The sequence below is a fragment of the Apteryx mantelli genome, chromosome 2 (genome assembly GCF_036417845.1).
Source record: "Apteryx mantelli isolate bAptMan1 chromosome 2, bAptMan1.hap1, whole genome shotgun sequence".
In the NCBI taxonomy this organism is placed as follows: Eukaryota; Metazoa; Chordata; class Aves; order Apterygiformes; family Apterygidae; genus Apteryx; species Apteryx mantelli.
In genome coordinates, this window is record NC_089979.1 from 39,067,994 (window position 1) to 39,140,082 (window position 72,089).

Here is a 72,089-nt window from a genome sequence, read left to right on the forward strand (position 1 = left end):
TTTTTTCAGGTTCTAATATTTTAATACAAATAATTTATACCTGAAATGATTTTTAGTGCTTTAAAAGCAGAGATTAAAAAAAGCATTTAAAAAATGAAATTGCCAGATTTTAAGAGAGAAATGTTGTTTGTTCATACAGCATATGCAGCATATGCAGTATAGGCCTTAGTAATGCAAGTTTCCTGACACTGCCCTAATAAATAAGCAGAACACAGGACCTTTGGCTGGCAACTTGCAAACTTTACTTCATGCTCATTTGGTCTGAATTAACACTGCAGAAAACTGCACTCCACTAGTCTGATGTTATTTTACAAGCTAGCTCAGAATGACTGAGGAAGATTCATTCAATTCATTCTGACTTTAAAAAGAACCGCCTCCCCCCCCCCCCAAAAAAAAACCTTCCTTCACTCTCTTTCCTCCTTTCTTTCTCTGCAGCTGTGAATTAAATTTAGACATAGGCAGAGCCAGTACTAGGATTATCACTACTGAAATGCTGCTACTACTAACTCAAACATATCAGGACTCCTATTTAATCTAAAGGACATTGGATGAGGCTACTGCTCTCCTTTAGACACCTATACAGGCTTTGAACAAATCGATGTAGTAATAAATTTTATTAGTGTCAGATGTGCTACATCTGTGCCATTAAACTAAATAGCCATGACCATTTGATAACCCTGAGAGCAAATGGAATGGCACAGTCTGCATCTATATGCCCAAACTCCTTTCCATCCCAGATGAGATGGTCCCATCCACACTGCCTATTGGGAGTCTCTGCCACCTACCAAGTCATGTTAGACATTTTCTGCAAGAAATTGCTTGTCCTGTGTAGTGATCTCTGGCTGAGAGGGATCTCTAGAGCAAGCCACTGGCAATGGATATCTGAAAGTAACAAAGGTATGGGCCTAATTTAAACTGGAATAACAGAGTGGCCAGCTTGGCTATCAAAAAGCCCTGACTTACTCTAAAGATAATTCTAAAACCATCCGTTGTATGTCTAAAGCAACAAGCTGGCATAATGTATCTCTTCTGTTCCTCATTTCTAGGTTCAAAAACACCTTATGATCTGGAAAGTAAAAAAGTCTTAAAGTAATTTTAAAGAAATTCTACTTTGGCACAAACACAATTAAAATACACATTTGTACCCCAGAAACTCAAATGACTTCTTTAGCTGGTTATTAACTCTAGGCCTTTCTTTCCTCTCAAATATCTGAAGAGATGTACATAGATTTGGTAAATCTCCATATGAGTTCCAACTCGCTGGAGAAGATGAGTAGCAGAATAAAGACACTGGACTTTAGGAGAGCAGACTTAGCTTATTCAAGGAACTTATAGGTAGGTTCCTATGGAAGGCAGCTCTGAAGGGTAAAGGAGCTCAGGAAAGCTGGAAGATCTTTAAGGACAGAATCCTTCAAGCTCAAGAATGATCCATCTTGATACCCAGGAAAAAAAAGTAGATTTATTAGGATATCAGCTAGCTAAACAGAGAACTTATGACTGAGCTCCAATGTAAAAAGGCAGTATGCAAGAGGTGGAATCAGGGACAGGCTACAAAGGGGAAATTTAGGAACACTGCCTGGGCATGTAGGAATGATGTTAGGAAAGCCAAAGCTCACCTAGAGTTTACCCTTGTCAGAGATGTCAAGGACAACAAGAAGAGCTCCTGTCATTGCATTAGTGCTAATAAAAGGCCAAACAGGGAAAATGTGAGCCTGTTGCTTAATGGAGCAGGTGATCTAGTGACAGTGGACACAAATAAGACTGATATACTCCATGCCTTTTCTGCCTCAGTCTTCACCAACAAAGTCTTCCAGGACTCTTTGCTTGGTGAAAAAGTTCAAGGAGGAGAAGTACCAGCAGTGGATGAGGATGGACCTGGGAACTGAGAGAACTTGACCCATACAAGTCCATGGGAATGGACAGGCTGCATCCAAGGGTGCTGAGAGAACTGGTTGATGTCCTTGCAAGGCCACTGTCTATCATCTTTGAAAGGTTGCAGAGATTGAGAGAGATCCACAGCTTTTGGAGAAAAACAAACATTTCATGAATCTTCAGAAAAGGCCAAAGAGCCATCTGGGAAATTGCAGACCAGCCAGCCTCGCTTTGGTCCCTGGGAAAAATCAGGGAAGGATACTTTTTTTCAAACATTTCTGGGCACATGAAGGAGAAGATGATGACTGAGAACAGACAGCATGGATTTACCAGAAGTTATGTGTGATCAACCTGCTTGCCTTCTACAATGAAATGACTGGAACAGTGGACAAGAGAAGAGCAGCAGATGTCATTTACATCTACTTTAGCAAGGCTTTTGACACTGTCTCCTGCAATGTCCTTGTATCTAATTTAGGATGTTTTGGGCTGGATGGTGGACAACTAGATGGGTAAAAAAATGTTTGATGTTTGGTTAATGGATCAAACTCCACCTGGAGGCCAGTTACAAGTTCAGTGCTGCAGGGTCTGCACTGGGACTTCTCCTGTTTAATATCTTTATCAGTGATCTGGAGGAGGCAATGGAGTGCACTGTCATCTTGTTTGCAGGTGATACTGAAACTGGGCCTTGTCCATACGCCTGAAGGCAGGGCCACCGTCCAGAGGGTAGGTAGACAGGCTTGAGGAATAAGCCAACAGAAACCTCATGGAATTCATCAAGGACAAATGCCAAGTCCTGCACGTGGGAAGGAAGAACCCCTTGCAACAATACAGGCTGAGGGTAGACTGTTGTAGAGCAGCTCTGCTGGTGGTCTTAGTAGGCAGCAAGTTGAACATGAGCCAGCAGCATCCTGGGCTGTATCAACAGCAGCATAGCCAGTACCTCAAGGGGACTGATTATGCCCGTTTGCTCAGTACTCATTAGATGGTATCTAGAATACCATGTCCGGTTTTGGGCCCCCCAGTACAAGAAAGACATTGCTTAATGGAGCAAGTTCAGCAGACAGCCACCAAGGTGGCTGGGGACTGGAGCACTTGCCCTGTGAAGAGATGCCAAGGGACCTGGGCTTGTTCAGCATGGAGCAGAGGGGCTCTAATAGCAGCCTTCCAGTACCTACAAGTAGGTTATCAAAAAGATGGAGCCAGGCCTTTACAGGGATGCATGACAGAAGGAAGAGAGACAATGGACAGAATATGATATATGAGAGGCCCCAACTGCACATAAGGAATTTTTTTTTTCCCCATGAGGATAGTCAAGTAGGGGAAGAGGATGTCCAGGGGGTTGTGTAGTCTCCATCCTTGGAGATTTGATGGGATAAAGCACTCAGCAACCTGGCCTGACCTCATAACCGAGCCTGCTTTGAGCAGGAGGTTTGACTTTGAATCTGAATTATTCTATGATTCTGGAATTCTATTTTCCACCAATATTTGTTTAAGATCTAGTCAATATTATTTAATTCTAATATATGTATGTGTAGGATCAAATTATTCCTGCAGGGCAGACAGAAAACTTGGCAACCCGGTAAGATTGTATCCCATAATTGCTTTCTAAGGAAGGACTTACCCTCACAGAATACAAAGGGCTTCCTTCCCACTTTTCCTTGGCTAGAAGTATTTCCCGACTTCTCCATCCGTTTATCACAACAACCTTCATATGCTAGGTTTCAGAAGCTTATATACAGGGTTGTTTTTTTTCCCCCCACACTGTCATTCCAGATTGGCTGATATCACTCCAGATTGTACTGAACAAATGGGGATGTTCTCAGCACCCAAAGGGAGCACTCTCAAAATAAAGCTGTGGAGCTTTAGGAGCTTTAGGGATGGAGAAGAATCACTGTGGAGAACAGGGATTTCTCTGTCATTCATTGCTTCCTGCCTTTCTCACTCACCAAGGTTAAGCTCATGGCATGTTCAGAGAAAGGCTCCTACAATGTCTTAGGAAAGAGGTGCTGAGCTGGTGCCCTCCTTTTTCTTTGACCAGCCCACCTTGTAATTTTTACTACTCCCACTTCCATATTGAGCCCTTAAATGTAGTGAACATAATTTCTACCAACACTGAACTCACATCAAGGAACAAATGCCTGTCCAATGAGTGAGTTAAATCATCATGTTTGCAAGGACGCACAGGTGGTGGGGTGTAACTCAGGCAATAGCATTCACACAAAAATACCGGACCTTGCTTGTGCTGGAACCACTGCAGAGACCTAACCTGAAGGCTGAAGAAGGCTGTAGACAACAAGGCAGAGACTCAGAAAAACAGCAGAGAGGGCTTGATAGAAAGTCAATGGTACCTGAGCTCCCAATGGAATAAAGAGGCCAGGAAATCTGATAAAGTCTTTGGAGTAATAAGCAAGGAAATCAAGAATAGTAAGGATATGTTATTATTCCCACAGTATACAGGATTAGCGAGACCATATCTGAAATGCAGCATCCAGCACCAAGATCTGTACTTGGAAAAGCATGCTGATTAGGATGCAAATTAAAAGGGGTTCAGAAAATAGTTATAATAATGATTCATGGTCTGGAAAAGCTGCCTTACAATGAGAAAATAACACAGCTCAATTTGGTTCCTCTAAGAAGACAATATTGCATTCTGTGAGCTGGGGAAGAGTTTCTACTAAGAAAAAATCTGTTCTGTCTGGTAGACAAAGGCATAAAAAGTTCTGATAGCTGGCTACTGACACTATATATATTGTGTTTAGAACCCACGTAAAAAGTTACCAGTGAGGGTAATTAGACTTTGATGCAATTTTCCAACCATTGCGATAGTTTCTCACCAGCTAAAGCCTTTGAATCAAGAGAAAATGCCTTCTTGAAAGGACTGTTCCAGCTCACCCAGGAGTTAGAAGCTCTTTCTAACAAATACAGTACAAAATTCTGTAGTCTAAGTCAGACAAAAAATTTAGGTCAAAATCTACAACTTGAGTTATCAATGTCAGGCTCCTTGCATAAAACCTGCTCCCGCATCCTCATAGGCAGACCTGGATTAAATTACTGTGATTGTGTTTTCTGATTTTAAAATCAGGCAGTAGCCAAATACCAGTTCTTTAGTCTGCAGTGCTAACTAAAGTTTTAGCAGATTTGAAATGTATATACAAATTATTATACATATAGGAGGTGCATTTAAATGAAGGTGCTGTAACAAGTTTCCTTTCAAAATGTAGAAGAGGGCTACATTTAGGAAAATTTGTATACAAGAATTTTGAAAGAGTTGACAAAGAAACTCACTGTATATTTTCTATAGCTGTGAAATACCAGAAAAGTTCAAGAAGACTAGAAGAAAGGTAATACCATGCTCATATCTTAAACAAAATCACTTAAATAATTGTAAATCCATCAGCTTTAAAAAGAATGAAGGCTGTTTTTATTATGGAAAAAATGCCTCTAGAGCTGAACACAGTTCCAAGTGAAATTCTGAGGCTATTGAAATCTTTGGATTTATAAAGAGAATATATACAAAGGAGAAGGACCTAGAAGTCCTGGTGGACAGCAAGCTGACCACGAGCCAGCAATGTGCCCTTGTGGCCAAGAAGGCCAATGGTATACTGGATTGCATTAGGAAGAGAATTGCCAGCAAGTCAAGGGAGGTGATCCTCCCCCTCTACTCAGCCCTGGTGAGGCCACATCTGCAGTACTGTGTCCAGTTCTGGGCTCCCCAGTACAAGACAGATATGGAGCTACTGAAGCGAGTCCAGTGAAGGGCTACAAAGATGATTAAGGGACTGTAGCATCTTTCATATGAGGAAAGGCTGAGAGAGCTGGGATGGTTTAGCTTGGAGAAGACAAGAATGAGGGGGGGGGAATCTTATCCATGTGTATAAATATCTGAAAGAAGGGTGTAAAGAAGATGGGGCCAGACTCTTTTCAGTGGTGCCCAGCAACAGCACAAGAGGCAACGGTCACAAACTGAAACAGAGGAAGTTCTGTCTGAACATGAGGAAAAACGTCTTTACTGTGAGGGTAACAGAGCACTGGAACAGGTTGTGCAAAGAGGTTGTGGAGTCTCCGTCCTTGGAGATACTCAAAAGCAATCTGGACATAGTCCTGGGCAACATGCTCTAGGTGACCCTGCTTGAGCGGGGGGGTTGGACTAGATGTTCTCAAGAGGTCCCTTCCAACCTCAACCATTCTGTGATTCTGATTCCATGAATATTAAGTAGGGGCGAGAGACTGACATTCAAGCTTGATATTCAAGGGGCCAGTCAACCACTAACCCCTTGAACCACTGAAGCTGGAGTACTGTGTCCAGTTCTGCTGTCCACCTCTCAGGAGGGATGCTAAGGCTTCAGAAATGAACCAGTATGAGTCATTAATCGGTTATAAAGGACATTTTAAAATGATAAACTCAAGGAGTTCAACGTACTAAATTTAACAAACATGAAGGTAACAGATCAATAACAAAAGTAAAACTGATCTTCAATCTAGATGATGAAGGTATAACAAGATGCAATGCCAGGGAGCTGAAACTAGCCATATTTAAACTAGGGGAAAGGCACATGTTTTTAACAGTGAGAATAGCTGTCATTGGAACAGTTTCTCTAAGGTCATGGTGCATCAACACAGGAAACTGAAGAAATAAGGTTGGATGCTTTTCTAAAGACACCACCTAGTTTAAACAAAGTAATTCAGTGCAGTCTTATGCATTGCACAGGAGGTCAAATTAGATGCTCACAGTGGTTTCTCTGGGCTTTATAACTATAATCTGTACTTCATTAACCTCCCTCCCTCCTCTGAAGTGTCGTGTTGTAGTGAGAACACCTGCAGAAGATCTGGCGAGGAGTCAGTGACTGGCAGAGTACATGGTAGCAGGCCCAGTGTGTGAAACTACACACTGACCGAATTCCCATCAGGACCAGGCATGCACATTCTGGTTTGTCAACATCGTCTAGCTGCTTCCCAGACAGTAGTTTTCTTGAGGTTAGCACAGCTGAGATAAGGAAATAGTTCTAGTAGATTTAAGTGACCCTTAGGAACAACGAGTCGAGTCCTGCCTGGGCGTCTGATCCATGCGTCCAGCAGACTCTCATTGGCGACCCCCCCGTGCGGTTCCCTCGGCTCCCCATGCAGCTTGAAGTGTAAGTACTTTATTAAATCTATCCTGTTTAACCCCTAATGAACCTTGAGTGCCTCCCTCCACCAATATCCAACCCTCTCTTGCCCACCTTGCAGTCAGACGTGTGCATATAAATGCTGCCCACCCAAGTATACATGCCTGCAACAGTTACAGGAGGATGAATTACACACTCCCTCCATGGCACTGTAACCCACATGTTTTATACTGCAGCATTTGACTTTGGCCTAAAGAGAGAGCAGCTGTTGTCTAGATTCATCAAGAGCCAAGGATCCCAGCAGAGGTCTGCTCCACGCGTTGCCTGTGCTTGCGTGGGTCGCTACTGCACTGCAGGCATGCAATACAACTGCTTCCAAGGGGCATGTGCCTGCAACACCCCTCTGGGCACTTCCCACACCTTCTTGTCACAGACATACATCGTCAACACCTTCAGCATCGTCCCAGAGTTAACACAGCAAAGAACTTCAAATACTTATAAGCCAACTGTTAACTCAATTAACTGAATTAATGCTGAATTGAAGTCACATGATTGTCACTTGGACCTCCAGGTCTACTCTGATGCAGCCTTTTCCTGACTGTGCCATATTTTGGGACTCGGTCAGCTCTACCTGCTGATTGTTGCCTGCAAACATCTTGTGCAAAACAATTGACTTAATGCCTCTTGTCTGCTCTCCTCTTGGCAGAGCATGTGTCCATCTGGAGCTACAACCTCCTATGACCACCAGGCTACCTCTTATGACACAACCAACAGCCTCACAGATATACATCCTGTTTTTATGAACTGGTGGCAGCTCCTAGGGCATTTTGGTTTTGCCTTATCTGCCCCTTTTTACTATTGCAAGTATTCAATATCTCTCAATTTATAACAGATTTCTTTTGTGATGTTTTCTCAAGCAAAATCTAAGATTGTGTTAACCCTATTCATTGCCACCATTCTGTAACATAAATGCTAAATACAGTCAGAAGTTGACTCTGTAGTCCTTTTTTAATAAGCACTTTATTATTTCAGTATCAATTTCTAACAAACAGATGAAGAAAATGGGGACCACAAGATACTTACCTAAACCTTCACTTTACTGCAAACTGCTAAAGCCATGTCCACTTAAATGAGACTCTGTATGACTCTAAACTGTGCTTGCTGTTTCAGACAGATCATCAAAAATTATCTGAAATACAAAAATCACCTGTTTAGTTGCAGTAAGGCTATCCCAGGGAAGCAAGGACAGGTAGAGTTTTCTCAAACACTTCAGTGAACAATCTATGCCAAACTTGATCTAAAGGGAAAAATCTTCCTTGTATCAGCTGTGTCACCTATGGGGATACTTAGTCTTTATATCCTTTTGCTTTAATTGAACTGTATGTTTTGCATATATAATAATCCTTAACAGTGTTTGAACCTTTACTATTTGTTTGCAGACACTATGACCTTCCTCTAGCATTTCTCTTGGATTTTCAAACTCCCAGATGACTTCTTTGTAGGCTTTTTGATAAACTTTTTTCTGTAACTGCTTAAGAATCACAACTGAAGTGCTTTGAAATAAAATCCTACTTAGTTTTGACCCCTTCCTTAAACTTAAAATAATTTTTGGAAATATGCATTTCTGGCTACCTGATGCTAATACCCCTATTTTTTCCTTTTAAGGTTTCATTCCAACAGTAGTTTGGGCAGCTGCTATCCACCTTTCATTTGAAATTGGATGGGTTTCTGTCTTCCTCACAACATAGCATAAACATGATCTAGCACTAGACTTTGCTCCACTGCATTTCTATCAAATGCTGAAGAGAGCATTCACAACTATCAGACCTCAGTCGGGTTTGTTATCCGTAAATCATTGATTTGGAGCTGAAAGAAAAGTGTCTGTAACTCCAGGGTAGAGGCTGGCAGGCCCCACTTAATGAAAGCAATAAGTGATGTATGGCCAGTCTCTGACCATAAATGTCTTTACCATTGATTGCTAAAGGTATTAAACTTTTCAACTCCAGGGCTGAAACCAAAGACATTGAATTACTGTTTATTCCTAAAATCTGCTGACCCTCTGTACTGTTTGGTTTAAACAGTTCAGTGAGACAAACTTCCCTTCATCATCTGACATCCCAAGGAAACTGCATCCTTCACCTGTCAGCTGAGATGGTCCCAGTGGTAAAGGTCCCTGCTTCTAGGCTATATCTGCATCCTAAGTAAAAGGGGTGGGGAGCAGACCCTCGTGCCCAAGGCCAAGTGGCACGGACTGGCTGATACCCACATCACTAGGGTGAGACCCCTCTTCAGCAGACTGGCTTCACCCATATCCCAGAACATTTGGCCTGCGTCTCTTCAGGCCCTCTGTGGCCCTACAACATCATTACTGGTTTGTATTTTTGTCAGCTTAAAATACCCAAAATAATATGACAGCTGTGGTATAGCCAACCAGTACAGTGTTTGCACTACCAAACTAAGAGGAAACAGGGCATGCTGAGAGATGTGCACGATGGGGCATCTGGAAACACAAAACCTGATGGGATAGTTTTAAAGGACTACGTAGCATGGAGGGAGCCAAGTCTGGTGAAGTCAATATTGCCCTTTGGGAGCAACTCCTGGCATGAACTTTTTCCAGATTGTTCATAAACTCTGTTTTAGAGAGAACGAGGGTGTGTGCTAGCAACTGAACAGTGTACACAGACAATGCTCAGACTCACCTTTGGCCTTTTATATTCCTCTGTCTAGAAGAGTGATCTACCTGCTGAATCTATAGTGATTTCTACTCTTATCTCTGACTATACTAATATCTTTTCCTTACAAAAAAAAAAAAAAATTAGCTTGCAACTTATCTAACATTATGCTAGTAGTATTAGCTCTTTCATCTGAAAGCTCTTCAGAGCCTCTGCTCCATTGTTTTCAAAATATCTTCCAGCGCGGTGCAATAGGTGCCCTCCAGGCTGAATCCAGCCACTAGGATGTTCCCATCTGGCCTGCCATCTTTTCTGTAGCAGACGGAGGCCAGATGTTCAGGCAATGAATGCACTGGAACAGCTGAATGCCTTCCCATGCCTTCACAGCACAGCACAGAGAAAAGCACACCACTACCATGCTCACAAATGAGAGATGAGAAGAGGAGGGCTAATGGCAATGTTTCTGGTTGTGCTCTGGTTTGTTCGTTGGTGTCCAATTTAAAATCCTAAATGTCCCCTTTGCTTTCAGGTTGAGCATCTGAACACACGAGCAAGTTATCACCAGGCAAATCACAAAGCACAATAACTCCCTGAGTGCACTCTTGATCCCGGTCAGAGCTGCTGATCCCACAGTAAATAAGAAGTAACTTATCCTACTTCGTATTTACCACACGATGAAGGTGTGTACACACAGCATGTGAATAGAGCTGACAGGCTCCAAATCTGTACTTGGCCTTTCCCTATGATTTATTCCTATGTTGCTACCTTTACAGTGCATTTGTCTTTTGCTAAGGAGTTGCCCATTGCCTCTAAGTATTTCTGCAGCAAAAATTGCTGCTGTCATTCTCCTTGCTCTTGCTTCATGTCTCCTCCACTTATGAATGTTTGAAAAGTGACATGAACCCTGGAAGTTCTTGTGTCATTTTCAACTGCCAGAGGTTGTGCTGATCTGCAGTGTTTGTCCCACACATGAAGGTTACTCTGCTGTTTGTGTATTTCAGCTGTGGGTTTTGTAGGTTTTTTCTACCTCTGGTCTCTTTTCTCATGACATTTCAGCTTCTCAGTCAGGTCCAAGTGTCAGCATTCACCCTCCCTCCCGACATTTCATTTTAGATCGAGCACCTTCCTTCGCTTGGCAATCTTCAATTGCTCTCTTAAGGGTTATCCTGGCCATGTTCAAACTGTGGGACACAAGTCCCATTCCAAGGCCCCCACCAAATTTGGCTTCCAAGGGGAGGAAAGACAGGCAAGAGGGCGCCCAGCCAGGCCCCCAGTCCTGGGATCAAGAGCCCAAGCCTTGGAGGAGGGCACAGTTCTCCCACAGGCTCAGAGTAGCTTCTGGGTTGTTTTATAATCTCTGCCTGGACATTGTCCTGAAATCCCAGCCATGGTCTCACCACAGCAGGCTTAACACCTGAAATGCCGCTCATCCTTTTCAGCCTCCCTTCCATTCTAAACTCTGCTTTCACCTTCTGCTAGAATCCTCCATTTAAACAGGTTGCTCCTCAGCTCTGCTTCTGCAGTGCTATGATTTAACCTCTAAGGGCCCTAATTAAGTTCCTCTCTCTGCTAACTGAAAACTGGTAAACCACTGAAGTGTTTCAAAAGCAGGATTGTCATTCATAAAGCTCACTGCTGGCTGCCTTCTTTTTCTCCTGCCACTCACTATCTGCATACACAGAATTTAATCTTCTGTAGCTGTCTTCTGAAGAGTCTCAGCCCCCCTGGAGGTCTTAACTGGTCCCACTGAAGGCACTGAGCTTGAAGCTCCAGTGTCCCATGTTGCAGCCACTCAGCAGGAGTTCAATGGAGCTCTGCTCCACTCAGTGGCTAAGCTCCAACTGGTCCATGTAACATAACAGGAGTCACTGTGTATGTGAACCAGTGGCTCCAGCTGGCTCGCACCAGAGTGCCCTTAAAATGCAGGTTCCCTCTAGGGAAAAGGCTGGATTTGGGTTGGAAGGCTTTGTGTTTCCATCAGTGCAGACAGCAGGGCGGCGCAAAAGAACAAAAGGGGCTCCAAAATATTCAGAAATAAAAGATAAGTAGTGTGTTCAGTAGCTATTTCTGTACGGACCCTAATTTGGATAAGTCTCTTGAGGAGTAAATCCAGGAAATGCAGGGCGTACTGAGCAGTTCCTCAGACTATTGGTCCACTGGTCCACAGAACAAATTGCAGCCATCCTCCTCATCCAAGGCCCTCGGAGGAGAAGTTTGAGTGTAGGCACAAGAGTGTAAGATCCTCCCTTGATCCAGCCCAGAACCAATTTAGTAATTGACAGGTTGCAAATGCAATAAAGTAATTTTTTTCTGCAGGAAATGCTGCCAGACTGTTAACTGTGAGTGACACTGAGACCAGCGAAGCTTAGTAGAAAGACCCCAGGAAGGTACTGTTTTAAGGGCAAAAACTAAAGTGGTTTAGGGACAGATTCTAACCTGGTTACACTAGCATGATTCTGGAGGACCTCCCTTGCTTCCCATAGTGTTGCATTGGGATTGCACCAGTGCAACTGAGATCAGACTCTGGCATCAACAGAATAAGCACCGTTGTGCCAGTTTCCTGGTGGGAGTGATTGATTAGATCTGGTTGAGCTTGCTCTGTCCTGAGCAGGTGTGGAGCAAATTTGCCTGACTCAGTCAATTAACTTTATCAGAGAATCAGAAGCAACAGCGTGAATATGATAACAATGTGTTACAGGCTCCATGCTTCTCACTATACCTGGTCTCATGCTACCAGTATAATCCTGAAGTGATCACTAAAAATGGTGCTCAAATCTTGTACAGTGTGGGCATTTGGGTCCAGATTCATCCAACATATGAACAGAAGTTTAGTGACCACACTGAAACTAACACTTCTCCACATCATGGGCTTCATCTGACAGGCAGGAATAATTACCATTGCTAAAAGCTTTGGGTTTGGCTTTTTCTGTGTTTTTTTGTTATTTGTTTGTTTTTGTTTTGTTTTGTTTTTTTACTTCAGGTGAGCATTACACACAAAGTATCCTAGGAAGTCAGGGGATCCTGAGGGAAATCACATGGTAGGAGGACCTACCAAGGACAAGGGAGGACAGACTTAGAAAAATAAAACTTGGACCAAGAAAGCAAATCTGATATGTGTTGTATGTGACACAGAACATGTGTCCCATGGTGACTGGTTTACCAGACTTGAGGGTAAGTGCTGGAACCTCCTTCTCCCAGCCATTTGCCATTATGCTGGGAAAGTCTTGGATAATTTCCTATGGCCACAGCTAAGAGAGGGAGGCATGGAAAATCCCATATCCTGTTTCTAAAGTCTAAAAAGGTCTCAGGGTTTGAGACTGCCTTTGGTAGTTCAGATAAGCATCCCCCCAGTCCAACAGCTGGTTAGATTGGTATAAAGTTGACCTCAGTGAGTTTGCCTCTCAAGAAAACTGAATGTCAGTCTTCCTTGAGCTCTTAATTCAGGATTATTGACAAGAAGTAGGCAATAGTGATCAGAAAATGAAACAAGGAGCTCTTGCAGCAGTGGAGATGGCTCCTGGCTGATCAGCAATGACAATACATAAGCAGTAACTAGAGGCAGCCTATGTCAGGGAAGCATCCGCCATGCTGCAGTGGTACAGAGGTGAAGTTTGTCCTTCCTTGACAAGTCTGCACTCACTGGGGAGGAATGCAGTGTCAGCTGAACAGTGCTCACCCAAGCTACTCTGCTGGCTGCTGGAATATAACATACTGCCATTTCTTTTGTACCTGATCCAGCTACCGCTAACATCAAAGATTAAAATTGATTCTTTCCCTTGTTAGCTTGGTTTGATGCTATATGTAGGTGTGCAGAGGGCCAAGGATGTGAAAAGGCTGCCTACGCTCTTTCTCTGATGTTGTGTTGGTGGCTTGCAAGTCCCCAGTTGTACTCATTACCTCTCACACAGTCAGACGCCCCCCCGGTTGCCTCATTCCACATCATTTGTTTACAACCCCATTTAAACTCAGTTAAATCAATCCATTGTCTAAACTGACGGTCGATGAGAGAAATTAGCCAATAAGGAAGTAAATCAGTTTGAAATGTGTTCAGGTGTCCATGCAAACCTGTCTCTCAAAGATGACTGTCATGTTGGTGGATTCAGTCTGCACATCCATGGAGCTCCATGCCTCCAGCATTCCTCTCCTGGCATAGTCAAATAACTCTTGCAAGGCAAACATCAGTAAGTCTCTGTGACAGCCTAGGCAGGGACGAAGGATATTAAATGTTTTTGTCAGTCCTCTGGTTACCAATTTTTACTCTCAGAAAGATAATTATGTGTAAGCTTTATGGTACCTGGACTGTTCTTGGTAATTAAGGCTGTGTTACAAAATATTTTGAAAGCTAAAATTCCTCTCAAAACTGAATTTTAGGATTTTTTTTTTTCCACCACAAGTATTCAGCCTCTGTCCTTATCCTATATTGCTTTCAGGCTAAGATACAGCAGCTGATAAATTGATTCTGGATCTGAACAAAGGACTAACTGAGCTACCAACACAACATAATGCAACACCAATGCTGCTGTAAGTCATCCCCAGATGCCAAAGTTCAGCAGCTGGAAATCTCAGGAGAAAGGCAGGGCATCTTCCTCTCCTATTTATGCCTTCCTATCTTTCCTTCCCTTGCTGCTGTGGCTGCAATGAGGTGGAGTCCTCTAACACGCATCAGCAGGCCTCTGCCCACACAAAATCAGGCAGGACTGGGACCACAGCTGGCAGCATGCTCTCCTCTGGATCAATCACAAGTTCAAATCCCATTGCAATAGTTTGGCTCAAAAACATCATGAGCTGGTGTCAGTGCTAATCAGAGGTAGGCACTGTTACAAGGGACTTTCCTCTTGGTCATAGTCTCCGCAGTTACTAAAAGATCGTGTCACTTCTAACACCATAGAGATTAACATTGCCACTCCACCTCAGAATGAAACAAGGCCATATGGGGAAGAAAGGGAGGGAGGAAGGAAGGAAGGGAGGAAGGGAAGGAGGGAGGGAGGAAGGGAGGGAAAGAGAGCAATACTAAAAATGAAAGAGAGACAAAATGAAAAGAGAAAGAAAAAGAAGGAGAGGGAGAGAGAAAAAAGAGAGAAAGAAGGAAGGAAGGAAAAGAGAGAAAGACTAAAAATGAAAGAGAAACTAAAAGAAGGCGAGGGAAGGGAGAGAGGGAGAGAAAGAGGAAGGAAGGAAAGAGACAATATAATGTCAAATACTAATGATGCATGTTACTACTTCTTTTTTGTTATGTGTCTTTTCCTCAGACCTAGTCTGTAGCCAGAACTGCTGTATTGTACTACAGTAAAGGCAAATAGAAATAATATCTAGGAGAAAAAATATCATCTAAAAGAGGGAAAAGTTGTCCTAGCTTGTGTTATGTGCAATTCCAGGCAGTGTAACAGTGAAACATGAGTTGAGGTTTCTCGGTTTCTGTGAACATGCTATCTTTTAGAGGTTGTTACTCTCATAGCTTCTAAACTTTGTGATATAAACAGCAAACCTAATTCTGAAAAAAAGCACCTACCACACCTGATTACCATAACCAGGAGCACACACCTTTAAATCAAAAGTCAGTTGAGTTGGAAAAGGTTTAAGTTTTTTCAATAAATTACTTTTTATAATGACTATAAAAGTTATATAGTGCACAGAGACTTACTAGAGGAAGATAGTTTACTGTACCTGAATTGCTGGGAATACTTTCTGAGACATAAAGCTGACAATCAGACATCTGAGTGTCTTGAAAAACATCGTCTACCAAAAGATTAAAGTATGAATTTAGTAAAGTAATCCAGGAAGGAAATTCTTTGTTCTTTCTTGTTACTTATCATGGCAACTGAAGCGATGTAAGGGGAAATGTGCTTATACTTTCATTCAAAAATAGTTGAAATATAGGAAGAATCTGAAAACAGAATTATTTTTCCCTGTTAAATATATGGATTTTAGTGAACTGTATTTCAACACATTTTTATTTTATGCCCATGATAAGTTATTAAACATATAAAATTGCTTTATTTATAGAGTATAACAGAGTTGCTAGCATTAGTGCCTGTAATTTTCAATATAGTAACTACTTAGGTGTGTATGGATTCTAGATGATCTTTTAATTACAAGGGGAAGAGGAGAATTACTAGGAAGAAAGAGGTTTGTTATTCTATGAAAAAGGGAAAAAAGAATGAGGATTCCAAACTGGCAAAATTATTGAAATTCATTTTTTAAGAAAAATAAAGCACAATTAGGAAAAAAAGACCTTGTAGTTAGAATTGTTGAGAGGAGGTCATAAGGAAGGTTCAGAGGGAGAAAACTAAGTATGTGAAACTGAGCATGTCTCTGTGATGTGCAGCATGGGGAGGAAAGGGAATTAATTAATGAACTTATCCAAACTATGAACAATTATTTTAAAATGTTCCTAAGAGCTCTGAGAGGTCTGAAAAGAAAGGGAAGCATGCTACTGGTCTTTGAAAAAGGCAGGGTAAGAGGAAAAGAAAGAGTGAACCTGTCATCTACCATCTGGTAAGCCTAACTTCAGTCTGCAGTAATATAGTGGAAAAAATATTAAAAGGTAAAAATCCTAAGCACTTAAGGGAGAATGGATCCGCAACCAATAAACAGCATGGATTTATAAAGAAGGGAAGAAAGGCACACACAAGCATTTTTTTTCTTCATATAATTGCAAAGTGGTGGCTGAAGGGAATACAGAAGATGTAATATGCACATGTACCAACCTATAGGTTTGGATGTATGGGCTTCAGTAAATTAAATAAGACCTAGCAGTGTGACAAAAAAAAATCCAATGTAATTTTTGGGCTCCTAACAGAGGCATCATGTCATGTACTAGGGAGGTGAGAGATGCCTCTCTCACTATACGATAGTGATGAGATAGCACCTAGACTACTGCTTTCAGATTTAAGTATTTTCAGTATCAGAAAGGTGAACTGGAGGGAGTTCAAGAAGCATGGAAGGAAGAGGAAAGGCCTATAGGAATTGATTGGCAATGAAATGTTAACTGAAAATAAACACCTACAGTTTGGTCAAACAAAGGTGGGAAGAATAAGCTCATTGCCACATTCCTTAAAGTGGGAAGTTTCCAGAATAAAGAAAATAGAGTTAAGTGTGAAAGTGAAAGCTGACCAGGGTGTAAAAATTAACTGTACACGGCCAGAGCTCTGGCTTCTGCTCTTGCTGAGACCCACACAAAAATTTATTGGGGTGTGTTTGAAAGGAGCAGAGAGATGAGGGATTGTTCTGAGAGCTAGAAAAAGGAGAGGAGCAATTAGATGGAAATGGGTGAAGCAGGATTCAGGCTGAAGTTAAAAGAAGTAAATAAATACCCATAACAGCCAGCTCAGTCAATCAGGGAAATATTTTGCTAAGGAGAACTATACCAGTAACCGTGGTCTGGACAAAGCATGTGTGCACACGCATCGGAAACCATATGCATTAGCAGGGAAATGGCTTAGAGGCCTAAAGAGGGTTGTCTATTTGAGCAAAAGAAAGCAGAACTATTAAATTGCATGAGTGGAGATGGCCAGTATCTCTAACTTGCCAAAAGTACACTGAACTGCGATAGGATCTTTAGTCTTTCTCTGTAAACCTCAGCATAATGCATTTATCACTCCACATACACCCGGTATTGTTTCTGAATCTGGGATACTATCATGCTCTTCCAGGCAAAGTCAAGAGCATATATTTCCTGCCTTGTGTCTGTGTAACATGTCCATTACAGCTCTTGAGGGGCTCCTGACCCCTCCCCAAACACCTCCCCTTAGCCCACAGGCTTCAGCTTCAAAAGTAGACCAGAGGGATGGTTACTCCCTTTCCCCTGCCAAAGCGCATTGCATTGCTTTTAGACGAGATTCCTGCAAGGCTGCCGCAAACCCGCTGCCACGCAGTTTTCTGTACCCGCAGCCCGCCCCGGCCCCTCGCTCGCCGCGCCGGCGCCCCCAGCCTCGGCGGCGGCCCTGCATTTCTCCCGCTGCCCAGCAGATGGTGCTGTGGATTTTGGATCGGGAGCGCGGCGCGGGCGGGCCGGGCCGGGGCCGGGGCCGGAGCCGGAGCCGGAGCTGGAGCCGGGCCGGGCCGGGCCGGGCCGGGTCGGGCGGGGGCGGCAGCCCGCAGCCTCCCCGCCGCGGGAGGCGGCGAAGGTCCTCGCCGGGGACCGCCAAGCGCTTTTGGGCCGGTGCTTTCAAAACACACTTCTGCTTTTCCTTTCCCTCCTCGACGCCCCTTCCCCAGCAGCGGGGTCACCCAGCTGTGGGGTGCCGGGGTGGCACCTCCAACCCCAATATGCCTCATCTCTACCCTGCTATCGAGCAGCTCCCTCGATGCAGCTTTCCGACACCCTTTTTCTGCAAAAGGGGAGGGGGGGTGTCCCCTGAGCAGTGTGTCGCAGCCCCTCTCCCCACAAGTCTCCCGCAAGCCCGGCTGCGCCTCCCCCGCCGCCCGCATCGCCCTGCCAGGCCGGGTCCCACGCACCCCCCCGAGCCCCCGACCCACGGCGGTCCCGAGCGCCCCGCAGGGCCCGGCTGCCCCGCGCCCGTGAGGTGCGTCTCCACCGAGCGCTTCCCCTCTCCTCCCCGACACCCCCCTGGGCTCTCCGGGGCCCAGTCTGCTGCTGGGAGAGACCCCCCCAAACGTGGGAACAGGCCGGTGTCCGGGTATTCCCTGTCGAGAGAGACCCCTCTGGGGAGCTCTGCGCGAGAAGTTGATGCAATGGGGGAAAAGTTTGTTGCTGTTCTTTTTTAACTGTCTTTCCTTCGCCCTGAACTTAAATAAAGTTTGTCTAAGAAGAAACTACGCAGCCAGCTGCGACGAACGAAAGCGCTTCCCGACACCCAGCTTAGCCCGAGGGGAAGGAGGCCGGTCCTGGAGCCCGGGCGGCCCCGCTGCTCGGCGAGGGCGGCTCCGGCTCCGGCTCCGGCTCCGCTCCGCTCACGGGGGCTCGGCGTGGCCGGGCCGGGCGGCTCGCGGTGGAGCTGCTGCAACAAGCAGCAGCCGAGGAGAAACTTGCGGGAGATTCCCCAGCCTTCAGCTCGCTCGGGGGGCACCGGGCACACCGTGCCTCCGCCCGGGTCAGCTAGGGAGGACTCTGTAGCGCAACTGTCTTGGTCTGTCTAAAATCTGCCTCGCTCCCACTCGGCTCCTGGGCGCTTTTAGGCAGCCATTTGGAGAACGTCTTGCCTCCTGGAGGTTTTGCAGCAAACGGAAAGCACGGCCCTGGGGAGAGGGAAGGGGGTTTTAACTTCTCTCTCAGGTGGAAAGCAGGAGAACAAACTCACTCTAGAAGAGATCTTGCAAGAGATGCTATCAAAACATAATAATCGCTGTGAAGTTTGCTGTCGTCCGTATTCTCGTACCTTCCAGGCATTCACAGCCTTTCCTAGGGTCGTGCAGGTGGGGGTGACACATTAAAGCTTGCAGCTGGCTGGGGGCACCCTCCGGCTGCCTTTGCTGGGCGCTGGGCTCTCTCTGCCGTTCCGGGCGGTGCCGTTCCGGGCCGTTCCGGGCCGGGGCACCCTCCGCCCCGCGCCCCCCGCACGGCCCGGGACGGCCCGTCCCCGGCTCGGGCGACTTTCAGGGCCGAAGCTGGATGCTGCGCTGCAGCGGCCGGCTCGGTCCTTCTGCAGCCCGGCTGCGGGCTGCTCCTTTCCCGCAATCGTGACCGAAGGGAAGTGAAGCCGGGGGTATAGGGCTATGGTACAATTAAACCAGGTAACGAGACGCTGGGCAGATGTGTTTTCATTGGGCTGTAAGATAAATGCAGTGTTAAATGCCTGACAACTTCCCAGAAGCAATCAGCAAAAGTTTACGAGTGCATAAACCTCAAAGACCATTCCTCGGTATTTTTATAAGCCCCGCATTTAAAGCTTCTATAAATTCTTCTGCCTGGTTCCAAACTAAAGTTACTGGAGACTATTAAACAGCCACTTCTCTCTCGAGAGAGCCCGAAGGAGTGAGGAGAGGGCAGAATACAACAGGCGGGTCCGGGAGAGGAGAGAGGTGCTTTATTTCTGTTTCCTCCTCTTCCCTTCCCCCTCCCAAGCTAAAGTTTGATAAAAAGTTAGAATATTAAAGCATGGCAGGCCACAGATGAATGATTCGGCAAGATGACTGGGACACATGAAAGTTTCAAGAGCGGGGGCAGACAGAGAAAGAAAGGGAAAAGAAAGGCTGAGGAGAATTAAAAGAAAAAGCGAGACAAATGAATGGACGGATAGATTCATAAACAGGCGTACAGAGAGATTCACAGGCAGATCGGCAGGCGAGCAGACGGAAGGATGGACGGAGAGAAACAGAAAGCTTAGAGGAAGAGAGAGCGATTTCAGGTGCAGACTGACAGTCTGGGCAACGCAGCCGAGGACAGCATCATTCGGCTAGGACCTCCCGGAGGTCCCTCGGGTGACCCCGGCCCCCCTGCCCCCGGGGAAGGGGGGCCGCCCCGGCCCCAGCCCCGCTCCCGGGCCGAGCGGGGCAGGCGGCCGCCACCCGGCCCCGGCCCGGTCCCGGGCAGAGCCCTGCCGGCCCCCGCCGCTTGCGGAGCAGGTGAGCACACCGCCCCAAAAGTTTCAGGCAAAAAGGGGGAGTCAGCATTATTGAAGCCATAGATCAGCGGGAGAGATCCAGCCAGAGACCTCTGTCTTCGGAGAAAGAAGCTGCGAGCAATGAAATGTTCCCCTTAAACCATCAAATTATAATAACAGTATCCGTCATCCTTAAGTGACCACATCAGTTTTAAGTTGGATATTAAACATGTTAAAAAAAAAACCTATCGTGATTATAAAGCCCGTTGTTTACGATCCCAGGGAAAATGAAGTTGCTAATTGGAAAACAATAAACCTAAAATGCCTTTGGATTAATAATGATAGAGGTTAACTGTGGCATGCCTTGGAAAGGGGGAGGGGGAGCGAGGCGTGCACTTCGCTGTGTACTTTGGACGCCGACCAGGGACAAGCGCAGCAGCCAAACGCGGGGCTGGGGGGACGGGCTGGGGGTGAAACCCCCTCTTCGGAGGGCTCGGCTTGTGTGTTCATGTCTAATCCCGAGACACGAGGTGACGAAGGTCTGTATTGTAGTCATGTCCTCGCTAGATGAAATCTCAGTCAATTACTTTCAAATCTGCAGCTTGGCTTCTTTTCATTCTTTCCAGGTGAAAATTCAAACGTTTTCTGTTGTCGCCTGGTCCTTTCTTTCCTGAAACAAGGCACCCAACTGTTCTGATATTACCATTCAAAAACAGGTTCTGTGGCAAACCTCATTTGTGAATCTATTACAGAGATTAATAGATTATTTCTCCTTTTTCAACTAATTCTCAGTGGGGAAATTTAACCATATGGTAAGGAGAGAATTAGAATTTCATCACATTAGAGCAAAATGTAATGAAAAGAGTCCAACACCTGGGGCCAACTCTGAAAGACACAATTAAAAGGTTTTTAATGAAACCAGAGAAACCAAAAATTTCATTGCCTTCAGTAATTCTGCCACATAAGAATGATTTACTGGAAGTGTTGGGAAATATTGTTTTTACTGATGTCATAAGAATGAAAACCTGCCACTAAATACTATGTGCTTTCAGAGCGCTTACAATAAAGCGAGAGAGAGCTGCTCGTTTCTATTATTAGAGGATCAGTGGGACAAAATTCAGACAAATACTTGGGTTGCCACTTCAGTGAGAAATCCTGACGGCACGGACGAGCGTGTGCCTTGATCTGAGAAGATGGCACTGAAGTCCCAGGAAGAGGACTAGATATAACATTAATGAAATAAAAGGGGCGCTGGGGCCCTTGTCGCCCTGACACGGGCAGCTGCATCCCAGGGCTGGGAGCGGTGCAAGATGCTCCCCTCGAGCAGAGCTTGCAGGAGGGAGGGACGAAGCTGTAAAGAACTGGTCAATAATAATAGAAAGTTCGGTCGTTTTTGCCCTTTCTCACCTCCCCCCCCCCCCTTCTCCCCAGACCGGTTCATTTTCAAGGTAACTGATGGGGCTTTATATTTTTATAGGGACACAGGGGATAATCACTGTAAAGCAGCAATCTGCTACTTGAAAACGGCTAAGGGGAGGAGGAGGGGGAACCTCCCCGTAGTTTGGGCTCCATTTGTTTGAAAGGCAAAAAGGGGGCTGGGGCAGCATTTGCCTCCCACGGAAGCAAGGTAAACTTTGGCGGTGGGCAGCAGTGGGCACGCCGGTTCGGGTTGGTTTGGGTTTTTTAATTTTTTTCCCCCCAGACGATCTTTTTTTTTTTGCAAAGACGGGTGGGGGTGGGAGGGGGCTATAAGTTAATGTAAATGCAGAGTGGGGGTGGGCTGGGGGGAGAGGGTGTCACTCCTGACTCCACGGCTAAGTTAGCAGAAGTCTGCTGGCAGCACTCGGAAGGGGAAGTGTTCAAGCGGGCTTTTCTGCAGTGCAGGGCTGTAATTTGCTGAAGGAGGCAAAGAACATCCTTCGATCTAAGTAGGGCTTTTAGTGTGCTCATTGATGAGTGAAAGTCGCCACACATGTCAAGCTAAAGGCAGTTGTTGGGTTACTAACAGGACACAACGTCTTGCAAACATATGCGTTAAGCTGTGTATACAGATGGCAGGGAGAATAATGGAGCAGGCGCCTCTTATAAAGCTCTAGCTGCTGCCTGTCTTCAGACCTGGGAAATGAAACTATTCAGACTCAGGGCCAGATAGCGCCTGGGATTGTTTGTTACCGTTTTAATCCTATTAATTAAAACGTTAACCTGATTGGGTAGAAAGCTCTGTCCCAACAGGCGAGTCTTCTTCATAATAACCTACTCTCAGAGATAATGATGTAAAAGACTCCCCCGTCTGCGGTGCCTGCTGGTTGATGGGTCCGGAAATCTCTTGAAGGTGAATCCAAGCAAGATAAACGGTGGAAGCGGCTCGGCTCGCAGCGCACAATGCCCCAGCGCGGCGCCTGCTGAGGACGAGCCCGAGCCGCAGCCGCAGCCCGAGCCGCAGCCCGAGCCCGAGCGGAGCCGGAGCCGGAGCCGGAGCAGCGGCGGCCGCGGCCGCGGCGCCGAGCACGGCGGAGCCCCGGCGGGAGCCAGGAGGCGATTCCTGAGAGCGGGACGCGAGGGAGCCGCCCGCCGCGGCGCGGAGCCTTGGAGGAGCGGGCCGGGAGCTGACGGGGGCGGAGGAGGAGGAGGAGAGCGGGGGGACCGATGGAGCGGGCGCTGGGGCTGCCCGCAGAAGAGGACTTGTTCCACAAGAGCCTCGCCGCCTCGGCCAAGCGCATGGAGTCCGCCTTCCGCTCGCCCCCGGGGCTCGACCTCTCGCACCCCCGCGACCGCCAGCCCTCGCCGCTCGCCTGCTACGAGGCGGCCGAGCCCGAGGCGCTGCTGCAGCCCGGCGTCGGCGGCGACCCGCTGGCGCTGCCGCCGGGTTCCGTGTGCGTCAAGTACGGCGAGAGCGCCAGCCGCAGCTCGGTGGCCGAGAGCAGCGGCGGCGAGCAGAGCCCCGACGACGACAGCGACGGCCGCTGCGAGCTGGTGCTGCGCGGCGCCGGGGGGGACCCGCGGGCCGCCTCGCCGGCGGCGGGCGGCGGCGGCGGCGGGGGGGGCGGGGGGCTGAAGGCGGCCGAGGGCGGCTGCTCCAACAGCCACGGGCACGGCGGCAGCAAGAAGTCCAAGGAGCAGAAGGCGCTGCGCCTCAACATCAACGCGCGGGAGCGGCGGCGGATGCACGACCTCAACGACGCGCTGGACGAGCTGCGGGCCGTCATCCCCTACGCGCACAGCCCCTCGGTGCGGAAGCTCTCCAAGATCGCCACGCTCCTCCTGGCCAAGAACTACATCCTCATGCAGGCGCAGGCCCTGGAGGAGATGCGGCGCCTCGTGGCTTATCTCAACCAGGGCCAGGCCATCTCGGCCGCCTCGCTGCCCAGCTCCGCCGCCGCGGCGGCCGCGGCGGCCGCGGCGCTGCATCCCGCCCTCGGGGCCTACGAGCAGGCGGCCGGCTACCCCTTCAGCGCCGGGCTGCCGCCCGCCACCTCCTGCCCGGAGAAATGTGCCATTTTCAACAGCGTCTCCTCCAGCCTCTGCAAACAGTGCACGGAGAAGCCTTAAGCGCCGCCGCCGCCGCCCCGCCGAGGGCGCCGCCGCCGCGGGGCGCGGGGCGGCGGACAGACTGCTGCGCGGCCCTCCGCCCCTGCCCGCGCAGGCTGCGCGCCGCGTCCCTGCCCTGCGCTTGGCCCGGCGGCGGCGGCGGCGGGGACGCGCGCGGCGCGGCGCGGCGCGGCGCGGAGGGGAGCACGGCGGCGGGGCGGGAGCGCGGCCGGGCCGGGCCGGGCCGGGGGGACCGGGCCGGGGGGGGGCTCGCCCCGCCGCTTGGCGGTCGCGGGGCGGCCGGGTGCGAGCGCGGACAAAGGAGAGGCCGAGGAAGAGCGGGACGAGGGAGCCGGCGGTGACTGCTCGGGGTGGGAAGGATAGAGCCCCCCCCGGCCGCCGCCGCGCTCCCGGGCGCGGGGAGGGCCGCGGGGCCGCGGCGGCGGCGCGGAGCCGGACGGGACAAATCAGCGAGGGCACTTGAACATAGGTTTTTCTTTTTTTTTAATTATTATTAGTAGTAGTATTATTATTCTGAGCCAGGCAACAAACAAACTTGAAATGTAAACTTATTATTTAAACGACTCGCAGAAACAAAGAGACTGGACCATTGCTATGAAAGACTTTGTATTTTTTATCGTCTCTAAACTTTGATCCTGTGAAAATGCGCAAAGTTTTGGTGAGAGTGATTTAAAAAAATCGAGAGAGTTAAAAAACCCGACAAAATAGCCGATCAAACTCCCTACTCCGTGTGGCTGAAAGTATCGCATTTTTAAAAGAAATATTTATGTGCACCTTGTTTCTTTCCACTTTGCAATGATGTATAAACAAGACATGATATTTATTTGTTATTTTTAAATGACCCTTCCACGCCAACAATATTTATCATGTGTTAAGGTCATGGGTCTTATGTGCAGTTACTTTAAATGCTTCTAAAATTCTGTTTATGGATTAACTTAAACTGTGTGCCAAGTGTTTTAAACGTTTATTTGCCAACAACGTATAACCAGAAATATTGATGTACCAGAGCCGCTTAGGTTTATGAAAGGTCATCTGGATTTTAAGTTGCATCATCCCTGTATTTAAATTGAGCTTTAATAAATTGCTTCAGTCCAAAAATTACAGGAAAGGTGTATTCTTAATTGCTGAACCAACTGATTTTTGAAAGGGTATTCTTTGCATTAGAACAGGTAATAGCTATTTACTTTTGCAAGGCATCAGAGCAATAGCTGCTACAAGAACATTTGCCAAGCTAATGTTTTCCCAGGTGCTGTGTTTTCAAAGGTATAATTTAAACCGCTTTTAATGTGTATGTAAATTATTCTGACTGTGGATGATTATTTAAGTTGAAATACTTTAAAATACTTTGGGCTGATTTACAGAACGCGTGGAATTCTTCTCTTTTCTTTTTTGGGGGGAGGGGTGGGGTGGGTGGGGTAGGGTTCTTTTTTTTTTTTTTTTTGGAAGAAAAATGAGAGATGAAGAGCAAGAAGTAGCTATTTACCCAAAGTGAGCCTTCAGTTTGAGTTTGCATGGCTGGGTGGCTGTCTCTCTGCCATTTGTAAATCAAATTCTTTTTTTTTTTCAAAAATGAGTCCTGCTATTTTCCACTACTTGCAGATAATACAAATTCGGACTGTCAGGTTGGATGGCAAAATAGGAGCCATGATGGATCTGTTGGCAGGTCACGGATGTGTAAAGACTGATATATATTAAATAGGTCAATCAGATTATGACAGCAACGTACGATCGTTTGTATGTGTATCTATGTTGGAAAGAATCTTTATTAAAATATTTTGAACAAACGTTTGGCTCATGCTGTGCTTTGTTAAGCCCTATAGGTCGGATTTAAGGAGGTGGGTGTGTGTGTGGGGGAGCATCCTCTCCTTCGCCTTGCTCCGAGGCGCACCTCAGCGCCCCCCGGCTCAGGGCGGCCCGCGGACCGGACCAGGAAGCCCGAGCCCGCGACCGCCCCCGCTGCCCCTGGCCACGGCCCGGGGAAGGGGACCGCTCCGCCCGGCGGGCCGGGGGCGGGGGGACGGCGCCGCGGCCCCCCGAGGGGCGCCGGGAGCTCCCGAGGGGACCTGGCAGGGCCCGCCCCTTCTCTACCCCCCCCCCAAGTTTGGGAGCCGGCCCTGCTCCCCGCCCGGCACCGGCGGCCGCTCCGTCTCGCCCTCCCGGGCCGCCAAACGCGAGTGCTGCGGCGGGCGGGGCCGTCCCGCAGTGGCCGTCGCCGCCCGGGGGCCGAGGGGCCCGCCGAGCCGAGAGCCGCGGCCCCGACGGGGCCCCCCCGCTCCCCCCGGGGCGGCCGTGCCGGCTCCCTCCCCGCGCTCCCGGCGCCCGGTGTCCGCCGAGCCGCCGCTCCTCACGGCAGCCCCGCACGCGGGGGAAGGGGATAAATATTTTCTGCTCCACTTCCCATCAAAAAAGATTAATCAGAACCTGTAACTTTTCAGGAAACATGACTGTAAAGTGCCGCGGAGCTGTGGGAAGGCAGCCCAGAGAGGGTGGGCAGATCAGCCCCCAGGCGCAAGGAGAAGCGTCTCTCAGCATTTACTAGACAAAGGCTGGGTGCGTCTAATTATGATTATTAAAACAATTTCCATGACGATGTCTAATATTATGTTAATTTGAAAACAACTGTGTATGAAAACTGTCGACTATAATACCTAAATTCATTTAATGAAACACATCGTTAAGGCAATTAAACCTCCTGGATGTGATTAAGGAACATAATTACGACACTGTTCTGCGCCATAATTGGGTGTCTTTAATCAAGGGGTAAAGTGATCAGCAACACAGCCATTAGTTTGTATTGTTCTGTCTCTGCTGTCCATCATTCTGATTAGGAATTAACCACCGCCACCAGCTTGGCTTAGTGCGTGTGTGTGTGTAGGGGCGAGAGTGAGTGTGTGTTCGTGCATATAACATCGCAAGACACATTTGCTGCAAGATTTACTGCTTAATATTTCTCATTACAAGAGAAGGCTTCCCTGAGACATTCCCCTCGAAGGTGCGGGCGCCGCTCGGCTGTGGCTGGAAACGGGGCTGGGGCACAACCACCCCACCGCGGGCGGGCGGGCGGAAGCGAGCGAGATCCCGGCGCTTAGAGGCGCTGCTGGAGCGGCCCGTGCCGGGGGACGGCAGGCCCGGGGCTGGCGGAGGCCCGCACGTTTCCGCGCCGCTCCGCGGAGCCGCCGTGGGAAGGGGCCGTGGGAAGGGGCCGGTCCCTGGGCCGGGGCCGGGGCCGCGCCGCCCTGCCCGCTCCGCCGGCTCCCCGCCCGCCGCGGCTCAGCTGGGATGAAAGCGGGCTCTGCGCTACACATGCCGTCCCGTTTATAGGACTGCTCTTAAGGAGCTGAACTCAGGGGTTCGCTTAACCTCTTTTCTTCTTCTCCCTCCTCTTCAGAGCGATGTTGCCAAGGTCTCCCTTTACCAGTCTCTTCTCTTAGCTCGGCTTGAGCCAAAGTGAGTTAACAGAGGGGCGGGGGGGGGGGGAAGAAGACGGAAAACGGAAAGAAAATGCTTTTCATTCGTGGTTACTGCTGCCTTCCTGGCTCGCTTGCTCCCTCCTTGCTTTCTTTGGAGGGGGGTGGGTGGGGGCGTCCTGTCAGGCTGGAGGTGCTGTCGCTCCTAGCGCCTCGCTGCCGTTACTCCGCGCCGAGCAGCGTCGGGGGACTCGACACAGAGCTGGCTGGGCCGGTCCCCGAGCAGGTCCTGCAAATGCCTCTCCGAGCGAGCTCCGTGTGTGCCAGGGGGAGGAGGAGAGAGGTTCCCCCCCGCCCCTCTTAGTGCTTCATAGATCACTTAACCAGAAATGAACACGTGCCCCTCCTCAGAAGATTTTTCCCCATTTCCTACAGTCCCACCAAGCCGACACCTCCACCAGCCTCCTCCAAGCGCACCCTTAGCTTCTGCCGCCAGGACAGCTCCCTTCCCCCGGCCCCTGGCCCCTTACCCCGCTTCTGCGCCTGAAATTGTCCCAGCATGAGTGACATTGGCTTTCCTAATGTAATGACTTATGAAAGATATAATCATGTGTTAAATTGAATCCTCCGCTTAACTGTTAATGGTGTGCTCTGGGCACATTTACGTATTAGATGCTATGGTAACTAATTACCACTAGAAGAAGGGATAATACACTTTCCAGACTTTGACAAATAATTATGAGTGTTCACATCCCTGCTAGCAGCAGTTGCAGCGGATCTGCTGGAATGAATAAGTGAATAAATGAATGGGTAAGTGAACTTGTGTGCATGGAGGGGACTAGATAATGAATAGTGGTCAAGTGAGTTTTCTTATTAAAACCTTTAATGAAAATGTGATTTAGGGTGGAAGGGGAAAAAAAAGTGCGACGCTGCCTCTAAACGTAATTAAATCGCCTAATATAAACATCAGAAACATAAATAAGTTTGCTTTTAATTAAAACGCAGCAGTCAAAGTAAATTATCCACGTGCTCGGAAACTTTACAGCAATTAACACCTTTTTTTTTTTTTTTTTGGAGGTGGGGGTGGATGGGGTAAAATAAATGAGCCAGGACTCCGCTGACTCTCTCCAGGATCATTTGTAACTTTGATTTCGCCTGCCGCCAATAGGCCGGAGGGCGGCTGAGATTTGAATCAGGTGGCGGAGCGGCTCCTTGCCGCAGCGGGGCAGAACTTCGGGGAAGTCGCGCTCGGCCCGGCCCCGGCCCCGGCCCCGACTCAGCCCGGCCGCCTGCTCGCTCCGCGCCGCGGCTCGCCGCGCTCCGCGGGGCAAAGCCCCCCGGGGCCGGGTGCGGATGGGCGCCGCTGCCCGCCTCCCCGTCGGCAGAGGCCGGACAGACTTGCTGGAGCAGGGAGCTTCTCCCTGTGCCCCGGCTGCTGCCGGCGGGTTGCTGCTGGGCTCTGGAGCTAGCGGAGCCCGCCGGAGGTTTAACAGCGGCTCTTCCTCCTTCCTATTAAATACTGAGCATCACTTATTCAGGTGCAGCAGGGGTTGAGCCGCTCATGAGTATCTACCCTGGCCCGGGAAAGGAGGAAGGCAGGAGCCGGCTGTCCCGGCCCCGGCCCCGGGCGAGGCTCGGGCACCGACGTTAACTCCTAGCCGTCGGTCACACCGCAGAAGGGACATTTGCCAAATGAGCAAAAGGCTGCAGCCAGCCCCATTTCCCCGTGGTCACTCATCAGCTCCGTGTCACCGTACCGCCCCCTCCGAAGAGGGGATTTGGAGGGGATTTGTAAGGGGAGCTGGACTGGTTTTCCAGCCTCTGGAAAGGTTAAATCCTTCCCCAAGCCCCTAGTGGCCCTCGTCCTCTCAACCTGATTCAGAGACGTGCAATAAAATTTGAAGCAAATTTATGGTCTGTTTCAAGCACTTTACTGCTGTATTTTTAAATTCATATATGCACATATAAGAACTATGATCTGTGAATAATTCGAAATGCTATAGCAAAATGATGCATTTTAGATCAAGCATAACCGTTTTCTTACATAATTGTCTCGGATTAAAATAAAAAGATACATTTCGAACAGAGACAAAGCTGAAAATCTAATGACAGCCATAAACTGCTAGACAGCCATAAATTAACGTCTTCATCAAACACCGAAGGGATCAGTGCTTATCTAAATCAACAACTATTTCTTCCAAGAAGTTGCAGAACAGATTGCCCCTCTAATACTATTTTAAAATCCTCATGATTGAGGATTAGGGGCAAACAATTGCCTTTCCAGAGTAACCCTTCTTCCCTCTACCGAACAAAGTGTTAAGTGACTGAGACGGGTCCGTCACGAGACCTCCCGGGGGTCCTGTCCCCCTGCCCCCCCCCTCCAGCATCCCTCGAAGCGCGGGTTGCTTGTAGGAAAGGGCGGCAGGAGTCTCCCCCCACCCTTCCTCCGCGTTTTGGTAGGGAGTGAGAGGACCTGGGAGCCCCCGAGCCGGGAGCGCGGGGGGGACCGCTGGGCGCAGCCGGCAGCGCTGCCCCGAAAACCGGAGCCCCCGCAGAGGGGCCGTAGCCCCGCGCACCCGCCCTGCTGGGGCAGCGACCCGCCGGGCTCGGCTAGCGCCCGTCCACTGCTGCCGCTCGCAGCTTCAGCGCCGAGGAGCGGCAGTCACCTGCGCCGCCTGTGCTGCGAGACTCTGCTGTAAAGACTGCATTTTTGGAAGGCAACTGAAAAATACATGTAGAAGACAGTCCTGCTCATTGGCTCACAAAATGGAAATGAGACGAGGAAAGGCTTGCTGCTTGCATGAGGTTAGCAACTAAACTATTTGGAGGAGAGATGTAGTTGGAAAGATGAACTGATACAAAAGAAGTATTGTCAAAAGTCATCACGGGGCATGCACTTACTGTCTTTTACATTGCTGTATCCCAGAACTTTACCTTTCCCTCCCCCCCCCCCAACTTTGCTGTACTCTCATTGCTGTTTGAAAAAAATACAAACCAAAACATTAGTGTCAAAATCAGTTTAACAAAATATTGCTAGCTATAATACCACAATGCTCATAGCAGGAATAGGTGAAGCTTAGGCTTATTTTAACTGTTTATTTTGGTGTAAATAGTTTTGAAGACAAGCACATTTCTGCTATTACAAATGATGCATTCACACAACCTCAGTACTTGAGATCCTAAGGAAGCCTGCTGCATAGCAAAAGCTACACAGACATAGTACTGAGGATTAACTGATAAACATCCCAATACATTTTAATTCTTTGCTTTCAAATTAAAATACAAAATTTTATATTTTCTATGCTTCTTTACATGCAGCAACCATTTTTCATACTTACTACTATTTATAAACATATGCATTAACTGAAGGATCATAATACTTTTACAAGTTGTAGTTTTAAATGGTGTTTTCATAATTAGATCACTTTTCTGATGTGCTGTGGATAGCAGGACATGACTAGGCATGATGCACAGGCAGGTTTAGGTTATGCACAGAAAAAACTAATTCACTTTCTATGCTCTGAGAGTTAAATAGCTCTATTCATATAAGTTAAGCATACATCATGCATAAATTGATGTCTCAATAATGTTAAAATACAATGCAATTTAAGTAACTTCAATAAAGCATCCAGTGTCAAAACAAATATTAGCTAAAATACAGTGTTAGGAACTACTATTTATTCCTCCCAAAAAACATCCTTCAGACCATCAAGGAAAGTTCACACAAAAAATGTACCCTTCAGGAAAACTTCTCAAATAATGCCACTTTTTATTTATAAACTTCAGTAACTTTTAAAATAATCTGGAGTTAAAGAAGTTACAAAGTTAAACCCAATTTTATCAAAATATATCAAATGCAGGTGTATTGTTTCTAAGATGCATCTTCAACAAACCTCACAGACATACCTGACAAATCTTTCTGCATGAAAGAATGGAGAAACAGTGATCTCTTTGGTGTATAACCTTCGTATTAAATAGGCGCTGGCAGAATTCAGTAGCTACAGTGATAACTTAGAAAACGTAAGTTGTGCTTTGCTGGTGCAGTGCTACATATTGCAACAATTTTCATTCATTTTCCCTCTTTTTAAATGAATCATCTAAGAGGACAGAACATTTTACACTAGATAGTACATCTTGTAGTTCCTTGCAAAAGGAAAAGGTAAAGCCTAAGAGCTATATTTGAAGATCAATGGTGGATTTCAAATCTTTATATTAATTTTGAATATGTCATAAGAATGTCACAAGTAACACTCTTCTTTCTTCTCTGATAAGAACCAGCTTAAGTTTGGTGGGGGTAAAACAGACCTGATCATTTCCTAAATTCAAAGGAGTTGCTACATGCCAATGCTGAATTAAAGGCTTTTTTGCCTTACAGAAATACCTTTCAAGATCAAGCAACACAAAAATGCCATATGCTGAATAAATCATTTAAAATTTAAAGCAATAGTTGTGAATCTGCAATAAAAGTGTAAATGTAAGGTGGGAAAAAATACCATGGACAGTCATTCAATATTAAAATAGATATATTCAATTTTATTGTGTCTTTGAAATACAAAATTCACTTAAGATGTTAGATTACTAAAATAATGAAGTTTCAATATTCTTGCTCAGAAATTCACAATATACCTTATTTGAACGAAGAGCCTTAATGATGGATATTAACTATTAAAGGAGAACCTATCCATTGTTCATCTATATACATAATGTCAGTTTGCACAGTTAAGAGCTATTCACAATCTTTTCAATGTCAGAAAGTTCAATAATAATGAAATAAAAGATCTTTTATAATTCTACAAGTAAAAATCACAGGCCAGCAGTTACTCATAAAAATATCAATGCTGATAACAGTGACTCTGACTCTGAATGCAACTGGCTCAAAATTGTAAGCTAAACAACATCTCTTACATGGTTTTGTATGAGTACATTAGGACATACTGACAGATGGGGAAGTCTAATTTGTGAGCAAGTACATGTAGATTAATATGATCTTTTGAGTAGTCTAACAGTTTGATAAAAGACAGTTTACAATAGTTTACAGCAGTACCGAACACCAGCATGAAAATGGAGCACATACAGTCTGTAAATTAAAATTAAAGAAAAAAATCACATTTTAGCATTCACATTAGTTCACAAGGAATTCACTTAAAAAGTCTTTTCAGGTCCTGCAAAGGGCTGCATTGACTTAGTACACCAATTTTATATCCGAAAAAGTTTTGTTTTTTAGTTTTTTTTAACATCAGAAGAAAATACCATTATAGCTATAGGCAGTGACAGCTTACTGTAAGAGGCTGGTATTGACCAGCCAAGTTTTTTAAAACTGCTCAGTCAATGCACCATTTCACCAGAGGAACAACAGAGGAACCCAAGGGGCACCCGCATGCTCCTCCAGGCAGACCCATGAAACAGCGCGAGCTAAGCCTCCCCTGTCTGCAGACGAATCAGCCCAACACTGCTGGACTTGCAGGGAGCTCCTGCTTCTGAAGCTCAAAGGAGCAACGAGGAAGCAAATGGCCTGACTCTCTCCCGCCACTCCACCCCTGCAGCACTGATGGCAGCTTACAAACTGCACTGAAGTCTCTACTTAGATGATTTTGCCACCTGAGCGTCTTGGTGACAGATACAAAGAGCTTGTCACTCCCGGGTTCTGTGGCAGAGGGCACCATCCAAAACTGCATTGCTCCCTACATCATGAAACAAACCTACAGACACAGCACTCCACTCCCGTGCAGTATGCTGCGACCAGCTTGGCTCCAGCTGGGACCTCTGGGGATGGGCCTGCTCATGCCATTGCGCTGCTTCGGCTTGCTGAGCAGGACACCAGCACCCTTGGACTGGTCAGAGCAGCCGCTGACTCTGAATGAGTCACCTACTCAGCTGCAAAGCAGATGATCAGAAGACAAAACAGCCCTACCGTTTCCTCTTTCCCGCTCTCACACACATGACTTTTAAGTGAGGGTGAGGCTTACTCTACTGCAGATAGGGTATGCTAAGGTATGCAGGCCCTAACTTAGTGATGCTGACAGCATTGGTTGGTAGCAAAAGTAATCTACCAGGACATTTCTTAAGTTCTTGGTGCAGCATGGGTTACCAACGGCGCAGTTCTGGGACAAGCTGGGCAGGTCCTGCTTTGTTTAGTTTGACTAATCTGGTTCCTGGGGGGAGGAACAACCAACTTGATTCCAGCCAAATTTCATCTCTTGTATGGTGCAAAGAGTGCTTTCCAACCCTAATGGACGACCTCTAAGTGCCCTCCTGGAGCTTTCCTTCAACTCCTTGTAAAGGTTCTGACACTTTTCTTAAACAGATGTGTGCCTACAGATTGAATTTGCTAGTTTGGAGATAACCTAGGTCTTCTTTTAATTTCAAAATAGATACTATACAAACTGATCAGCAATTAATCTGAAATTACTAATGATTTGCACGTACTTTTGGCAGAGTCCCATTATGTCCTACTAAATTATGCAGCAGCCTGTGATATTCTCATTTAAAATCCTAAAAATAGAATACAATTACAAAAAAAGTCTTATGTTTAAAACAAATACCTACTGTTATTTTCGCAGTTGCTTCAGGTTTGTTTCAAAGTCAGATGCCAAGGAAAGATTTATCATAACTGTGGCATGAGACATTTTACAGCTTACATTTAAGCAATAATGTAATACAGTCAACAGTGTAATGACATCAACATTTCCTCTCTCAATAAACAGCTTCTAATGTCCAAACTGGATTATGAGCTATGGCTGAGTACAGAATAGCTCCTGTGCTTGCCTACAGAGTAACTACAGCAGTAACTAACTTGAATACAAGAATCTCTCTATAAAAACAAATTTTTATTCTATGGCACAAGGCAATAATCAGGTTTTGCTGTTGATTAAATGTTGAAGCAAAGTTAAGGCATTTAATCAACTGCAAAGCCCATTTAATGTAAGTATACTCCAACACTGTACACATTATTGATATTATATATGAAGAGAAAATGTTCATCCAATATATCTCACAAAAACACAATTTTCTTCTCTGAGGACTTGAATATGGCTGTGCCAATCTCTGAAAGCCTTTCTACCAATACTTATTTAGTGTATGTGCTTTACATGAATAACTGAACGGTCTTAGACACAAATAACAATAAATAATTCTAATTCTTAGTATGTACGTAGCAGTTTTCATCCATAGGCCATCAAGTGCTTTAGAGATGAATAAGATTTCTCATTTTAAAAGAAATGCAAAAGGAACAGGGAATTTCAGCTTGTCATTCCCCAAACTAGCTAGTGGCACTGATTATCCACTGGGTAAAGACATGTCAAGCCAAAGTTTTCAGAGGTCTGTGTCTTTTGCACTGAGTAGAGTGTCGTGGGCTTTTTGGAGCACCATGCCTCTGACAGCACCAATGCACGGCACCCCAAAAAGTCAGCAGTGCAAGCAGTGAAATCCTGGAAAAGGTGATCTTTTTAATGACTTGTTCGACAAGCACTGAGAATTTCCCACAATGCTTTTGGGCACTCCAGATGAGCCAGCAATTCACTCAGCATCTATAGGGCAAATCTGAACTCACGTTCAGATAGCTGCAACAGCTCTGTGGTTGGTTAACTATTTAGAGAAATGCAAATCCTGGCACAGAATAGATTAAGGGTTGGCTAGCCAAACTAACCTTCTCTTGCAGCAACTGCTCATCTTTCTTCCAGTCTAACTTCTATGATTGATGACTGTACACTTGGGAGCACGAGGAGAAGTCTTGCTCATGTACAGCATTATTATTCATCGTCTGGCCACATGGGCACACATTTTGCTGGCACATCCAAACCAGAGGATTTTTGGGAACATAAGACAAAGTCCACTGACACGGCTACTCTCCCACCACAATTATCATGTTGGCAAATTGAGACTGGACAGCCAAGAGAATCCTCATCAGACTCTGAAGTGATGGCTGGAAACAGAAACAGGGTCTAAAAATCTTCTTATAGCCTACACACTAGTAAATTAATTTATGAAAAAAGATTTTGACAGCCAGTCAAGCAGGCTGTGCAGCCAGTATACAACTATATTCTGTGACTGAGCAGGGTTTTTACTTGCTCAGATTTTGGCCCCAAAGAAGATTGTGTTTGAAGAAGGTATGAAGCATCAATAGGAAGTGTAATGCAGTTGATGTGAAGACAATTATTAGGTATTATAGGACTTTAGATCTTCTTGCATTTAACTTATTGTCCAGGCTATGCAATATTATTTAGAATATAACTCTAAAATATGTTAAAAATTCCAGGAAAAAAGGTGTCAATCACAAGTTAGCTCATGGTGAATGAGCAGGGTAGTTTGGCTTTTAGACGACTAAAACCCTGTATTGAGACAAATTAACTCAAATTCTTTTATGTTTGTCTTTTTTTCCCCCTTAAACCATCAAGAATGTTGAACTAAAGACTTATGGAAGGTCATCTCCAACAGGAACTACCGATGCAGATAACTTCCCAATTTGTAGGTAGATAATTCAAACACAGGCTAGACTACTCTGCCTATGCATAGCTTAGGCACATTAAAACACTATTAAAAAGTAGTTTTAGATATCACACTTGTCCTTGAAGACCTCTGTCATTCTTTTGCTTTTTTAGAGAAACTAACAAACACAAGAGATTGTCAAAATAAACAGACGTGTTATTAGTAAAACAGTAAGATAAACAGAAGGTAATTTTTGAGATGATAGCATCATTTCAAAGAGGCTCATATATTTTCTCCCTGAAGAGTTTAGTTTTGTGGCTCAAAAGCCAAAACAGATAATTTAGGCTTGATGCAGAGCCCATTAAAATCAACAGAACCTCCCCTCTGACTTTAATGGACCGCAGCAAAAAAATCACAGATTTTAATTTCTTTGCTTTGCACAAAGAACAAAGCGTTCATCCTCAGCATATACTGCTGAAGCCAGAGATGTGTTCCTAGTAAGACACTCTTGAAAATCATCCCCCCCACCCGTATAGCTTCCATTGCATCTCCCAACTAAGGACTAAGACACTTAGGTCCATGAAGGGAACAGGGTAAATAAAAAGTTAGGATAATAATTATTAAAAATCCTTTCCTTCCAAAGGACATGCCACCCTACAGAACTTTCTAAGTTCCCCCTTTCTTGCTATTATGTTTCTATGAGCAGATGCAGTGATGCATTCAGATGGTGGGTATATGGGACCTCTTAATCTAAAAAGAGGGAGTCCCTGTTAAGGAATGAGGCCTTTTGGCTCAAAGGACGTCTGTGCAGTGTACCTGAATTGTGACGTTTCCAAGCAGTCTAAGTGGTTCCCAAGATACAGCTGCTGAGCCACGTTTCCCATATACATAGCCTGGATTCAGCTTGAGGTCAGCCTCCCTGAAAATCCTACTCAACTCATGCCCAAGAATACAGGGACCCTTCATGGAGGCACATTGGGCTATTTACTCAGACCAACTCTAGTCATCTCACCTCACTATGAACTCAGGCAGGACAAATGGAGGTTTCATATCCCAGCATGTGACATCTATCCCCAGTCCAAGGGCTTTTCTCCTCAGTAACAAACAGGAAGGAGATGAAAGCAGAGGGGAAAATGCAAATATTCCCAAAAAATACAAAGCAGAGTGAGGAAACAGAGCAAACACTGAGATTAGTGAAAGGCATATAGGCAGCCGCTCACTTTCCTAAGGACCTTAGTTTGTAACGAAAGGCAATATCAATGTCTGGCAGGAGGATACCAAGGCCCATACGACTGTTGTCAAGTCTGACAGCTTTGTTTTCCACTAGTTCTACATCAAAATGAGCCAAAAGCAAGAAAAGAAACATCTTCATCTCATTCATTGCAAGGAACCTCCCTGGACACATGCTGATCCCAGAGCCAAAGGGCATTAGGAAATATTTCAGTTTTCTTCCTGCCTTGTAGAATGTGGTTTTCTTCTTGCCGTTTTCTATGTAACGATCAAACTTATACTCCTGAAAACAAAAGGGAGAGAGAGAGAGAGAGAGAGAGAGAGAGAGAGAGATGTAACAAAACAGTTATATTAGTTGCTTTGTTTGTGTGATGGTAATGTTTCTAAAACCCAGAAAAATACAATAAAGAGGAAGACAAGAAGCTGACAGCTTCTCCTTTTCAGTTGGTTCCCTCAAGTTTCATTAACTCACATTACCTTCCCTCCAACACTCCTTAACTCCACTTACTTAACTTAGTCCTTTTACATCAGGATCCTTCAACTTCCACATCTCATCCACTGAATGTCTGGCCTGTATTGATTGTAATTAGGTTTTGACCGCTTTGTAGCAGGGACAATGAACCTTAGTGGAAGGACAATTTTCTTGTAAAGCATCATATGCACTCAGTGTGGTACATACATCATGAATAAGAATAATCTGCCAAATTCTGCAAATGCCTATGAATAAATTAATGCATTGCATTTATCCTATTCTTGCGAGGTACAGCAAAATCTATCCTTCTTCTGCACCCAGTGGTGCAGATTATTCAAAAACCAGACCTGATACTTTGCAGCCAATTTTCCCTTCAGTTGGAGATGGTTGCTGCTTAATTTGCCACATCTGACCTTCAAATAGTTTGCTCTGGAAGCTGTGTGCAGAGCAGGACAATTGATGTATAAAGATATACATCTTTATAATGACTATTATAAAGAGTATGTTTTTTCAAGTAAGGCTTGAAGTTGTGCTTGTAACTTAGGTTCCATAAATTGAACATCTTTCTGATGATTTTCCAATAGTAGGATCACTGTTTAGAGATAATTCATGTTTTTGAATGAAGGAGATCTGGCAATCCTCACTCAGTCAACAGCAAATTAACCACTTATAAAATCCTCCTGCATGCTTTGAATAAAAATGACAGACACTTCTTGCTTATGGTCACTCATTAGCATTTGTCCTGCTTTGCATACATCTGCTATAGCACCAGCCATTTGGAGCTGGCTGGGAACAAGTCAGTCAAACAGAAACCACCTCAGCTGATTAAAAAACAAAACAAAACAAAAAAAAATCCCAAACCACACACTGATACTGATCTACGCACTATATTAAAGGCTCTGAAAACCCTGCACTGAAGGTCTTGCTGTTGAGGAAAACAGTGGCAGGAGAGGTGGCTTATGAGAACGCCTTTCACAGGGGAATAAGTACGAGGTGCACTGCAGGGGATGTAACTTGGTGTGTTGAAGACCAGGAGCTTGTTTCTCTAAATGTCAGAGGCTTGGATTTTCCATGAAATTAATGGGGATATATGTGTGTTTCCACTGAGAAGTAATTATTTTCAGTTTCTTTGAGCATCTCAGCCAAGAGGAAGCATGCCATTTTTTTTTTTTCTGGTAAGTTATTACTTGCATTTGAATTAACACAGTAACAAATGAAAGCCCAAAATACCATCTTTTCCTTAAAAAAGATTCACTTTTTGAAATGTAAATCCTGCTGATCTAAAAAAGCTCTGCTAAATATGAACTGTAATAGCTTTAAAAAATGAGCTCTTCACTTCACTGGAACATTTCCAAAAGGTGCATTCCTGGTGTCTGGAGCTGCTAAGGACTTCGATATGGTACATATCCTGGACCAAACCTTATGCTTTCTTGGATTCTTATGAGCCATCTGAAAGTTGAAACTGATTTTAAAAAAATCTGCTGTCTAAGGAACTTGAAGAGCAGAAAAAAGTATGACACAAGAATGGAGCCAGTGATAACAGTCACATCAAACTCATGCTTTTGTTATCAAAACTGGTAGAATTTGGTATTTTTTATTTAGCCAGGGACCTGGCTTTTAAAGAAAGACTTATTTCTGACAACAAGGAACTTTCAAGCATGCACAGAAGTCTCTGTGGAAAGCAGAGTGTGGATGATGGTGGGGAAAAGGTGAGGGCACTGAAGAAGGAACAGGAGGCAAAGCTCTGAATGGATGGCCTGTTAAGAGTATTATGAAAATCAAGCAGTCTCATGTGATTGTTATAAAACTACCTTTGTCACATCTTGTATTCAGCTTTGTTTGGGAAGCTGCCATGTAGGGTTTCCTGCACAGATAATTCATTGTATGGGAACTGCAGAATTCACTTACCGAGCTCTGCAAATTTAGTTGGATTTAGAGATTCACTTACCCACTTTATAGAGAGTTGACTTATTTATTTAGGCTTTGAGTGGAGAAAGAGGTCACCAATATCTGCTTACACTTTTACAACACAGTGCCAGAGCAAAAGATGGCTTGAACTTAAATTTATGTACCCAGGAGAAAAGCATTGCTACAGAATTATCTCATCAAGCTGCCTGTTTTCCCGGGAAAGTTTTTCCTAAATATATGACAAGCTCAAGACTGCACCTTTCAAAAAATTCAATCTCCATCTCTATCTGATCCTCAGTAGTTACTGTTGAAAGAACACTGCATATTTTAAGAACCAAACAGAAGAGTGATTTCCCCACTTTTCGAGAGGGCCCACGTGCTGAAATCAATGTACTCTGCAATGTGTGGATTGCTCATTCACTATCAAAAAGATAAAATATATGAACTAAAGCTGTACTGTGAAAGCTGAGTAGAGCTGATACTAAGCAGATATATTCAAGCAATGGAAATATGCTAATATATTCTGACAATTATTGAGTAAGGGAGGGGATCAGTTACCACACTGATGCTTTTGGTCTAGGACCTAAACAAACAGATGGACTTTTGACAATCAATAATGTCCTCCAAAATAGAGTGTTAAGAATAAAATGAGAAAAAGCTTATTTGTTACTTGTACTTTTTAAGAACAAAAATATTAATCAACTATTTGCCAATATATGGATTATTTTTTACAACATTGATTTTCTCAATAGCCTTGTCTTCCTTTTTCAGTGGGGTACAGACAGTGGAGCCCTACTTGATGTAATTTCCATTTTTGTGGCTACTGTGTTGATACCTACAACTATGCTTAACTCCTACTAACTCCTACACACTCCACACCTCCTCTCACCGAATCCAGTGGCATTCCTGTGCAGCAAGATGCTATCCTGCACCAATGAGGCATTTGAATCTAGTCTTTCCTCTGCAACCCCATACACACATCTTTATCTTTAGATTACTGAAAAGGAGAGCCTCAGGAAGGAATGGCTCTAACAAGGGTTTTCTATAAACATGTAAACAAGTCCAATGTACTTTCCAAAGCGGAATAATGGTCTGAAATGCATTTTTTGGTTTAAGTAACAACTACTGAAATCAGTACGTTTGGGAAACAGCTGCTTGCTTGGAGAAATAGGGATGAGGAATGATTCAGGTATAAACTCTTACCTCTCAGGCAGAGGAGGCATTTAATTGCCCCATTTTATACAATCTCACTTCCTATATGGCACCCTGTACTGGGGACGACAGTCCTGTGGAACTACCTACCGGAGACTAGGACTATCCAATTTGCATGCAGGTGGTGAACTTCTGAAGCCATATTAAGGCTGAGGCAGGGTGGATTAAGTTTGAGTCTTTGATACTCATTAACTTGAGTTTCAGAAAAAAATACATGGAGATGATGCAACTACCCTCAGAGCTTCACTGCAGAGCAACAGCTTTACAGTCTCAAGTTCACAACACTATCTTAATTGACCAAGAAGGGGTGAATCTCTATGAAGAGAGGTGAAAAAGCATATGGCTCAAGTAAGACACTGCTATTATAGGGCGTCAGAGAGTCAGTGATACTTTGGGGGCACCTGGCTAAATGGCCCACATTATTTGCTATTTAAACCACCTTCTATTATTCAGCCCTCCTTGGGTATCAAATGATCCACTGCCAGACAAAACCCACATTTAGCCTGAAGTTTATGGTAGTCAATGTGCAATTGTCAATTCCTTTGAAAGCAGTGGCAGTCAGTCTCATCACCATATTTCTCTCTTCAGGCCATGAATCCTCTGACCTATAGGGCCCTAGAAAATACATCTGAAAGTAGGAAGATTTGTTCCACAAGAAGGAACAGCAGTTAAAAAAAAAGAAAAAGAAAAAAGAAAAACCTATCACAGAAGGCCTGGCTGCTGCAATGTGCCTGAAGTAGGAAGAGTAGCACCAGCTGAATGTTTACCTTAGGATCTTCATAGACCTCAGGGTCCATATGCAAAATCTGAGGGTAAAGGGCTATCCAGTCTCCTCTCCTCAAACTGACTTCCTGATCCCCTTCAAGCTTGAGAACAAAATCCTCCTGGCTGATGCGAATGTTCATGGAAGACGAGCACATTCGTAAACTCTCGTTTAGGGCACTCTCTGCGATTAAACAAAAGAAGAGGGGGGAAGCATCAGAAATATGGGAGATGACTGGAAGTTATACGCGGCTACAGCTGCTGAACCTCGAGAGGTTTAGTAGGGCAGGCTAAAGAAAAAAAAAGGGGGGGAAAAAACACAAACAAAACAAAACATAAACCAGACACCACGAGGTGGTAATAAACAATCCCGTGGGGCAGGGGGTGGGGAACTGCAATTCTGAACATTACAATGTAATTCTCACTGATAGTTCTGAGAAATCTTGTCGGCTGTAGGCAGCACTGAATTTTGGGTGGAAAGCCATTATTCAGGCATCACATTGAAAACAAGACAATCAAAAGACATGAATGCTTTATGCATTTACATATATTTTGGAGGTTGCAAGCAAATACCAGTCAAAGCATCCAAGGAGCTATTTAGCTTGCCTTTCAAAAGCTGTTGGATATAATGGCAGGACTATACGTTAGAAAAATCATTTTGCTTGTTCTGTAGTCATTCTGAGGATTTTTAAATTTATTTATTTGGTTTCCAGTGAGCTATGTTGCCAAATGATAATGTCTATAATGGTCAGAGTGAATGAAAACAATTCATTATTTGCCTGGCAATTTTAGGAGAGAAAGACACTTTTAATTGTCCAAGAGAAAACAAAATATAATCCTTTCAGTGCTAGGGAAAGCAAGATTATTTCTACTTTCACCATCACATCCTGGAAGGCTCCAGAAGCTGAATGTCCTTGCTTTCCCAGTGGCCTTCACCTTTTGCTCCTAGCACGACAGATTTTATGGCTAATTTCCGGCAATTTATCCTGGCAGTTTGAGGAGGAATTCCTTTGGGAATAATATGCATAATTTGCATAAATCATTCTGATAGCATGTATATCAGCATGTAGCTCCTGTCTAGGGCTGCATCTCTCACTTTGTAATCAAAACTGACTATTTTTCCACCAGTGTGTATGGGTGCTGTTATATGTGACTGGATTCCTTCTAATCATCAGTGTGAAAATGGCGTAAAATAGGTTTCATTTTCACATAATAATCCATTTGTGTTTGTATTTATGTTTTGTGATATCAGCTAAACCTTCTCTAAGTGTTCAGCAAGGCACTGTAACCCTCGCACCCACAAGGTTAGTTTATTAGAGACAGTAGCTACCCAGTGTAGATGCATCTGAAAAAGATAATAACAAACATTCTTTCACTAAAAATTAAATCTGGTGCAGCATGCATAGCAAATAAAGTGGCCCTGGATGCTTTCTTGCAGGAGGTTTTTCCTTAAGCATGCATTTGTCTAAAGAAATGAGGCTGCGGTCAGCTTTGTGTGGCCTGAGCAGTGATTCAATGTGACGTACAGTGAGTCTGTGCATATTCTTTTGGACTGCCTTCGTTACTATAATCAGGCAGAGTCAAATCGGCTTGTTGGTGATGAAGCCAGAAAAGAACTCTGGTTCCAGAATATGGCCTCTACTGCGGATAGCCGCAAGGCACCTGACACGATAGATTTCAACTGGCAGCGCTCCGGCAACAAAACTTTACACGGTACAAAGAAAGGGTCCAGCCTTGACTCTTCGGCTGTCTCCAGCCTTCGAAAACTGAAGCTTGTGACTCCACATTAGCCCATGATTCGAAAATGGTAGCTGACATATGTAGCAACTCCATTCACACAAGAAATCAAATGAGGAAAGGGGGGGGAGGGGGGAAAGAAGAAAAGAAAAATAATTATTAAACTGCAGCTGTGAAAGAGCAGGTCTACATTTAGCAACACGAGCGATGCGGTCCCATGCCATTGGCTGACACCCGCCCAGAAAGCATGGCAGTCTGTGCCCACCGTCGTATCACAAATGACAATTGGGCAAGCATATCTTATGCAGAAGTTAATCACAATAATGGAGCACAAAGTGTGGCTTAGCGGTCAGATCGTAAATGACAAATCTGTTTTACCTTCCAGTACCAGTTATATGTGGAAGGCGAGCTTGGCTCTAGCTCTGAGCGATGATGCCGATAATCATTAGATGACAAAAGTAATGAGTCACATTATGATCAACAAAGGAGAATGGAGCTTCTGCAGGTTTGCAGGCGAACACTAAAAAAATAGACAGCCAGCTTTCTACAAGCGCCGTACAAATGCTGGAGCTATACATTGAGAAGAATGACAACTGCACAATAAAACTGCAGCCTTTACTTGCAGTTGTCATAGTTCAGCAGACACCAGCCATTGCTGCTGACAGACCAGCTGGGTAGCTTGGGAGGCCTTCCATTCTGCACCATGAGGTACAGTAAATTATCCAGCACGGTAGAGCAACATCTGTTTCTGTGCTAGTGCCGAACAAACAAGGCAATTTAAAGCATACCAAGGGATAACCAAGCAGCAAATGAACATGACCCTCATTTTTTTCCCCCCTTCTTACACACACGAGATGCTAAACTTCACTGTACAAGCGCTACATAAAGAAGCCAGGCTGTTGTTAGATAAGGTGTTGTCAGAGAGATTTTACATATTTTGGAGAGAGAGAGAGAGAGAGAGGGAGAGAGAGAAAAAAAAAAAAAGAGAAAGAGAGAGAGAGAGAGAGAGATAGTATTGTTATTCTTAGAATCCTCCCACTTCTCTCTTCATTTCTCTTATACTAAAGCTAGCACTCAGCTTCCAATTCATTCTAGATTTTTTTAAAAACTGTTTCAATATACTTATAAATATTCAGTCCTTAAACCCTAATTTGCTATACTTAGTTCACATGCCTTCAAGCATTTGTCTTCCAATTTCCACTGAATAAATGCGTACTAATGAGAAATAGAGCAAGCTGCTGAGGCAAAGCTGGGTGACTTGAGCCTGGCCTGCCACCAGCTTGTGATAGGCAGGCAAATTGAGTTAAAATGAAAAGTCTTGTCAGCTGAAATACAACATGGTAGCCAAACAGCAAGCTGTCAATCATCCAGCCAAAACAAGGGACTGCAGGTAATAAAAGGTCATTGTGAATCATAAGTGCATTTGGCTTTCATAGGCAAGTTAATTTTAATTAAACATGATCTCTATCTGTAAATGTTTTATAAAACTTATTGTGCATAATGGATTGTTAATTTTATACTAACACAGAGCAGGTAATAGGGTACTATAATTATTAGAGTGTATGGTAGGAAAATAGCTATTGAGTATGCAAATATTTGGGGGGTCATTTAACCACATGCATCATGGTGTGCCAACATAAATGATAATCCGAAACAAGTATATTTTCATCTTACTAAGAACTAAATGGTACTGCCCAGCCCATTCCAGGAAAATATAGCCATTTATTTCCAAACCAAGCAACAATTTTAATGCTTACCATTTGTGTTACAATTACGTCCTCTGTATTAAGCTCTTTTGGGGTTTCTACCTTTTCATGTATATGAAACGATTTTTCAAGCTGTGCTCTTTTTGCAGGAAATATCTGGAATTCAGCAATGACCTGGGGCAAGAATACTTCACAGTCTAAATGAATGAACTAATATTAAACAAACGAACTAACTAATCACGCCTAGAATTAAACACACACTAAGTATATTTCTGCTTTACCCTTTGCATTTACATTATTGCCATAAAACTGACAGACCATTCTCATGTATTTTACCATGTTAGAGCTCCACTGTGAGTCATAATGACTAATAATGTATGTTACTTCGCTCACACAAATAAGCATGTTTTGGTTTCTGGAAAAGTCTTATGCAGATAGAACAAAGTGTGCTGCCCTAGAAATGCCATAGGGAAAAAAATAATCAGGGACAGTTTTGTGAAAAGAGCCAGTATTTGTTGTGGGTTGAAAGTGTTGTTTTTTTTTTTTTTAATCATATACCTGTACTTTGAATTTAGAAGTAAATGGACACGTTGTTCCCTAGACCCAAAGAATCTGACCATAACAACAACGCTGCTTCTTGAGAAAGGCTTTTTAGCAACTCTTGCTTGTTCTTCAAAGCATGAGAAATTCAAAAAAAGGCTCTTGTTAGAGTAGGCCAAAAAGAGGATGGAGAAATCAGAGCACTTAAAACAGGAGAATGAGATGACAAGGTGATAAACATATAAGAATCCCACCTGGTCTGTCTTACTCAACAGCAGGGACACAAATTCCCAGTTTTGCATGCTCTGGGTTAGTAGAGGGGGAGAAGAAAGACAAAAAGCTCATTCTCAGACATTTTGGTTAGAACGCTATTAGTGTAAAGGTTGCCCAAAATGTTCAACCAACATTTTGGTTGCCCAAAGTGTTCTTTCTTCACACAAAGCTGCCAGTCTAGATGCTGGGAATTTTTGATGTGCAAGCAGTGCAAACTTGGACCTTTGTCCCTCCTATATATTTATTAACAAAACATCCCTTTTCACTGAAGAATGAATTTAATTCACTTATGGTACAGATTTTTTTTCTATATTATTATTTTATGGAACAGTATCCAGTCCTTTATAACTTAAGTGCTAGAAGAATTGAAATCTAGGTTCTGTTCATATCACATTCACTTTAACACAATTATAACATTTAGCAAAAGTGCTACAAGAATACTATAAGATAGAATATGGCACTTTCCCCTCAACACATAAATTAAATTTTTCCAAGATGCTTTAAGATTTCAGGGAGCATCAGGGGGATGACACAGTTAATGTTTTAAACTGTCCACTTTATACCATTTTGCACCAGCTGGTTTTAGTGAGGCACTTCTATTTGTCTGATACCTTAATAGCACTGGATACAAATCAGGAAATAGCTACCTCTCAAATTCCTTGTCATACTGCATCACTTTTAAAAAAGCTAAACAACATAAACCTGAGAAATGGATGTCCCAGACTCGAATATGCTTTCATTTTCCTCATGCCTACATTTCTGGGGTGGTTTGGGTTTTGTTTTTTTTTTCTCTTGCCACTTCCATTTCTGTCTCCAAATACAAAACAAATTTGCTCTTGGTCTTCTTGATGTTCTTATTCCTTTGCTGGTAACCTTTTTTCTTTATTATTTACAGGTGGCTACTAACTCAGATATGAAGTCATTTGCTTAAGTTCCTAAAAAGCACCTGAAATACTTAGAATGTCATGTTATTCTTAAGAAGTGTCCTTGCCATCAGATATCTCCTCTCTATCAAAAGCATTCTTCATCAATTAGAGGTAAATCTTCATCACAACAGCTGTAAGTTGAGATGAAACCAGGTTACTAGACTCACAGTATATGACTATAGGATAAATGATAATGCTCTAAAAAAAGTAACCAAACCAAACTCACTTTTAGTTTTGTATTATGATAATCAATTCAAATTTGAACACAAGCGTCTTGATACATATGCCACATTAGACAGTCCTGGAGAATAACAGTTATTATTTATATCCAAAGCAGCCACCATAGAGCAGTGCCTCTGTACTGCTCCACTGTTCTGTCTTGAAACAGCTTCCTTTAAGAGTGGAACGTCAACTCAGGCCATGAGCTAGCAAAACATATAGACATGAGCTCAGTCCTAACAATAGGCTGGTTTTATTATTGAAAATAAAATGAATCTTCAGCCTTTATGCTTTTATTCAGCTGTTGTCTATTCTGCTAATATTACCTATGGATATTTTCAGATGCTTAAAGGTTAGGTACCTACCTGCTAGGAATATCTATGAAAATTTTCCTCTCTCCTTACCTAGTTTAATTTTAGTATTTATTTTGCCATTGCCTGTGCACTAAGAAATGAAATGAAACCATCAACTGATGCAGTGAAGGCCTATCCAGCTCCTGGATAAAGTAACTTCTAATGGCAACTGGCCATCTGAACCACTGATCTAGAATTGGAAGGCCAAGCTCTCATTTAGAACTCTATTTTGAATCAAGGTAGTTTTGTGAATATCAAAGGCACGTTTTCTAATCTGTAAAGCTTTACCTTTTTACATTTAGTTCAGAGCCATAGCTAAACTGAAGCCTGCTTTAAAAGTGTTTTGGTTTTGCTAAAACCAGAAAAGGAAAGAAACTGCTTGTGAAAAAAATTATATTTGCAGTTAAAATACATCATCTTACTTCAATTTCAGGACAGGGTCTTTCTTGGCAGTACCACACAGAAGTATTTGAAATGCATTAACACTTCGGCAGATGCTCAGAATCAAACAACTTAATAGGCATCAACTTTTTTTCAAATAATTGCAAAGCTTCGATTTAGCCTTTTGCATACCTTGCATAGTTAATTACCTAGGCTTTAATGTTTACATGCAATGAGAGTATCTACAGCTATAAACTACATAATTTATAATTGATGTAAATGGGTGTTATTATGTCAATTAGGCAGCTGTGTCCTCCACCTTCTCAGTAAACAGAAATGAGTGATAAACTGAGTTTGCAGGGAGAGACCCTCTTTTCTTCATAACAGATAAAAATAAATTACCTAGGTAGACTAGGTTGTCCAATTGTTCTCTGGTGAGGTGGATGTTATACGTAGGCTCTCTCTTTTGACCTGTTGACTGCAACAAATGGTCAATCTCGTCACGCACTGCTGCAAAAGCTTCTGGGTGCCGCAGAAGATAATACATGGCCCAGAATGTAGCTGGAATCGTGTTTCCCACAGAGGCCCACAGGAAGGCAAAATGATGTGCTGGGAGAAAATAAGTGAAAAGGAAGATTAATAGCGTTTATTACACTGATTAGATTTGCAGTGTGCTAATTAAAAGATGTTAGGACACAGACCCAGCCAAGGATCAGTGAATGCTAATGAGGACCAATAGGCTTCTGAAGTCTAATTTTCTGCTTAATGAGAATAGTTTGAAATGTAATGTCGGGGGGGGGGATATAAGGGGAGTAAATGCAGCTCAGTTATAATCTTTCTCATTATCACCATTAAGTATCTTGTTTTACCACCTCAGCACACAAAAAAAAAAATCAATTATCATAGAGGGTTGTTTCAGAGTAAAACATTTTATCATTAGCCAATTAGAAAGAACATAAAAAAATTTCAAGGTCGCCATTTTGCCTTTTTATTTCAAAGGTCTATAGTAAATTATTTTATTTTAGACAAGCAATCATTCATAAGTTTCCTACCTGCTTTGTCATAATCTCCGAGCAGCTCATATTTCTCAAATATATCTTGTCTGGCTTGGACCACTTTTGACCCTCCCAGCCATTTTGTCATGTTCTGAAGTAAAAAATGATGTATAAGCTCCTTCCGAACCCTCTTGGTAGCTCCTAGCAACTCAATTGGTATGTTTGCAGCTAAATAGGGAAAGCTGGCATCAAACTTGATAAATTTGTCTCTGATTTCACTAATAACTTTGTGGCCATCTGCAGCAGGAACTCTTCCATATAGTGTTATAAAACTGGCTTCAAACATTACAGAGCAGCAGAATTTGTACATTTTTTCTGTTTCCCAATCTGTTGCTTGTGAGCATTTCCATTCAAATATATCCTGGAGATTTTTCATCATGTGGTCAGAAATTATATCCAAAGGCTTGCCTTGTAGATACTGGTAGATTCTGTGCAGGTTTTCCTTAAGATCTGGGAATTTTGCTTTAGACAAGGCTGGGTAGTCAAAAGTTTTGGAAGCCATTTTATTAGCAAATTCATGGAATTCAAGTTGCTTGCTATTTCGGATGACATAGACATATTGAAATGGGTCCATGATAAATGTAATATATCTACCTAAATAGAAGAAAAGAAAAAAACAGAGACACAAGTAGTTTTATAATCTCGTGATGCTTTCAGAAGTAATAAAAAATACACATAGCCAATGTTTATGTTATGTACTAAACACACATAAAATTCCAAAAGCAAAGATCTGTAAAGCGATCCACACTAAAAAAAAAAGAAAAAAAAAAGGAAGACAAAAGGAAGATGTAGCAAGTTTTATTTAGCTTTGGAAAAGAGACAATATTGATTCCTTTTGTCGGGATGCAGATTTTACCTCTACACATTTCTACGGCTCTTCTAAAACCAGCATGAAGCCATTCCAGTGTAGACTCATCTAATGTTTTTGACAACAGTGGGGGACCTGTAATTGTGGCACTCTGGAATAAATCATTTACTAAACTGGTATAACTCATGAAAATACATGTGGAGTCACGGCAGCATTTGAAAACTGTATTTTTTTTTAATAGCAGAAAGAGAGAAGCACACATATTTCACCTGAATGGAGAGAACTGAAAGAGAGGGATGGGAGTGGAAGCATGTTTCCTAGGTAGCCTTCTTGGAGCAGATGACACCGAGACCCAATGGGCAAGGGCTGCTGGCTACGGCTTCAACTGGACACCGAGCTTGTCCCAGAGCTGCTGTAGTCAACAGCATTTTGGACAAGCACGGGACTCCAGCTACCTAAAGCCTCTCCTCTGGAGGCGGCCTTGTTATGTTGTTCACACTGCAATCCCCCAGCATTTAAAGCCCTCTCGGGTCTACTTTTTTTTCCTGAAGCTCTGCTACCTTTTTATCAAAAATTTGCTTAGAATCAGTAAAATGAATACCCCCACATTTGATCTGGAAGCTGTAGCTTACAATGGAGTCTGATATCATTTTTAAAATGTGTCCTGCTCTGGGGTATACTCTCCCTTAGCCCCGTCATCCACCATGTCCGCATGCACTGACAACTTCCTCTCCTTCCTGCTGTACTTAATCACATAGCATAGTACTACCTTCAGCTGTCTGCACAAAGGAACAGAATTATATCAAGTTTGATGCCTTTTAAAGTTGCCCATGCAAGAAAAATTCTGCAGTTTCTCCCTAAGCTTTAAGTCAACTAATAATAAAGGGCATTTTGGTGAGCTATCATGAATTAAAATGTTAATACTCCCAAAGCAAAATTAAATCTTAACTCTTTATAGATGATTCCCATGTTAGGTCTAAATTTAGAGTTCCTGATTCTTAACTTGTGAACAGGCACATTAGGGAAAAAGGATACCCATTAAAATGTACACATACTCTGTGAAATATCCTAGCTATAAACCTGGAAAAATATCAAAGCTTACAGCACTCACAGTCTAATTCTGTCTCACTAAAGGGACAAAATCTTTGATTTTAATGGGAACACTATATGCTTAACTGAGGACCAAATTTGGCTCTGTGACAGATGTCCTGAGATAAAGTAGTCACTACCACTAAAAATGTCAACAAGTATCCATGGTTACCATATAGTGATATTTGAATTATCATAGTTATCCCTATTCTGATTTGTATATACTCACACTGCTCTGTGACAAATATGGGTGCATTCTGGACTTTCTTTGCAATAACCAGCTGGCATAATTTTCGCCCTGATTACATCCACTGCAATCCCAATGAATCAGTAAGGATACACAAGAGATAAATTAAGACAGAATTTGACCCCCTTTTTTGTCAACAGTGCCTGATTTTTTTGAGGTACTCATAGAGTTTGCTTTACTGTAACATAAAAAAACATAGCCATAAATTAATTTTTTAATACAGATAGCAAGAAATTGGCATGGCAAAGAGCTAAACCTGAGATCCTCAGTTCTCAGTCCTCTTTTCTGATCATTTCTTCCTTCCCAAATCAGAGACTGACAGGAATTTCTGGTCTCAACTTCTGCAGGATCTTTCCACATCTTTGCTAGAGTCCTAGAATTGCTCTCTTTTTGTACTCCTCCCCCTCCAGCTTTCACACACTTTTATGCACTTTATTGAGGCTACCATCTTTGTGATCAAAGCTTGGAAAGAATGCCCATTGGAGCGATTTTTAATAAATAGATGTGGAGTGTTATTAACCCTAAAGATGAAAGCTGGCTCCCTAACTTTGCGTTTACAGGGTAAACATTTTAAGTTAAGATTTTTAATTAATATTAATTTAAACCATCTGTCCACCATCTGCTTATTTCTGATGCAAAATATGAGTTTCTTTGTGATCTTTAATCAGACACTTAGCAAACGCACATCAATTCTTATCATTTTTAAGTAAGAAAATGATTTCTAGTAAATGAGTTTTCAGACATACGAACTATTTTAGTAATAATTTTTAATCAAAACTCACTTTATGATAGCACAATCACAAACTTTGGAAAAGAAAATCTCTGACAAACAGAATACTCCAGATCATGAGTTTTATTATTCTCATCAGGTTCCTGTGAGTAAAAAGTAAGTATGTACCAGAATGTAATTCATTTTGTGGAATGAATTCAGCCTCCAGACCACATCACTGCAGGTCAGCAATGTATATAAACACGTAAAACAAAATACCTTTGTTACTGCATTTTTCAAATGTCTATATAGTCAGAAAAGTTGAACTCTTCTATAACAAAGGCAGCTTGTTTCTGTGCCTCCCAGAGAACCTACTTTTAGATCTTTTAATTAGCAAAAGACCAAAACCTAGACGAATTAACCACAGTTAGAAAGTTGTGTCGTAAGAGTGGGAATGGCAGCCTTTAGCAATCACAGTCATAGGTGCATACAGATGCCCTACACAGCTACACTGCTTTCCAGTGTCTTCTATCTGGTAAAAGACAAATGCAAATATTTCCTAAATTTTCCAGTTATTATTCAGCATTTTAAAATACAGCTCCCCCCGCATGCCTTTCCATCACAGCTGATCCCAGGAACCACCTCTTCAAAGTAGTCTTCTCTGAAACAAAACCAAAATCTTGATGCTCATGAGTTTCTATTTGACTGTTAGTAAAGGTAAATTGCCAAATCAACCCAAAATTGAGGCAGATCACAAGCTCTCCAAATCAAGAAACTTTAAATATTGAAACTATTTTTATAGAAACCACTGGGGACCAAGCCTTTCCATGTTGGACAGTAAAAAGACCTGCTACAAAGAAAAAGCAAGCAGACGTGCCCATACAGAAACATCACACTCCAAAACCCAACAGTTTAGTATACTGAGCTATCTATGATATTTAATACTATAGAAACAAGTCAAAACAATAGATTTATACTTGTTTCTGTAAAAAGCCCTTTGATTTTTTTAGTATGGATACAGAAAAATTACACTTCCTTTTCCAGTCGTTCAGTTTGCATTACAACCATGCTGCAAATATCCTGATTATCTCCATTTAGTTTATACAGTCTCCTAGAAAAACAAGATTGATGTGGAAAATATGAAAATTGTCAACTTTGGTAAATTCTAGCACAGAAGCCAGTATTTGTATGATAGTAAAGAAATTACTCTAATAATGCATTTGGGATCTTTTTAATGTTAATGATTAAAGACAAGCATTTCATATGGCATATAATGATAGATGTTATTTCAGTAATGCTTGCAGCGGACTTCAGCTTTGTAAGAAGTTAATGTAAATTACCTTTTGCCTAAGACAGAAAAATGTGATATGTTATTGTAGGTATATCATGATTTAAAAAAAAGATGACTAATTATCATGATTTATTAGCATTACTTATTAGCATCAAATGTATTTAGCAAAAAAAGTGTAAGACAGATTATTTTATTAAAAATTGGAGTTAGTTAGTCTCATAGATAGTGTTGTAAAATGCAGTATCATTCCTAGTAACATATCAGGAGAAGAAGACAAAGTTTTATGCCGAGAAAGAATTAAAAAACTGTTCAAGTTCTTTAAGTTCTTACCTACTTGGCTGCCTATATGCTGGTGGTCCTTAACAAGTAGAAAGGCTGGGTTTGGAAGTACTATCATCTCAAGACAACACTGTCTCCCCCCCCCCCTTCTTTTCCTTTTCCTTTTTTTTTCTTTGAAGACTATCACATTTACGTAATCGTCCTCTTATTAGGAAGATTCTGCTGAACTGCTGACAATGATGTACAGTAGTGCTTCGCTGGTATGACGTTTGGGGAAAATGATTCTGCTGCACCACCACACAAAACCAATTAGAGAACTATTTTCTACGACAGGTCAGGAATTTACATTGTTTCTCATAGAAAGATGTGCTTTTTAATTTCTTTATTAAGATGACATCCATGTCCCTTGTAACTTTTAGGCATGACAATCATTTGCTCATCACATGAGAAAGTACAATCAGCGAAATTGCATTACCGGTACGGGGCAATGCCAGAAACTCCAAGCATCGTTCCACATTTTCCAAATGAACTAGTTTGAGAACCAATAATTAGAACAATATATATTGATAGAATTTTTTGACAAGACCTCTAGTTACTCACCAGGGGGGTAAAGTAATGATAGTACATATACAACAGGCCATGTTATGTTTGCTGCACATACAAACATCATCTTTGTCAAATCATTAAGACATCAAGAAATCCTGTATGTCTCGGTATTGGGACATGATATGAGATACTAAGCTTTTTCTCCTTTTTTTTTTTTTGAGTTGTGGATGGGAAATTGTTTCTCCTTAGTGAAGTGTTGATGTCAGCATTTTTTTACTGAAGTGAATAGATCCAAAAGCAAATTTTAAGTAGTATCTCTGATATGACAAATTCACAAAGTCAAAGATTTCCCCATATACGGCTGAAATGATATCGATAACTCAATCCATTTACCTCACTCACTATCAGCAACGGCTTCCTCAAAATACCAAAACATGGGGAGATAAGTTAAAGTGGAATTTTGTTTATCATGCAAATAGAAATTCGCTAAACTAAATCACAGTCATAGATTGCTTAAACATACAAATCTCTAAGGACAGTCTTACATAAAAGAATAAAGAGGAGAAAGAGAAATAAATATTTGATTAAACATTACGAATTCTAAATTATGACTGTATTAGCTTTATGAATGTACTAAGATAGTCTTTGAATTATTACTATTAATCTGTATTCTTAACAAGCCATAACTGTATATAGTGTGAATGTACATTAACAATAAAAAGAAGTATTTTAACAGAAGTTCATCTTGTAGATGGGTTGAACTTACTTTCAAGACGGGGAAAAAACCTGAACATGTCAGTTTTAAAAGAAAACAAGGAATGAATAGAAAAATCACACATTTAATAACTTTAAAAAATGCTCTTCCACAGGAAAAAAGAACACATTTTGTAACAGGAAGAAAAGTTATATTAATTAAACATACTGCCTGCGATTTACTTAAATGATTTGGGGGGAAAATGTTTTTTTAAAAAATATTAATTATATGGAAAAATAAAGCTAATGCTACTGCCAAGAAATTACAGAGCATTTTTATTTGAATTTCCCTAAAATATAGGAATAGCTAAAAATGAGATATAACCTTCCCTCTAAAGTCCTAATTAGTGCCACTGTAGTACTGATCACTTGAACAAGAATATCAGCCTGCAGAGGTGAAAAAGATCCACTACATCCACCTATACTAATAAGAGTTTGTCTTTTTCGAACAGAGGAAAGTATTTGATTTTAAATTTATTTTAATAAAAAGTATATTATACTATATGAAACATATATATATATTATATATATATATATAAAGGTTTCATTCAGGATTTGGCTTTCATTCTATATTTTTCTTCTAAATCTAAGTGTCTAAGAGAAATCATTCAAATGTTTGTATTCAAGCTAGTGTAGTAATACAGCTACATACACAGAAAGCATCAAGGTTATATCATACTTTATTATATTGCTATTTTCAGCAAGCATGATTAGAGCAAGAGACTGGCAATAGGAAGTCACTGTGTTCCAGTCCTGATTGTATCACTGAGTCAATGTGTCATTCATTCCCTTGTGTTCCTGTCAACCAGTTGTAAAATGTGTGAGAACATATTCTGCACTTTTTTTCTTAGTGTTTTCTAAATTTAATCTGATATTTTTCTGTGCAGTGTCAAGATGATGTTAGTTCTCCCTTCTTTAGAAAAAAACCAATACACATATTTGTAATTTTATGTGCTGGCAAAATCTATGTTCATACATTACATGTCTACAGATTTTGCCAATATGGGTATATACCTATAGCTGTACATAAATACACATGCTCATAATTTTATACCGCACATATTTATTATGCATATAACACTTTTGAATTTAAGCCATTTTCATTGGCCTATGCTATAAAGAAAGGTTTTTAGATCAGTAAGGTTCTAAGCTAAATATTTGAATTAGTATTTAACTTCACTGATGGAAATATAAGAGAAATAGTAAAACAGTAAAATATTTCTCACCAGCAATATGTACAGTGAAAATATCTCCAAGTTTCTTTTGCTGATCCAATAAGAATTTGAAAGCATCTTTTCTAAAAATCAAAGCCTTCCCAAGGAAAGGAATCCAGCCATTTATTAGTGGGGGCTCTCCAGTCTTCCTGTTAAAAACATAAAAAATCAGGAATTAACTTTGGCATGAAAGCAACTCATACACATACCTAATTTATCTATTACACTTAGACCTACCATCTACATACATAATTCTTTCAATATATAATATGTTGTACAGAAAGTTCTTCAGATATGATGGCAGGTTAAACCTAATCACACCTCTGAGCACAGACGGCTCTGTGTGATAATTATGAAAAATAAGAGAGAGAAATTGAGGTGCATTTAACTACAGGTCGGCCAGTTATCACCATGAAGTTATGATCACAGAAAACCAGCATTCTATAGAAAATCTCACCATGCAGAATCCTCTCATTTTCAATATTTTGCATGTCAAAGGAAGATGTATCAGAAGGCAATTATGACAGATTTGGGTAAATAGGACGCTGACATACCACACAAAATGATTAGCCTTACGGATACTGTTTTAAGAATTTCAGTTTACCAGCATGCAGAATAGCTACAATTCTACTTAATTATTTTTAAAATACAGAACAATAAGGAGCAAACATTTACCACTATAAATCTTAGTCTCTGTATTTTTATAGTCTGCTAAGCTAGAAATGTGTATGAATAGTTTAAGAAGAAATACTAAATAATTATATCTGTATCCCAATCTAAAAGAAGCAATTATTGTGCATTAGTTATGTTTATGGAATAGTATAAAATATTTTTTAAGATTCTACTAAGTTATATTTTTCTTTAAAAAGGAAGAAAGGTTGTCGTACTGCCCTATTCCTAACTGCAAGTAAATGTCTTTCCTTTGTGCTGGTATTTAGTTGCTCAGATCTGATTTACAACACGGAAACATAAAGCATGCCTGGTCTAGAAGGGATTAAAACAAATATTCACGAGCAACTCTGACGCTACAACCCATCTGTGAAGGTGACTTATACTACATGCAGAACAACTCATTCTGATTAAACACAAGATATTTACTAGCCTGGATCTAACCAAAGATCAAGGGATCACAAGCTTTACTACCATCATACACAGCATGGATTTTTATGTAGCTGGATTAACCCTATCATAGTCACGTTCTCCCTTAAACTGCTGCAGGGGAACTCAAAAAAGAAAGGTGAACATAATATGCTGTATATGCATATGTATATGCTGTATATGAAATTTTTCATTTTCTAATGAAAACTTTTTGAGCAGGAAATTATAAGCCAGTGATTTGCTCTCCTACTTTAAAAAGTTGTTAATTATTTAATTAACAGATGTGGCCAAAACAACTTGCACATCTTGATCTCTTTCTGTTCAACTGACTACTAATTATAAATGTTAGTTTGCATAAAAAATGTTATTTTGTCCTCTGGAAAACTAGTTAATGTTCTACTACAAACTGTAAATGCACTAGCCTAAACATTTGCACTGGCTTTTTTGTTTCTTTAGGTTTTGTGGGTTTGGGGTTTTGTTTGTTTGTTTTGTGGTGTTTTTATTGTGGAGAAGGCAGAGTCTGTCTCCTTTTAATACTTCCCATAAACGAATGTATTATACATCCTCTAGCGGTCAAATAACAGCACTATTTATGTAAGCAGCACAGAAAAGTTTGCAATGGTTAATTCTGTATTAAGTGAATACAAGAAAAGAACTAATCTGAGATTACACGAGAGGGATCACCAACCCTGAAGTATAACAGCCTACTCAATACCCTCAGTTATGCCCTCAAAGACTGTAAAGAATCCGGATGATTTACCCATTCCACCCCCCCGCCCCCCCCCCCCCTCGCGACTATTAAGTCCCACCGGCGGCCTCCTTTCACTTCCTGGGTTGGACACTACACGACCTACGTAGCATTGTGACAAATATTTAGATAGGCTTTTTGTCATATTCTAATTTAATGCATCTAATTTCACCCTCCATGTCCTGTCATTCGGTCAAAAGCTGTATTCTTCACAAGGTTTCTGCCAGGTAAAAAGGACGCAGCTCAGAAATCCAGGGGAAAATTAACTTACTTAATGCTCCAAGTCTGTGGGATCACATCAGGGAGACATTTTGCCATCGCAAAGACGTGAGGGTCATCGTTCGCTTCAGACATGTTTAGCTCAGCAGCAATAAGCTTAACACTGTTAAATACCATGTCAGGACCACACGTATTTCAGAGAAAAATATCACACTAGCTCAACTTACGACCCACAGTAGACTGATAACAGAAATGTGTCTTCATTTCTACCTTTACTCCTGTTTGGAAGATGGAGGTCATCTTAATGACTTATAGATGCCTGCCAACATATCCCAAAGAAAAGAGGGCAGTGTATGTTTTATAGTCTCCCAAAATACAATGCTTCACTGCACAAACTTTTAAGCAGTGCAGTTCACCTGCCCTGGGCTCCCTAAAGCTCTCTAAGCTGCGTTCAGGGTTTCAGGCGTGTGCTCAGAAGCACATAGCTGTTAAGACAACACATTACTTTAAAACTACTTGTATGAAGGATTAAACAAGCCCACACAAACTTTTACCGTTTAATTAATTTGTTTACAAACTTTAACTCAAAACTCACACTTCATGGTCTTTATAAAATTTGATAGGTTTGGCAAAATACTACGAATGCTGAAGTTATAGTTTTCGCACTATATAATATGTATTTTCTGTATCATATGTAAAATATAACTAAGAAATACAGAGAAGAAATATGAATTGTTTTGACTGAAATTTAAGATTGCAACTTTTTTTAATTCAAGCATTCAGAACTTCTTACTAGTAAAGCTATGGTATCTATTACAATGCATAATACGCTTCAGATTGGTTTAACCGCTCAAATTGTCTAATTCACTCAAAATAGTTTGCATCTTGTAATATTTCCAGGCCTTTTCATTCTGCATTCCTGTGTTTTTTACATATAGGGGTGATTTTGCTTATATACAAGAGTATCTTTACTTATTTGAGAAGCCTCTCTGATGTCAATAATATTTAATAGACAGATTTCTCATATGTGAGTGAATATTATAAATAAACCATCAGCAACATGTCTAATATAATCTATAAGTAGACAGATTAGTTACAAAGTGGAGGGAAAATCAGCACAGTTGTATCATCCATCATTGTTAAATGGATAATTTAAAATGGCATTATGCAAAAATCATCTGGCTACAAATACAGTTTGTAAATAGAATGAACAGATTCTGATAACTGTAATTTTTCTGTGCTTTCACAGTGAAAAGATATTTCCTTGTTAGCAAGTAATAAAGTTGCAATGCCTACTCAATGAAAGCAGAACAGTTTGGGAGTTTGTTTGTAGTTTACAGTTACTTTTCGTCTCACCTAAAACACACATAAGCAACTGACTCAATTGTGATTATTTAACTAGTAAAGTGAGGCAGTATTAAAAAAGTGAATGTCATATCTATGTCGCATTTCCACTAAGCAGCAGTGATACAGTAAAACAAGAGAAAAATGGACTGTGACATAAACTATGTGAAGAACAGATAAAAATTTTATATATATATATATATATATATATTTTAAAGTTTTCTAAGTATTATGCTTTCCATTAGTGAGAGGAAATCATCTGGGAAACCCAAATCAGGTCATCATTTTTTAAATTCTGTGAATTTAGCATATACTTTCTCTGTCTGTAAAGAAAAACCCCTAAAGATTCATAAGCAAAAATACTTTGCCAACAAATATCACAAATACAAGTATTATTGCTTTATAAAAGCGTACAAGACTATTCTTTTGCTGGTTACACTGCCTCAGGTCCTCTGCAGTGTAGGGCACTGGATCAGTACAAATAAAAGGAGAATCTTTCTCATTTCACTAGTTATTTGTATTCCAAAGGAGCAGATGCCTTTCAAATTATGCAAAAACCCACAGTGCATCTAGTACTACAGCAGATGAACAGGTTAATTTTTCTCTTTGCACCTAATAAATCATAAGTGCTTTAACACCCATAGTTGCATTGCATGAACATAAACCTTCTGTTTAATAATGTCTGTTTACAACTAGAATCAGACATACAGTAATCTCTTGCCTGGGATAAACATTAATCCAGATCTGTCTAGAAAAATTATACAATTCATTACCATAAGTAATCTTTATTGTGCCCTGTGCTTAACCTTCATCTTTTTTCCTGTCCTATAATCTTGCAAATCCACTGGTGGTGTATGATTGGCATCTGGTGTTAACACAACCTTCACTGCACAAGGAACAACTGAAAAAAACACGCAGGGAAATGTCATTCTGCAGGGTACCAAGTGCTTCCACCGACCACTTTTGAACAACTTTCACCAGAGGGTGAAAAATGCAGAGAAAAAGCACCCTGGAAAAGTCTAGAGCCATTTTCACTTTCCAAAATGTTGTTATCCCGCACAAAATTTAAAGGTATTGGTCTGATTTCCCCTTAGCGCTTCTGATCAAACTATTACATACCACGTCAAAGTTGGAACACACCATGCTGAGCAGTCTTTAAGCAATGGCAATGTATTGGTACAGAAGTAGGACAAAAGCTATTAAGAACACGTCAAAACAGTTTGAGATTATTCACACGCTCGATCACAATATTTAAGCAACAAGACATGACAGACAGTGTCTTTCCAGGGGCTTATGAACACTTTAACTGTGAGGAAAAGAATGAGGCCAAAGGCTTCAACCCCAAGAAAGGTAATCCCCAGAAATGTGGTGTCTGGAGTGTCTTATTGTATTATGAAAGAAAGAACACAGGAAACTTAGGACAGGAGAAAACCAGGAAGACTATCTATTTTACCTTTCCTTTTTTTTCTTTTTTTTTTTTAATTTACCATTAACAGTCTCCCCCCAGACCTGTTCATAGCATTAGGTATTTTGTAACTGTAAGGATAGAAAAAAAATATTTCCATTCAAATATTCACTTCAACACCATTTTTTTGATAGTTATAAAATTATGGATGCCTTAAACACCCTGTGTAAATTATCTGCATCAGCAGTCTCCTGGAACTCAGAATTCTCCAGGTTGAATACATGCTGTATTAAAAAGTATTCCCTGCGGAACAAGACAGATGAGAGCTTTTGTAATAGACAGTCTTTTACCTTTAAATCCTCAGCTTAAACACTTCTGCGGTGGTAAGGATCACATGTTGTTTTTATCTGATCACTATTTGGGGTCTTATGTAGAGTAAATGGATGCATCAGGCCATGACTTGACAGAGGGATACATTCACACGCTGTTGCTGCTGCCTAGACCTCTGTCTAGGTGAAGTGACTTCACCCTGCAGTACTGATAGCTTCCTCTTTTTCATTAGGATAAAATTCACTCATAAAAGAAAAGGAAAAGAACTGAAGTAAGAATTAATCTCTTGCTGTCCCCTGTTCTGGCCAAGGCCTAACCCGGTATGGAGTCCTCGCTGCATGTGTAGTCCCACTCAGCAGAACATCTTCTTGATGTGGTTCCCCTCTGATGACAGCACACCAAAGAGTGGAGGACTGAGGGAATTTTACAACACTGGCGATACAAATGTTGTGCTCAAATTTCAGCTAAAAAATTAAAAAGCAATGGCTAGACTCAGAAATAAGCAGCAAATATACTCCTAAGCACACCAAATAGAGAAGAGTTTATCTGCATTCCCAAAAAGAGCAGTATAGCAAAGACAGATTCTAGTGCTGATGTGAGAGAAACTGGTAGAAATGCTGATGAAAACAAACCATCCAACCAATGAATATTTATTGTGATTTTTTTTCACAGAAAAATGCAATCATATTGAAAGTTTTCTGTCAAAAAGTTTTTGAATTTAATAAAAATATTTTTTTTTCTGTAAAAGCATGTGAGCTTTTTGCCGTTAAGAACTCTAGTTTTTTTTGTAATCAGTTCATCACAGAAGCCTCCTATTTTTTTCTCTCTTGTAGTAATCCCACTCAGGTCATTCCCAAATGTCAAGAAAATACCAGCCCTCAACAATTCATTCAGTAGCTCTGAAATATCCCTCTCTTGCAAATCTTATTCCTTTGCAGTTTCCTAGGCTAAGTTATCTCAACAGCTGTAGGTTCACATTGTGTGTATTACCTCTTCTATCATACTTTAAAGTTGTGTGTCTAAAGACACATCCACAAATTCAAACATTGTTTGTAATGACTGGTTGGGATATTGCTCAGAAAGCAAAAAGGCAGGTAAATACCATTGCGGGAAAGTCATCTGAGCAGTTTAAAAATTGAAACCCACTGAAAAAAACTCTTTTCGCTTAACTTTTATCAGGGGCTGAAAATTCCCAGAAGGGTCCTAAAAAGAATGTCATGTAAAGTTTCATAACAGCGAGGAGAGGAGTCATGGCCGAAGAAAAGATGGGGTCAAGGCAACAAAAACTGAGCAACATTAAAAGTTAAAATAAATTCAGTGCTTGCAGCCCAACCCTTGAAATCCTATGTTATTTCCACTCCAGGCAAAGACAGTAAGAGCAGCCATGGCTATTCAGCACTTTTCTGGACCAAGCCCTAGGTTATATTATTACATGTTACATTTGAGATCACTTGCCCAGCCCAGGGCTTTTGCTTTCTTAGTTCAGCTTTAATCAATGAAAAATACGCTAGGAAGGGATGTTGACAGGTTATTATTCCATACCTTGTATTCCAGGTAGGATATTGAACACCAGTATCCTTCCTGATATTTGTCTATGCTGTTCTTGATACTCAATACAGAGTCTCTACAACCTTCCCAACAAATTTATTCTTAACCTTAGAAAGTCTCTCCTCACGTCTCACCTTAATCATCATGTTGTACTTTAAGTCTACTACTTCTCATTCTGTCTACATGGGATAATGAGAATAAATGATTCCCTTCACTTCTGCAGGAGCACTTTACATATCTAAAGACTCTTACCATGTTCTCCCTCAGTCTACTTTAGGTTAAACAATCACAATTTTTTCCAGTATTTTCTCATAACTGTTTTTTAGACATCTATCTACTCTTGTAACTGTCCTCTTAATTTCCTAAAATTAACTCACATCTTTCTTGAAGTGCAGTGTCCAGCACTGAGCACAGCAGAGCAATTACCTCATGCACCTGGTAGGCTACACATCCAAACACAACCTCAGCTTTCTGTACAAAAGCAGGACATTGTTGATAAACACCGAGCTTGAGAACCACTACAGCCCTCAGTTTTTTCCTGGAGAAAAGCTCTTGGTCCTGTCTAGATGCTGTCAAATAGTCCTGACTAAGCATTGTAGTCATCCTCTATTCTTTCCAGTTTGCTGTTTGGAATGGTAATTCCTCCTCTGCAGGCTTGCAGCCCCTCTTCTTTTGATATTATCCACAAACATAAATGTTTTTTTCTCTATTCACATGAGAAGGATGGGATTAGAATATGTAGACTATTAGAACCTGTATTTCCTTTTACCACTATCAGGAACATATTTACACTATATATTTACTGACTTCACCTAAGAAAACTCAGCAGCTCTCATCTAATATCTAATATCCAGCTCTTCCATAATTCATTTCTGCACTGTATTATATATTGCCTTACTGCAACACATGTGAAAACTGTACACAGTAAGTAGCTCATAGTAGGAAATCATATTAACCGTCTGGTCTAGAAATGACAAGTGAAGTGTGGATAAGAATGTCAGCGCTCCACACAGAAATATATTCAAACATGCAGAAATCATTCCTTACGTAATAAAGAGCATACAAATAAATTCAGCCAATCTCAGAAACAATGGTGGGAAAACATCATGTTTAAAAAAACCTGCTATCTAGGCAGAAGAGGAGAACGCTATGCTGAAAGATACCGCATCTTCAGTTTGCATCAGCTGTATTTTCTTTGTGCACCTAGTATATAGTTTCAGAAGCAGAAAAATTTAAATGAAAAAATCAAATCTCATTTCCTATAAAAACGTATGATAATGACATCATGCAGGATGTCCATTACAACAAAGTAGGTAATGAAAATATATAGGCCTCATTTCATGTAACTGAACTGTCTAAAAGTTTGGTATCTTGGTTAAGCTGGACATCTTCACGTTCTTTATAATCAATACAGAGAAAAGGAGTGAAAAGGCTTTTTGGAGGTATTGATCTTCCTCTGTTAACAAGAGAGATAGGCCAGAGTAGCCACCTCACCTAGAGAGCAAAGAAAAGATGAATCCTCTACAATTCCCTAATTGTACCATGTTTGTTCCCTTGCCTGTGTTTTTTTATTCTATTCTCACACTGCATTCTTCAAGTTTTTTATGTCAGACTTCCTGGCCCACTAATCTTCAGTCTGTCTTTCTCCTGCTCGTGATCTGCCTCCCTCTGCACACTTCCCCCTAGCTGCCTGTCCTTCCCCGGGTTTCTTGGTGGACCTGCCACCCCATTCAGTCCCTTTGCCCAGCCAGTTTCAATTTTCCTCCCAAACTGAGCTTCTATTCAGATGCGGGAGCCTCTGCTCTCATCTCCTGCAGCACGTTCATAGTCCCAATACTGTCCACCCGGTTTTACTCCCACCTTATCTTCCAGCAAATCTCTCGAATCCTGACCACCACTGTAATTCCTAACGTCGATCAGCCTTGTCCAGTTTCCGCACTGTGGTCCCCTGCCCACCTGTATTCATCCGTTGCCTTAGACTGGTAACTCTGAGATGGGAACAGCCTTTCTGTTCTGTGTCTAGACTGCCCATCGCAAAATGGGTCTTCATCTGGGAGAGGGTCTAGTAACAATAAAATCGCTCCCTTTTTCCATCTCCCCTTGCAGGGAATATTAGCTACTTTCAGAAAGTAAGCATGATTCATTCAGAATGTATTTGTGTGTGTATGTAGACATATACTTATGAACACACATTATGCGTACATATGCATACTACTTTTATCTATACATACATACACACAAAGTAATTTGAATTAACTATAGGAAAAATGACTGTTATGATTTTTTGCAGTAACACAAACATTTTGTTTTACTGTAATAAACTGTAACAAACAGCTTATTGTAATAAACAACTGCTATAGTCATGGTCCCATTATAAGTCTCAGTACAACCCATCTTTTGAACTGAGTGCATTATCTACCACTATAGGTCAATAACGAAATGCTTTAGAAAACTGTTCTCTCACTACTGTCTACCAAATATATAATTTTCAACTACCAGCAGCCTGCTCCTGATTTATCCTGAGGTAATTAATCAAAGAAACAGGGCCACTTACTCGGTCTTAAAATCTGCATGTATATCCCTTTTATGAATAAAAAATTTTTCATTTAATCTTTAAAAACAGATGCAGCACAGCTATGCAGTCTTTAATTAACCATTTCATGACTTCCACGATTAAGGCCATGCATTCCCGAACAGGAAGCACAGTAGCACATGGTGATCTAAAAGTAATTTTCCTCCTCTCCCTCTAGAGCTTCAGATGTCAGACATTTCATGAGTCATATTACAGAATTAACAGTCAGAACATACACATTTTGTTCAAAAACGTATTGACAAACTCCAAAAATATTATATAGTCTGAACAGATGAAAAAATACAAAAATATTACAGATATCTTATTTAGTCCACTTATTTGTAAAAATATCTCTAAGTTTTAATGATATACTGCGAGAAGGTGGCGAATCCTGTCACTAATCTATATATCAGAGGAAAACAACAATTAAATACTGTAGTCAGGTCAATTTTTCAAAAGCCCTAGTGTTTATAAGATGAATGTAGCATTAGCATGTCATGTCATCTTCCTGTGTAAAGGATTATATAAATTTGCTTCCCAGATCCTTGTTTTCTCTCTTTTCCTTCTAGTGCTACAAATCTATTGCACATGGTAGAAGAAACAGTCTCATAACCTCACCGACTCTCCACTACAAATTCACTCCTTCCTGCTTCTTCTCCTTCTGCCACCCTCCTAGATGACCATCCTGTTTCTCCATCTAAGCTGATGCTATGCTTGAAATCCCTGCTATCCTTTATCACTTTTGCCTCTCCCCACATCCTCTGCAACTTTAGCTTTTCCTTCTCTCAGCACACAGTCCAGGTGATTTATTTCAGCGGAAAGTATGTTGCAATCTACATTTTTCTTCTTTTGCTCCTCTCTAGTTGCTGCAAATCTCTCCTTTTCTTCCCTACGTATAGAAGTGCTTCTATACCCTTTCCTCAAGTCTCTCTTTTCCTTCAGAAAATTCCCCACTTCCATTTCACTTGCACCTTTTCTCTCCCATCTTTTCTTCCCCTTAACTCTGCTCTGGCACTGTCCCTCCCTACAATAGCATACATCGGCCTTTTTCAAGACTAAAAAGTTAACATCTTCCTCACCCACCCATTCAAGACTACGGATTTTTAAATCACTTCTGTGCAGAGATCAATCATTTCTGAAATACAGAGACTTCTGAAAATAACAAGCTTTACACATACATGCAAGAAAAATGATAGTTCATAGTCTGATAACCTAAATTCTGTCCCTGCCTTAACAAGCTACCACAGATTAGGAGCAAACAAACCCGATGATAATACGAATATTTATTTTCCTAGGGCTGGGTACTGTTTACATTATTGTTGCATCTGAGTGGTACCCTTCTATAATTCACACTACAGGCTATGCAATAGCAATCTGATGAAATCTGATATGAGTGGCTATGAAGTGTAACCTTTTACTAAACATTGCTGAGTAAGACTAGCCTGCATCTAGACTGCTCATTCTGAGGCAAATTCTAAACTATCTTAAAACATCTTTATTTTTAAACACTTTAAAAAAAATCTGAAATATATTTCCCACAAAATATCTGCTCCTCAATTTTATTTTACAAGCACCAGAATGAACACAACTGTAGCCTTCTTGCTGTGTCCACATGTTTCCCTAGGTTTCTGAGAGGACTAACAAGAGCCATGGTGCCCTTCCCTCCTTGCAGTGATTTGTGGAGCAGCCTGTACCCATCCCCAGACCATGCGGACACCCGTTAAGCAGTGAGATGGATTGTGTGTCTCAAAGACAATCTCTCTCTGACTTCCCCCTGGGGTGTTCTCATCTGCTTTCCCCTCTCCTGAGCCTAAAACTCTGCCGAGCCTGTAACAGATTTAATATGCATTAACTTAAGAGCTTCAGTATATTGGCTGAAAACAATGATTTGATGCTTGGAAAATATATTCCTTTAATTGGTCTGTGCCTGCCCTTCTCAAATACTTATGTAAACTCTGTTGTGTACAAGGGCATAAGGGTTAAACCTAAACGAAGTTCTTCTTGGCCTTGTATTTGTTTGAGCTAATTATGTTTTTGCTTTGGAATGTACAACATCTTTGCCAGTTTTAGGTAAGCTAACTAACTCCAATTTTAGGTAAATCAAGAATGCATTTTTATTTGGCATTCATGGAAAGCTAAAATTATTAATTGAAGATGGTAAGATGGAGGAAAAACTGGGATATTGTAGGTCTTAACATGTTTTAAATCCCTCTGCTATGAAAGATGGACTTGACAATATAAATATAATTTTCCATTTTTTAAATTAAATTGAGCAGCAGTCAACCTGGGACTGTAATCAGAGACATTACAACTGTAAAGAACACTAGTTTGTTTTTCTAAGTTGTTTCCTGCACAAAGTAATACTTGGGTTATAACAGCATCATCTCTTTGAGGAGTCCAAGACTTGCCTGTTCTAGACTTACTGAAATATATTATTCCATTTTTTTTAAAGCAGATACCTTCCAATTTGTCAGTCCCTACTCTGGTTCAGGGTTGTAAAATAGATCTGAACTTCAGTCAGATTTAGATTTGAGATTTGATGGATCTAATTTTTCACTGCCCTCTGTAGTCTTTTATGCTTCAACAGATGGAATCAAAACACTACATCTGAAGCTCACTTGTGAAAAGTATGACTTCCTCTGTAGCATGGCAGTCTTCTAAGGAGCAAAGTTCTCCCTCCTGGATCACTTTACATGGAAATGACTTAAAATATCATAGTCAAACACCTTTCAACACTGTAAAATTTCCAGTTGAGATCTACTTCTTAATTCAAACTTTGTGACTTCAGTCAGTTTCCAGTAAGTACATCTTGCTGCCTCTAAATTCTTTGGCAAGCTTAGCGGGAAAAAGTAATTTCCATTTCCCATCAAGAAAAAGACTTGAATTTGGAAATCGGAAATTTCATTTAAGAAATGTTCAGCATTTTCCAACCAGCTATTCCAACTGAGTACTATTACACCAGTTCTGAAGCTCTACACAATTAAATTGCTGAATGCCAAACAGTAGATGAGGCAGTTGTCTATACACAGGACACAAAATTCATGGAAGTGTCAAAGCTTCCTGAAATCTTAAAAGTTTAAAACATTCCTGCTGGGGAGATTATAAGCTTTACTGGCTCTAATAAAAAGAAAATGGATACAGCCAGAAAAATAGACAGAGATTCGGGACATGCTGTCAATGTCTCTACTGCTGTGCAGAAATGGATGCAAATTTGGGACTGCAGTCAGGTTGCTCATCCATTCATAGTTCTCCCTGCTTCTAGACTGCCTGTATGGCCACTCGGCTGGTACTCCCAACCAGAAAGCTACGGGTGTGTGCAAATTTTTAGGTACACCCAAGGGTGCTCTCCCATGTGGATAGGTACTTGACCTAGGAGCAGGCCCATCTGCACCTCTAATTCTGTCTTATGACTGATGCCAGACAAACAAAACAGCCCAGATTTCTTCCTGGAAGGGCCTTAATGTTGCTTGCCATAAGGACAGTTGGGATCTGTGGGCAGTGTGACACTCAGCTCCAGCTCAGGTTGCCAGTAAGGCTGATAGGAGGTGCCGGTTTTTGTGAATGCTCTGAACATCAGACTTTACTGGGATCAGCCAGCTCAGATACAGCCTAGATGCAGCTTGTGATCTTATTTCCATCTTTACCGCTGAATCCTGGAGCATGTAATTCCCATTGTCCCAACATCTGAATATTTGAAATTCTGTCAGGTTCTAAAGCTTTGATTTGCTCCAGCTGAAAGCTACTATGTCTTACAAGCACAATGGACTCTCACAATATCCTAGGACGGATATCAACAGCATTGTAAACTGATAGAGAAATGTGCAAAATATCTACTCACTTAATGGTGAAAAGATTTCATCTCTTGGGCTGCACTGAGAAGTCAGGTACGTGGTATGTCCTGAATTTCATATTAAAATCTACACACTGCCTTGTTCATAAACAATTGGTAACGTCATAGAGATGATGAGGAGCACCAGCATGGCCAAAGGGTGTATTCAATATGCTGAATTTTCTTTTGAGGGTAGGTAGGAATCCTGAGTAACACGTGTTCCCATTACCAATAACTGTTCCATTTGTATGATGTATTATATAACTCTAGCTTTATTGTTTTCAATTAGAAAAAAGTATAAGAAAACAAAAATTAGAAACTAAAGGTTATTTGTAACAATTTTTAACATTTCAAATCCAAGCATTTGCACCATTCTGATCTAATGTAGCCTTCTGTTAATGATACATCTGTCATTTTATTGACACCCCTAAACAGTTTTATTCTCTTTTCTAATTAAGAGACAAAGCTGATTATGGCAATCTATGAACTGACATCTGAGTGCTTTTGTTATAATGTAAGAAGCAATGAATATGACTATTGTTATGCTAAAACAAAAAAACCTTGGGAATTTTTACAAGAAAACCCAAGATAGCAAAATATATAATGGCTAAATTAAAACAGATTCTCCCTATTCATGCAAAATGCATATGTGCCTGTAATATATAATTAAATGAAGATACTGTGTGAAAAATTAATTCCCAGTAATAGAAAACATAAAGCAACAATGATATATAATATGCCTGACTAAAATAAGTGAGGAGAGATCATTAGATCATAAACAATCTCAAACAAATAAATGACATACAGTAAGTCATCAATCCTCAGGGAAAAATTAAGCTGTTAAATATTCCAAAATGCTTGCATGTAAGGACATGACTTCAGCTCCTTACTGGCGTTAAAGCAAAGATATCTGCTCAGTGGGCTCCCTTGCGCAGATGAATACCTTCTGGAAATATTCTTCAGTACTGACCTAGGCATTAATTGGGAACACAGAGAACGTGCCTTTCTCACCGCTTCCCCTAAGCCACCATAATGTTCTTGTTTTGTGAACCAAAACTATCTGCAATGACTGCCGAAACTGGTAAACCGATAGGTGTTTTTAAGACAATACTGTGGACTGCATGAAATGCTCATTAGTGTAGAAATGTCCCTGCTTTTGGATGGAGATATATCCTGGTAAGGCTCTAGAACAATCTTCCCCACACTAGCATTAATCTTTGTTATCTAAAAAGGGCGCGGAGAAGATGGCAGCAGGCAAATTCAACAGAATCAGATGATCTTCAGTATTTTGGGATGTTAGCAGTTTTCAGACTTGAAGATAACATTAAACAGTTTTCCCTTCAGTTGTAATCAAAAGGCAACAGACAGAGGTTGTGTGTCTTTTCTAACAGTACTAGATCTTCAGTACCACTGACTGTGTTGAAGATCTCGCAGCTGAAGTTCCTGGCAGGAATTCACAGAATCCTTTCCAAGGAACTCTACCAATTCTGTTTAAAAGATTTCTGCAAATGATACTGGATGTCCTCAGGACAGATCTTAAAGAACTGCAGATTGACACAGCTCTAACTGGCATCAACTGAGCTAAATGAATTTACACCCTGAAGATATGGTCCTCAGCTGCTGACTGTGTCAATCAGTGTCACAAATATATCTTTTTCTTTTCCTCTTTAAAACTATTTATTCTAAATTATCAGAAAAGACAAGATATCATAAGATATAGTATTAACAGCATTATTTTTTAATCATGGATTATAGCATCTGCATTCCCTAACACGCACACTGTACCTGTGGGTACAAATTACTATCATTTCACCATTTGCTGGTCAAGGGATCATGTCCTTTTCCCTCAGATGATTAGATGCAGTGACTGGTTGAATGTCTGTGATCTCAGACTGGAAAAATTCTCTCTCTCTGCCTTCACTGAGCTTTAATGAATGGGGAATGCACCTCCTCACATTTTTATTAGAAGAGATCTGGAAGTATAAATTATATACCTTTGCATCAGCTGTCAGGTCAACCACAGAGATGTATAAGAGATGTGATGGCTACTACTTATAAAACCAAATGATGTTGCTCAGTGTTACTTCAAAATCACTCTACTTCTGTGCCACACCATGGAATACATAGTTGGCTGAAAGTGAAATTTTGGGAAATGCTTTAAGGAATTGTTAAAAGTGATAATCATTTTTCCTCTCCCCCAGGATCTCCTCTAACAGCATGTTCAATTATGTATTGTTATTAATCAGCTTGTAGCATCCCAATTCTGAGAGCTACCTGTTAATAAGGTTGGCCTGTTCACTGCTTAGTGGGAGAAAGGGAAGATCTGCAGAATGCATGTTCTTTGGTTTGGAAAGCGTGATATTTGATCTTGTCCTAGCCACAAAGCATTTTGCTCACAAAGAAGTAATGAAACGGAAAAAAATAAGAGTTTGGAAACACATCACACAAGATATTAACTGGAGCTTCCATCAGTTTGGGGTCATCTCAGAGGGGACTGAGAACAGACAGTATCAAACTAAGCAAAAAGTAAATATTGCTAAACCAAATAATACTGGGTAAGTAGTAGTATCTGATTAACACTGGTACACTACCAAACTGACTGTGGTGGTCACAGCATGTGAACACTCACACGAGTGTCTAAGGATCTGCACAACAGTCACTACCACAGCCAGATTCCCAGAGAAAGGGGAGTGTATGCCATTTGCAAAACTCAAAAATGCCTTTGAAAAGCAGATTTTAAAACACTTGTGACAAAACCTACCATTGCATATGGCCATTGCACAGCCACAGGATCTCTCCTGCCTGTGCAGGAGCCATCAGTTCCCTGTGGTACATCAACGGCCACAATCAGCTGCTGGACGCCTGCCAGCCACAGCAAAGGAGGGGGAGGTTCCATCAGAAGTGGCATACAGTTGTTTCTATGCTTTCCCTTCGCCTGTTTTTCCTGTCTCCCTCAGACTGCCCCCCCACCGCCTGACACCACCTCTGGCTGGGCTAGAGGACATGGCCAAAGGAAAAGAAGTACAGCCAAGACTTTGCTATGCCCCAGCAATTCCTTGCTGCTGTTAGAGGGTCACTGGCAGCCAGAATGATTTAGAGCAGCCTTCAGGCTATTCTAAGTTACAGTGAGGGACTTGACTGACTCATTGCTTCTCCAGGACTGTGGGAACATAAAGCTATCTTACAGCCATCTTCAGGCATCCCTGCTTCTGAGCTGTGCTATTTCATCTGCGCCTGCAATTGAAAAACGGAGACCACGGCTTGTTTACAAGTCTGGTGGCTGCAGCAACAGGGAGGTTTCCCTTGCCTTTCTCCTGCCTTCATTCTTCTGTTTGTTTTGGTTTTACAGATAGCTCTGGTAGTGCTCATAGTCCTGCACTCTAACAGAAATAGTGATTCATGTCAGTCTCCGCTCTATCGACCTGTCTTAAAAATCTGAGTCTCCTGTCAGTTGGGAAGGCTTGGAGAAGTCACACTGCAAGGGAATTTCTGTTTGCAGACAGGGTAAACAACACTCTCCTGGTTCCTATTTGTGCCCATCAGGAACACTTCCGTAGTTTAGCATTTTAATTTTTTAAAAATCAAATGTTAATGACAGGCTAAACTGAACAGAGATCAACTGTGAAGCTCCCTTGTTTAATCAGGAAACATCTTTACTCCAGAGGGACTTAAGCTTAAATTTCTGCATTAAAAATCTGCTTTGCTAGTGTAAAGAAAGTATCAAACTCGCTTGTTCTATACATTTCTGTAGTATT

The 72,089-nt window shown here is 42.0% G+C and overlaps 2 protein-coding genes across 2 annotated transcripts; one reads left to right on the plus strand and one right to left on the minus strand.

The window, feature by feature from the left end:
• The first annotated feature begins 22,797 nt into the window (after nt 1–22,797).
• BHLHE22 (basic helix-loop-helix family member e22) lies at nt 22,798–23,700 on the plus strand. The gene has a single exon (XM_067292334.1). It carries the CDS (start codon nt 22,798–22,800, stop codon nt 23,698–23,700), a length of 903 nt encoding a protein of 300 aa, XP_067148435.1.
• Nucleotides 23,701–36,747: 13,047 nt separating this feature from the next.
• CYP7B1 (cytochrome P450 family 7 subfamily B member 1) lies at nt 36,748–55,342 on the minus strand. Its single transcript, XM_013954664.2, has 5 exons — nt 55,254–55,342; nt 48,303–48,899; nt 47,653–47,859; nt 41,121–41,299; nt 36,748–37,044 (listed from the first exon to the last, which is right to left on the minus strand). Exons 2-5 carry the CDS (start codon nt 48,877–48,879, stop codon nt 36,748–36,750), a joined length of 1,260 nt encoding a protein of 419 aa, XP_013810118.2. The 5' UTR covers nt 48,880–48,899; nt 55,254–55,342.
• Nucleotides 55,343–72,089: the final 16,747 nt, after the last annotated feature.

Coding starts and splice junctions, on each gene's coding strand:
- CYP7B1 (XM_013954664.2), bottom strand. CDS start 48,879: ATGGACCCATTTCAATATGTCTATGTCATCCGAAATAGCAAGCAACTT. Junction 47,860..48,302: donor CGGAGATTATGACAAAGCAG/GTAGGAAACTTA, acceptor ATTTTCTCCCAG/CACATCATTTTGCCTTCCTG. Junction 41,300..47,652: donor GGACAACCTAGTCTACCTAG/GTAATTTATTTT, acceptor GTTTAATCGCAG/AGAGTGCCCTAAACGAGAGT.
- BHLHE22 (XM_067292334.1), top strand. CDS start 22,798: ATGGAGCGGGCGCTGGGGCTGCCCGCAGAAGAGGACTTGTTCCACAAG.